Source organism: Diadema antillarum, unplaced genomic scaffold (assembly GCF_040938485.1).
Source record: "Diadema antillarum isolate AM-2024a unplaced genomic scaffold, OU_Dant_1.0 seq00000146_RagTag, whole genome shotgun sequence".
In the NCBI taxonomy this organism is placed as follows: Eukaryota; Metazoa; Echinodermata; class Echinoidea; order Diadematoida; family Diadematidae; genus Diadema; species Diadema antillarum.
This window is the reverse complement of record NW_027271221.1, coordinates 420440-481387: the sequence shown is the minus strand read 5'-3', so window position 1 is coordinate 481387 and position 60948 is coordinate 420440. Positions and strand designations below refer to the sequence as shown.

The following is a 60948-nucleotide window of genomic DNA, read 5'->3' as shown; positions in this document are numbered from 1 at the left end:
TTTAGAACTATTTGAAAGCAGTAATGCTGGGTTTTTGTTTCATCTGCAAATGGTAAATTATGCCTTTAAGTATTAGTATTAGTATATATCTGAAGAGTTTGTTTGCAGAAACCGATACGTCCATATTTTGTCGAATGGAGATGTTTGCGATTAAAGATCAAGAAAAATAAAGAGAATGATAAGAAAATTTTTGCTTCCTTTGACCATAACTTCAAAAATGTACCTTTATATGTAGTGACCAATATATCATTTAAAAGGTATTATTTTGTATTTTATGACAGATACCGTACATCAAAATCTTCAAAAACGGACTTATCGGTTTTTGCAATCAAACTCTTCATCTATTTACCCGTAAAAGAAATAAAAACACAAACGGATGGATTCCCATATTCAACTTTGTCAGCATAACAAAGCTGGTTTTCATGGGGTCCATAATATACAAAGTACAACCATAATATATCCAATAAAAAAAGAAAGAAAACATACTGTACATCTATATATTAAGCAAAGTAAGAACAAAGATGAATAGGTCATTAATCACAGAATAGCTATTACCCAATGTTCACACAGTTAAACGTAACTAAGTCATTTCATTACTATACGACAAGGATCTACAGTCGAGTTTACAATTTATTGTTCTTTTTTATTTCAGGCAAAGAAAGAAAGAAAGAAAGAAAGAAAGAAGAAGAAGAAGAAGAAAACGAAGAAGAAGATTTCATGAAGATTAAAATAGAGACTTCCGGCGATGACTGCACCACTGTGCTGTTCCGATCTTTTTCATGCTTTTAAATAAATTTTCGTGAAAATCTGTAACATAATGTTTAGTAACAGTCCGCTTATGGTTAGAACTTTTACTACTTCGTTTGCTTGAATTTTCTCTATTTTGGAAGTTAACTGGAACACAGCTGAGTGAGTGAAATTATTGGTCAGTATCTAAATTTCCACACCGGCACCGTCCCCCAGACGGTCGGGAGTCCTCGAGACGCGGCTGGCAACAGTCTGAATCTCAGTGGACAGTGAGTGCCAGCGGGACCGGTGGACGCAAGCGAAATCTAATTTTCTATTTCACGTCACTAGCTGGCGGTATACAACTACCCTGTACCAAAATGGCAGCTTCCACCAGTAAGCCACACGCTGCTAGCTCTGGAGAAACGTCAAAGGAATGTATCACATTCAATTCTCTGGTAAGTTGACGGCCCACATGTATTTCTCCAGAGTCTTAGTGACACTTTGGAGTGCGATCGATTCTGATATTTCATGCGGAATACTTTGTAAAGAAGCTTTGTTTTTAGTGTCACGAGTAGGCACACACATACAGTAATCACAGACAACGTGACACAAGGCAAAGGAACGCAATGTACAGTCCCATATGTCTACTTTTGGGTTTGTTGTACAAGTACATGTATGTACAAGTATGCATATGATACCGTGGCGTGGCGTGGCATCCTCCGTTCTCATCATTTTGTTGGGATTAACCCATACGTGATGCTCAAGTTATTGTAACAGGTGACGAAAATGAAGCTGTAATAGGAATAGGACATAGCCTCCACATTTTATTCTGTTTTTTTTCCCCAGCCCATCCACCAGGAGTAGATTTCTAGTATTTTACCAGTAAATTTAGGTGTAGACAACTAGACACCGATACTAACTAATGACAATGTTAGGATATACGTTTATACTTATAGACTGTCTGTATAAAAAAACAACAACAAACAAACAGAAAACTGAAGTTCTGCAGAAAGATAGATTAGATCTGGACGTGATCGTGATGCTGATGACAGCGATGTCTGGTCAACATTCTGAAGACTCTGAAGTAGAACCACTACTTAGTAACTGCGGCAGTAAGCGGCCGTGCAGCCGTTCGCGGCAGGTACAACATACATGGTAATATACCGCTAAACACAGCATGGCACTGTTACATGCACACTACACATATACTAACACACTAGCAATCAACAAAAACCAACCGATAAAATGGGCACGATCTCTGGCGAAAGTGAAATTTTCTCACCTAAATGACAACATATCGCATCCAAAATAAAGTTTTTGGTACTTCTTAACATAACAATTAAGAAATAATGGTCCATGAAACTTGATTTTTTTGTCGTTTTCCCGATGCTCATGGATTTTGAAAACATATCCTCACATAAAATAGAACTTTCGCGAGCCGATGTGGGCCGCCATTTTTGTTCGGAAAGTGGATGATACCGTCGAAAAAATTCAGAAAAACACGAGAAAGACATCAACAACACCGCCAGAATTGCGATCTTGTTTGCGGCCAATGCATGTGCGTCCTGCTATTTTCACGTGCTTTCGCAATGGGAATTGGCGCTTACGCAATGTTCACGAGACATGTGAAGGCGTTCAGCTAAAGATCGCGGAGCACGCGCATATTGCATAGGGATTGTACATCGTGCCGCAAGCAGAAATACTACGTTGCATATCGCCCTTATCGGCGAAAATTGCGCCGGGGTTTTGCCCTGGTAAATCATGAAAACTGCGTTGGTCAATGGTAAATTTCTTTTATGAAAACAATTGCGTTAATGAATAATCTTGTCTATGATTAAATGGTTGAAAATAATTTGCCTGATTTGTTTATAAGTTGGAAAAACCCTTACCAATGCTTAAACTGCCGCAAATGGGATATTTTACTCTACACACTACATATGTAGGCGCCTACAATGTATGCTTGAATATGTATTGTTACTTGCCTTAGTTATAGTCATCTACACAGACTTTGAATTATAAAAAGACCCTATATAGGACTACTGCAGCATTCATTAATTTGAATTTATCTTTTATTCTTATGTTTGATTTCTCATTCACTTACCATTTTGTTTCGCTTTTTTAAACCTTTTCTGTTATGTTTTTATATAATCTCTCTATCTCACAGGGTGTTGTGGATGTTCTCTGTGAGGCTTGCGAGAAGCTGAAATGGAAATCTCCATCAAAGATACAGGCAGAGTCCATACCCCTTGCTCTACAAGGTAAACGTGTCTCTCAAAGATCACCACCCACGCTCATCATCATTCTCCATTTTTGAGGCGTGTTGGTCCCCAATGACGGGGATGGGCGGATTTACCTCACTCTCACAGCAGCCAAGTGCTCTCCCACCTTCTCGCCACCTCACTCGATTTTGGACGTCCTCCTTTCTCAAGCCAACCTTCCAATGCTCCTCCTCCACCTGTCTATCCATGTTTTCTATGGTCCTCCTATCTTTCGTATCTCATTCGCTTTAAACTCTAACACTTTCCTCAACATGATCAGTATCCCACCTCAACCCATGCACATACCAACACATGGCCATACAGTGTACCACTGCACTCCATTCACCCTTGCCAGCCGTTCCACTGATTCCTTCTACCCATGCTTCTCCATCGTATCCTCTGTCTTCTTTTTTTAATCCTTTAGTTTCACGTCGTGTTTTGCTCTCACCATTGCTCTCTCTGTCCTCAAAATCACCATTTCACTTTCTCTCAAACATCACTCTCACTCCAATACTACATTGCAGATCTCACTGATTTACCCTTCCTTTTATCTTCAAGGAAAACCTTCTCCCACATACCGTACATGTAGTGACTCTCTGCATTCCATGAACTTCACCCAGCCAAGTCTTGTTCTTGTGGTTACAACTGCTGAATATCCATCACTTGCATTCAAAACCCCCCACCATTTCCATCTCATCACATTACCTTTCTACTTGTTCTACCAGCTCTTACTCCCTTCTTGTATCTTTCACCAAAAAGGAAAAAAAAAAAAAAAAAAAAGAAGAAAAAAAGTACCGGTAGTTATGTTTCATACAATACAGAAATAGTGGTGTTTTTGTGTATGTGTGTGTGTGTATTTTACATTTTCAGTGCAGTTTTAGTCACATTCTAGGGTATTACAGTTATACTCATTTATTTTCAGACACATTTCAGATCTCTATTGTATTTTACATGCATACTTGATAATTGGGAAATGTACAAGGATGTAGTGAGGTACAATTGTATAAGTCATGGATACATGAACATGTACAGTACATGTAACCCTAATTTTGATCAGGGTTTTTTTTTTTTGCTAGCTCATCTTTTTTTAAAAAAAAAATCCAATTTCTTTCAAAATGCAACAATACATTTCGGCATGAAAATTAGCTTTTCTTTCCATTCTGGAAAACATACAATGTTGATTTGATTTTAATCAATGTGTTTTTGTTTAAACAATTAAAGTGAAATTTCTCCCCATCTTTACTCTGTGTAGGAAGGGATATCATTGGTCTTGCGGAGACAGGGTCAGGGAAGACCGGAGCGTTTGCTCTGCCCATTCTTCAGGCCCTGCTGGACACTCCCCAAAGGCTCTTTGCTCTCATCCTCACCCCAACCAGGGAACTTGCCTTTCAGATCTCTGAGCAGTTTGAAGCCCTGGGCTCTACCATTGGCGTATCATGCGGTCAGTTGGAAAGGGATGAAGGGAATGACGTAACATTCATACATATTGTATGACCATGCATACATGCAAATATATATTCATACATCCAAATTGTACACGTTGATAGTAATGTATAGGTAGACATTTTAAGGTAGACAATTTCAGTATTGAAGTATATGTTCATATTTTTTTTTTAAAGATGATAGGAAAAGAGTTTCATAATAAAGCAAACTCAAGGCAGTGGTTCAGGTGAAAGATGAACAAGTTTGGTATTTATTTACTAAGTAGTGCTCAATTTGAATTCAGGTTGGTGTGTAAGTACAATTGTAAGTCTCAATAGTGGATCTTAGTGTATATTCATGATATTGGCGTAGAATAATGAGTGGAGTGAAAGAAAATTTAATGTTACATGTGGAAGAGAGGTGAGCATGACATACTTGTATATCACTTCTTGATGTCATAAGAATCTAAAGCATTTTCAGAGATGGTAGCGCAGTTCCAACCTGTGATGAACTACATTCTGTATCCGTCAATATAAACTGACCATTATCTTATTGTTCTCTGTCCTGACAGTGGTCATTGTTGGAGGGATCGATATGATGACCCAGGCACTTCAGCTGGCAAAGAAACCTCACATAGTCATTGGTGAGCAAAATTTGTTGCTATTGCTTACAAATTATGGTGTTTAGGGGGAGTGCATAACACGCAAGGTAGGCAGTCGTGTTCATTTTTAGAATAAATCGTCAGAAAAAAATGTAAATGACATAGTGATATTTGTTCTTAGATATCTTGACAGTGATAGTGTAATATTCAAATTTCTACATATATGTGTGGGTTTTTCTTTTGTCATTTATGTGATCATTGCCATGTAAGACAGCAAAGATTCACTTTTTTGTTGTTGTTGAGATTACACAATTTAAGACATGCAGTAACTTCTTCATATTCTAATGTATTTCCAGAATAATTTTGATGCAGTTCTATAGCGACAGTTAAAACAGTTGTCTTGATTAGATTGTCCTCCATAGATTGTCCTTCATGCATTTGCAAAACTTAAGAAAGGATGTAGAGTATTATGGCATATCGTTTATGGCTCTCACCAAATCTTCCCAAGAGAAAGATACCTACAGCTGTACCTTCAAAACAAGTTTGCTATAACCAACAGCTATGATCTCTTCGTACAACCTCTCTCATCAGCCAATATCAATAGAGTTGATGGATGTATACTCAGTGTTTTGTATAACTTGTCAGATGAAATATTTGTATCCGGATAAATACATGCTCTGCTGATGTTGGGTACTTTATATAATTGCAATCTGTTTTTAAAATTGAACCTTTGTCATGTAGCAACCCCAGGACGTTTGGTTGATCATCTGGAGAATACAAAGGGTTTCAACCTCAGAGCACTGAAATACTTGGTAAGTTTGACAATATGCAAACTGTTAGCCCCTTTTCTTACCATTCTATAAGAAGATGAAATGATCATGCTAGACCTACTGTTTTGTGTTAGCATGATAACTTTGAAATAAATCCTGTTTGCAGTAATGCCCGCTCCCACTTTAAATATTCTAAGTTGTTATTGAATTGTATTTATTGTGTGTGTGTTTTTCTTCTGTTTTTGATTCATTGGGTTGTTTGCCCTGGCATAATGTTCTCACTAATGAAGAATACACTAAATGAAGAAAGACAAAACAAGGAAAACAAAGTACATGTTCATATTCAGCATGTGTGGAACTCAAGTTTTGATACTTTCTCCAAGAAATTTGTCTTGCCTCTCTTCATTGTGACATGCTTTTTTTTATTCTCCATTTTTCCTTCTCTTCAAGGTGATGGATGAAGCAGACCGGATTCTCAACATGGACTTTGAGACTGAGATCGATAAGATCCTGAAGGTTATTCCAAAGCAGAGGAAAACTTACCTTTACTCTGCCACGATGACCAAAAAGGTATGGTGTCTCTTAAGGAACAGAAGCAAGGAAAAACAAAAACATATACTCCTTTTTTGGACTCTTTGAAAACTTCTAAAACTTCTTTTTTTGTGTTGCTATTGAAAGTATAAATGTCAGTGTAACATCTAATTCTATTTATTATCTGTTCTTGAAACAGATGCACAGTTGTGTCATAGACAATATACCATCTACTGACTAAAAAAAAAAAGAAAAAAAAAAAAGGAAGAGGAAATTCCAGAGAACAATTCATTAGTCTACAGGCTGAATAGTCCTGTACGAATGATTTCACAATCGGTGTATTTGCACGTTGAATTTAGAAATTGTGTCCTTTCTCTGTAATGCTGCAAGTCTTCTTATTCATTGAAAAACACAATAGAAAAAGAGATGGTTTAACCCACATAGATCATCCAATGATGGGTATTAGTATGATTTATACATGCTCTAGGTCGCCAAACTACAGCGGGCATCCCTCCAAGACCCTGTCAAAGTGGAAGTCTCGACAAAGTACCAGACTGTCGACAAACTGCAGCAGTTCTACATTTTCATTCCGGCAAAGTACAAGGTGATATATTCATTCCACAAGGTTTCTTTTGCTTGTAGTAATGTTCACTTTTGTTCTTGAGTCTCTACCAGCTGTGTTTCTTTAAAAAAAATAAATGAATAAAAATAAAATGAAATATTGTATATATATACATATATATGAAGAGTTTGTTCGCAAAAACCGATAAGTCCATTTTTTAAGATTTTGAAGTACGGTCTCTGTCATAAAGTACCTTTTAAATGATATATTGGTCACTACATATAAAGTTACATTTTTTAAGTTATGGTCAAAAGAAGCAAAAATTTTCTTTTTATTCTCTTTATTTTTCTTGACCTTTAATCGCAAATGTCTCCATTTGGCAAATATGGACTTATCGGTTTTTGCGATCAAATTCTTCAATATATATATTCTTATGTCTGCTGTCACTCACATTATCCTTGTCATACTGCATCTTTTATGTTTTATATCATGTATTATATCCCTCATGTAAAGCTTCTTGCCATAGGATTGTACAGAGCACGAACATGGTGTAGTTTTACTAGCTAGCATGAGCAGCTGGATGCGGTGCAATTGGTTACTAGCCATCGTGATATAGTACTTTTGGGAATCCACGATTTGCACCCAATCGTGATCGTGTGATCGATATCTACATTTCTCACTTAAGAATGTACGCAGTGCGCGTAGTAGCGATACTTTTGAGCGCCAGTCCTGTGGCTTGTAGCTAGCTAGCGCTAAGAGAGCGCGGAGCGCTCGGTGTGCGATGCGACACAGCTCCAGCATTACAGAAATCTGTGGTGCGATATGGCGTGGGTGTGTGCGACGTTAGTGGACGTGTGATCAATGCATTCAGCTCAATTGACAAAGTGACTGCTTATCAAGTAACGGAAGAATGATCGCAGGAGGACACCATATGAATCAGGTATGAATTAGGAATAAACTAAAACCGATTTTGAATATGATCTGGGTAACGAAGCCGCTTTAGGCCTACTAACGTAGTCCTGGACCTCCTCGATCTTTCGGAGTTTTGCACGCTGTAGTGTAGCTCGTGTGGAATCAACAACAGCGCAGCGGTGTCGTTCGCTACGCGCTGCACGCACTGCTGCTGCACTGCTACGGCCTAACGTTAGATTTATCGTTCACGAAACCTGCACACTTTTCCAAAAGGGAACCGTCATTACTCTAGTAAAATGCTCGAGAGGGATATAAAACAAATATCGACTGCTTTCTTTCGGGCCATGGTAAAACTATTTGACCTCGGTGATGTCTCAACAGTGCCATGTCCCTCGACTTCGTCTCGGGACATAGCACTGTTGAGACATCACCTCGGTGCAAATAGTTTTACCATCTCCCTCTGCAGCAGTCGATATTTGTATACTATGATGTATATACTGCATTTTCATGATTACACCTTGAGTGATTTTTTTTTAATGTGTTTATCCTCTTAGCTCCCAATCTGCCTATCTAGAAAAAACAAAACAAAACTAAAATAAGAATTAAAGTTGATAAGTTCATCAAGTTTTTCTTTTGGCACAGTAGGGACTAGAGTATAAAAACTGCTCTATTTGGTAATTGTCATATCCTTTTATTACATGTTCTCAAATTTTTGGGTTGGTGTTACCAGACTGTATAGCTTCTTGTACATTTCTGTTGTATGTTGTTGTTTTTGTTTGTTAAGCTGAAATGATTGTCAGATTTTGTTCAAATAGTCACTGAATACTAGAAAATTTCTGTAGAGACAATTAATCTTGCCAAGATGAAGTGATATCTTAGGTTCCTGTGTATTTCAGCATGATAAAATTTTCAGCAGATGATAAAATGAGGTAATGGAAAAATAAAAACATATGTGACAAAATCATAGAGGTAATATCATTGCAAACTGTTTTTCGTTGTTTTGTTTAGATTTTTGCATGTTTGACATTTCCATTCCAAACTAGGATTGTTACTTGGTGTCCATTCTGAACGAGCTGGCAGGCAACTCATTCATGGTCTTCTGTAGCACCTGCAACAACACGCAGAGGGTCGCCCTGCTGCTCCGCAACCTCGGGTTCACCGCCATCCCCCTCCATGGACAGATGAGCCAGGTGGGTGTGTGGTAGAAGCGAGAGTGGTTGTGGTTGTGGTGGTGGTTTTAGGAGAAGTGTTTTGTTATGGTGGTGGTAGTGGTAGGAAAGGAAAAACATTTTGTGGATTTTGGTGGACATTTGGTCCCCTCCATGGACAGATGAGCCAGGTGGGTTTGTGGCAGAAGCGAGAGTGGTTGTGGTGGTGGTGGTGGTTTTAGGAGAAGTGGTTTGTTATGGTGGTGGTAGTGGTAGGAAAGGAAAAACATTTTGTGGATTTTGGTGGACATTTGGTCCCCTCCATGGACAGATGAGCCAGGTGGGGTTGTGGCAGAAGCGAGAGTGATGGTGGTGGTGGTGGTGATGGTGGTTGAGGAGAGTGGTTGGTATGGTTGTCGGAAGTAGGAAAGGAGAAATAGTTGGTGAAATAGTGGTGGAAGTAAACCAAAAAGAAGTGGTTGGTGCAGCAGTTGTGGGTAATAAGACAAATGGTGGGTATGACTGTGGTCATAAGACAGAAGTGGTTGGTGTGGTGGTAGTGGTGATAAAAAAAAAAGAAGAAGTTGTTGGTATGGTTGAAGTGTTAATAAAAACAAATGATGGGTAGGACTGGTGATAAAATAGAAGTGGTTGGTGTGGTGGTAGTGGTGATAAAAAAAAGAAGAAGTTGTTGGTATGGTTGAAGTGTTAATAAAAACAAATGATGGGTAGGACTGGTGATAAAATAGAAGTGGTTGGTGTGGTGGTAGTGGTGATAGAAGTATAGTTGTCAGTGTGGTAATAGTGGTGGGAAAAGGAAAGTGATTGGAAGGGTAGTAGTGGTAGGAAAATGAGAAATGGTCAGTGGGGTGGCAGTGGTAGGAAAATAAAAAGTAGTTGATATGACAGTAGTAAGGGTTGTTGCGGTAGTAATGATGAAATATGGCGACAAAGTTAACTCTTTATATGCTGGGTTTGCACACTGGACTCTGTTGACGCCATGCTAAGTTTGCATATTCTTCTCAAACCCACAAACCCACCCAAACTGAGCCAAAATGGCACAGTACAATGAAAAGATTTTTCATGATTCCAGGAACAATCATAGATTTTTCATATAATTTACATCGAAGCAAAGCTTGCCATTTTCTCTACAACTTTGCTCATTGCATGTCCCGGGTAACAGAAATCTATAAAAGTTACATAGATTTGAAAAACAGCATGTTTTCCCAAAGCATGCCTACGTTGGTGTACTCAGAATAATGTGGCACAGAACGGGTTTCTGCCATTGGCACATAAAGAGTTAATGTGGTAGCAGTGGAAGTAGTAGTGCTGGGTGTGATGGTAGTGAAAGGGCATGAAGTAAAGGTTTATGACTTACAATGTAAAGGTTTATGAAGAACATGTACGTTAACTTTGTATGTTTGTTTGCCATTATCATCCTGGTTCCAAATGGATGATTTGTATAAAGTTGCTCTCAATTTGATATTTCTCATTCTGTCTTGGAATTGCATCTCCCACAGTCCAAGAGGCTTGGGACTCTCAACAAGTTCAAGGCCAAGAGTCGCTCCATTCTAATTGCTACTGATGTTGCCAGCAGGTGAGTAAAACCATCTTGAGGGATGAGGGGAGGGGGGTTTTAGGGGGAGAAGGTATAACCCTGAGGCGACACTCCCAATAGAGGAACAGGTTGCAGAGACTTTATGCATGAAGACATAGGAAATATATTGATTAATATTTTATGAGAATCCAATAAACTGGCAAGAATTCAACAATTGTATAATTTTTTCTGACTTCAGGCAGGAAAAATAAAAATGGAGCACAAGTTGTTCTCAATTAAATGCCAATGACATAGCCTATGTGGTAAACCTACATGTACTCATCTTTTCCATTAACCCTAATCAGGCTGGGGGGGGGGGGGGGGGGGGGGGGGGAGGGGGGAGGGGGGGGCGGAATCCGCCCCCCCTCGACATTTCGCGCGATATCTTCGCAACGCGATAAGCTCCCGCCGCGATGTTTCATGACTTTCATGACTATCGCGCAACTTTTGAGACCCAAATTGTTGCGCCCGCGCATACCGTTTTGACGCGACGCCCGTTTGAAAAAAATTTGTCAACCCCAAAATTGCTCCAAAACGTGATTTTGTGTGCAAATCCAATGCAAATTATGTTTTTTCAATTAATTCACATAAAAATTCATATCTTCACTTAGAATGGCCAAAATTAATTTATTTTAGCATAATAATGCTTCGAAAAATGTCTTTGACAAATTTTGGCCAAAAAACAAACAAAAACAAAAGGTCAAAAAACAAAGAAATACATAAGAAATTCAAAAAACAATAAAATACGTAAGAAATTAATTTCGATACAGATTTTTTTTTATCCTATGTCTCAGAAGAATGATACAAGAAACATTTTTAAAAAGAAATTAGCTTAATTGGAGCATTAATAAGTGATTTAGAGCCCAAAACTGATTTTATGCATAAATTACAATAATTAATTAATATAAAATATAAGAAAAATTTTTCGGAGAAAGCAACCATACATTTTGATAGAATACGTCGCGGGCGTCGCGTGTGCCGATTTTTGGCGCGATAGCGCGTTCCATAGGCGAGATCTGAAGGGGGGGCGGAATCCCCCCCCCCCCATACATTGTACATGAACTTAATTGTGCATAAATGTGTTATGTCCTTGAGCAACCTCACATTGTAAATTGGAAGCATTCCGAGTGTAATGCTGGATTAAAAGTTGTTTTTCAGCCATCAACATCTTTATATCAGTGCCCTTGCATTCTGTGAATGCAGTAGTACCATACTGGGGGATTTCAAGTTCGGCGCTGGTGCTACATTGTAGTGCTAGTGCTATCTCAGCACTAGCTTTGTTAATCTGACCGTCTGTGTTGGAGCTCGATTTAAGGCTGTTATTTGGGGGCTAGCACTAACACTAGCACCAAACTTGAAATCACCCACTGTGACTCAGGCAAACCACCAGCTGACTGGTGTTAGCAAGAAATGACCATTTATAAACTTTCCATCCATATTTGTTTTTTTCTTCACAGAGGACTGGACATTCCTCACGTGGATTGTGTTGTCAACTTCGACATTCCTACTCACTCAAAGGTGACAAAGTGATTTCAGATTAAATGCATGTTGTTTGCCTGTATTTGCGTGTGTGTGGGGGTGGGGGGATGGGGGAGGGGTGAGGTGGGACAAGTATAGGAATGTGTATTTGACAGTGTGAAACTTTAAAAGTGAGTAGAGTATCAGATATTAGTAGGAACCACAGGACCCTTCATGTCAGATTGTTGTATCTATTGAATGCTCCATTAATTTTTTTTTTGTGGAGAAATAAGAAATAGTCACTTAATTTTATTTCAGTTCATGGTATGTTGAGAATATTGGTCCTTGTGCCTTATCCCCTATGATATAAAATTGTTCTTCTTTGTCTTGTGGAAGTAATGTTTGTTTATTTGTTTCTATAGATTGCATTTTTTTTTTTTTTTTGGGGGGGAGGCAATTGAGGATTATCTTCAGAAATATGAAAGCTATTATGAGATACCCAAAGAAGATGATGACTTGAGTTGTTAGCATTATAATGGTCATAATTGTAGTGTTTTTGTCGTCTGTCCAACTCTGCTTAACCCATTGAGGACGGGCTCATTTTGCTAAAACATGCATTTCCCATAGACACCTGCCGGAGTATACTCGGGACTCGTCCTCAACAGGTTAAAGATTAAAATACCAGTCCGTCATTGCATAAACATGGTAGTATACCATTTGTTATGTTATCCATGGGACAGAACTCTCTCCAACAGGTTAACATTTTCAGGTGAACCTTTTCAAGTCAACAAACAACAACGGGAAGAAGTAGCAAAATCAGGGCAGCTAACCTGTTGAGGACGAACTGATTTTGCTACATGTACAACACGTATTTCCCTAATAGACACTTGCCGGAGTATACTCTGGACTCGTCCTCAACAGGTTAGATTTGCTCTTAATATTTCTTTACTGTGTGTTCTCTGCATGTTTCCTTCATGACCTTCTCTCTGGGTAAATCTTCCCCCTCATAGGACTACATCCACAGAGTGGGGCGGACTGCTCGTGCTGGACGCTCAGGCAAGGCAATCACATTTGTCACACAGTGAGTCTCAGTCACAATTTTTTTGCTGTGATGTCATTTAACAGATGATGTGGTTAGTTCCATCACTTTCTCATCATAAGTCCAATTTAGATGATGACATTTATTCACCTTATACATTGCACCAACACAAGCTATATCAAAAGAGTTGCAGCATTATTGATACAAACATTATACCAGTGTAGATGTAATGAGCAGAGGAATCACAGAAGTCTATTGATTTTAATGTCATGCCTCGACTATTGTCTTTTAGATACGATGTTGAATTGTACCAGAGGATAGAGCAGCTGATTGGTAAGAAGCTTCCCCTCTTCAAGACAGAGGAGGAGGAGGTCATGATGCTGATGGAGAGGGTGTCGGAGGCCCAGCGATACGCCAAGATGGTGAGTCCTCTTGGGTGTAGGTAGACATCACTGGTGGTAGGTCTGGTCTGCCCACTCTGGTGGGCTTCTCTGTTAACCTGTTCCTCTCGCAATCCTTCGAGATGATTCAATGCCCCGAAATGAGCTTCTTTTTTGCGGGACGACAGAAGATGGATAGGTTGGTAATCCACCTGGGCAAAAGCAGTCAAGCGGTACATGTATCCCCTTTCCATGGACAACTCCATGTTTGATTGATGGGGCGTGAGGAATGAATAGAGCATGGGCTGATGGGCTCGCAAACTCTTTTTGTTACACACAAAAGAAGCACATGAATGTAACAAGGACCTCAAAATCATGACAATGACCTTGTTATGTAAGGTTTCTCACTATGATTACAAAAAAATAAATGAAGATATATAGAGAGTTAGGCTGTGCCATATCACTGTGTACATATTCCATGGCACTGAGTTCTTCAGAGAATACTGACAGGTACAGTGAACTCCCATTATAACCAAGTCCTCGGGACTGGCAGTTTTCTTTCGTTATATCGAAATTTCATTATAACCAAACAAATGAACGATGAAAAACATACAGCAGATCATGTTGCGGCCTGAATTTTTATTTCGTTGTTACTGGAATTTTGTTATAACCGTGTGTGTTATAGCGGGAGTGTACTGTAGTGGACTATTATTGCACAATGTATAGTAACCATGGAGGTGTGTGCTACCAGTGCTGGTTTGTTAAAATGTGATTTTACATTCGTTGTGACACACAGGAAATGAAGGACACAGATGACAAGAGGAAAGGAAGGGGCAAAGGTCGCGAGGCGGAGGAGGACAGTGAAGACTTCATGGGGGTCAGGAAGAAGATGAAGGTCAAACACAAAGGGAAGAGATAAAGCGCAGTGACCCTTTGAGGAAGCCCAGCCTCCAAAAAACAGACTCTGTTTACCAGGAAAAGGACTTTGAGGACTCAGAAGGTCAAAGGTCAAGCTACATGTACACTCATTGGAAAGTTGGTGTTACTTGCCACTTGGGAATAATTGGTCTACTTGCTTCTGAATTGCAAAATGAAATGAGGTATATTTGGCAACAGATAGGCCTATATCCTCACTGATAGCAGGATACACAGGTCAGCAGTTATCCAAGGCATGGAGATAATGTGTAGTGTTTGCAAGGGGTGTATTCTCTTTTATATTGGTCCCACACTATTGCCTTTCTTGTTAGTAATGGAAGTTCTGTGCTTCAGTACATGTACTCCATGAATTACGCTTAGCAATTATCTCCACTGTATTGGACACTCTGCTGTGTTTGGCCAGTCTCAACCATATTGACCACGCAAGTACAATTGTATAGGCAGGACCATCCAGTGAACTATGTTTCATAATGCATGTACATGTACGTGAGCTGCTGGTTCCTTGATAGCAACTGGCATTTACCAATCATCTCTTTAGGAAACCAGCCACTGTACTCAAAAGCCTGCATTATACATATGAAGTGAGGACATTAATGAATGGACATCTCATTTGTCACTGTATAAGGTATTTACAGTTTCCACTTCTATCATTTTTTTTTTTAAATGTGACACCATCTTCTTACTCAGTTCCAGTTGAATGATATGATATTCATAGTCTCAAAATCACAATTTATAAGGTAGGCAGGTGCTCTACTTCAGGGCAAACCCGGTCTTCGAAACCTGGATATTTTTTGTTTTCGTGTGCCAAGCAGTGAGGCATTTATTACATCAGTATCCCAAAAATAGTAGGGGAAAAAAAATATATTTTTATTTTGTTGTTGCTGTTGTTGTTTGGTAGGTTCCCTATATCAGATCTCTGTAGAGCAAGTTCTCCTGAATCTTCACATACTCGGATAGGCCTCCGACTAGCTTGGCTGCATCACAAGGTGCATTCTTTGTGAAATACTCTCTTGATGTCGGAGTAATTGCAGGAGAATTGAGTAGAAAGTCATCAGAAGAGATAGAGTCAGGCTACCAGAGAGAGAGAGAGAGAGAGAGAGAGAGAGAGGGGGGGGGGGGGGGCAAGCCTCACCTAGAGGGCATCAAGAGATATTTTAATGTTGAAATATTTCTGAACTAAAACCTTTGAAAATTTTGCGCCAAGGAAACCCCCATTATATCAAGTTTGCCCGAATAGGATTGCTGATTTTATGTCGTTATAACTGTAACCTCATAAATGCATGAGAAAAAAAATGACCATCAAAATGCAGTAATGTGAAATGGGGACCACTGAATGCATTAGAAGCGGTACCCTGTAGTAAACAAGCTCGTTATATACAATTGTATATCACAGTGTTTCCCTGTACCAGCGTTTGATAGTGAAAATCACAACCGATCACCAGAGCTCTGGTCCAAAAGAAAATGTGTATGCATATCTTTCTTCTCTTTTTTCGCTCTGATGCCCCCATTGGTGAATCTCAGCAGACCACCGTCTAGGCGGCAACGGAATTCTTCAGTGAGAGTATTACACTGGTTAAGCTTTTCTTTCTCACCTCATGAATAGTCATCGTAAATCTCACAAGGTCCTTGAGCCAATTTGCTCAAGCGATATATTTGAGCTTCTCAGCACAGAGAAAGGAGTCTGTGGTCATTTCTGTTCATTGTTGTGTCTGGCGTGGCCTGTACAGCCATTTTTTGTGTCTTTTCTGTCTATGCTTTTATCTAACTGAGTTTTGCTTTTGGACGAAATAAATTATTTTGACAGAAGATTTATGTCGGAATGAGTACATGTACCCGGAGAGGAGTACAATGTACCACACTGTATGTGTATTTGTAAATCCATGCCATGGTATTACTATGCCATGATATCAGAACAAGGAGGAGACGGTTTTTACCATGACATGATTAAATGATTATATTCTTACGCCAAGATTCATCTGTGTTTATTTGCCTGCTTTGGATTTTGCTTTGTGAAATTGTATGGTTTTGAAGAGTAATACAGTACTGTATTATTTTGTAAACTCTGATCTAACATACAGTTCTATTTCCGGAGAGGTGTGAATAACGTAGGCCTACTCAATGATACTATACATATATTAACAGTGCTGTCGATGATTCTGTGAAACAACTCACGCACGCAAACACACACACTGACACACACACACACACACACACACACACACACACACACACACACACACGCACACACACACTGACACACACACACACATACACACACGCACACTGTACATGTATCATAACGAGTCATGCCAGTGAAGCACCCCTGAAATTTTGTGCTTGATGCAGCCCTATACTCTTTTCATAAACTCCTTTTTCTCCCTCCTCGGCAATTTTTTCCCCCTCTCTCGCTCATGGTATGTACAATATGTACAGTTGTATAAGGACGCTTCAGGTTTGTTCACGTGAAAAGCAACACACTGGTTTACTTAAATACACGTTTTCTGTGCATTCTTTTCTGACGGCCGGAAAGCTTACGCGAAACTTTTATACCCGATTGGAGCACTTTAAAATAATATAGATTCCAAGTATAATTGACAGGTATTCAATAGAAACGTTTGAAATGTGTATCCCAGATCAACAAATCCACATCATTTTACTTGATTCGGGTAAGTTGCTTTGTCTTTTCATTTAAACGATGTCCTTTTCAAGTGAATATCAAAGAAAACAAAAGAGTACAAGCACACAGACACACACACACACACAAATCGAGGAGTGAGGCAAGAAAAAAATAACGAAGTGTCCCGAGGAACAATGACTAAATTTTTACAAATTTCTGACTTTGCTGACAAACATTGCCTGCTTTTCTCAAATTCAGTGTGTACGTATGAAATTGGTATACAGTGTGTGATGGATCCAATGGCTGTGGACGTGTTGATTCAACTGGACGATAGCACGGCAAAATCACACACAAAATCAATGCAAATTCGCAAGAAAATGAAGTGTTAAAACTTTAATCCAGTGATTAATATCACTTACAGAGCTCTACAGAGAAATTCATATCGAGCGAAACATACTGATAACTTATAGGGTACAAAGTGTGATAAAAAACAAACCACGATTATTATGCATTCCTTTTACGCTTTTGTAATGGCATGCGTTTCAGATGAATCCGTGAAGCAGGGGAAACTTTCTCCAAAAAGACGGCAGTAATATTGCCGTCTTTTGGAGAGAGTTTTCCACCTTTAGGGATTTATGCGAAACACATGAGAATAGATATTCCCATGGTCGTATGACGTGTTGCTTCGGAAGCCGCAAGGTAAAAAAAAAGGGGGGGTGGGACAAACAAAACAAAACGAAAACAAAACCAAACCAAACCAAACCAAACCAACAAGAAACAACTGAACAAAAAAGAAAAAGTAACGGAGGAAGGTAGTTTCACCTCGTTTTAAGTATCAGGATTAATAAGAATCCATGTTTTTGCCTTCATAGCACATTGAATACCTCACAAGAAATGTCGCTTATGTGTGACTGGGAAACGATAATGAACGTATTCTGTTACTCTGTATGTCAGAAAAGAAATAGAAGACAAAACTTCAGAGGAGACTAGAGAAGAGATGCTGTCTCTTGTTATTTAAAGAGCCAGATACCGAAAACCATCGCTGCCCATGCATGCAGACAAGACGTCTAGAATAGGTTACCTGTATTTGAGAATGTCGCTTTTGAAGACTGTAATTCAACGTGTTTATTTATTTTAAATTCATTTGTCTATTTTTTAATGCTTCTTTTTTTTACAAAGAAAACCGGGGTTCTTATATCAGAGAACCAAGGAATGGAACCGATTGCCTGTAGGGATTTCAAAGACATGTCTTTTTACCAAATTACTCAGTATTAAATAAAAATCATTTCAGCTGTACATTTCAGTAAACTGATATGATGTGTACAGATTATAGGTGTTTCTTTATCTTTTTTTTTTTGTCCCCAAAGCGTGAACATGAATGGCTCCGGCATGTTTGTAGGGTTTTCCTTGTGTGTGTTTGTGTGTGTGTGTGTGTGGGGGGGGGGGGGGGGGGACGGATTGTGATTTGTGACTTGCAATGTTTTAAAATGTTGATATTTTGTTTTTCCCGTTATCTAATGTTTTATTGTTGAATTATGTTTTTTATTGTTGAATTACATTTCCAAGGTTGTTTTTTTAAGTGTTCCTGTATAATGTTAGATGACTCTTTTAAGATTTGCATTTTGCAATTCTGAAGCGTTTTCTGTGTTTTTTTTTTTAAGTTGTTAAATGGCGCTTTTATTATTGAATCATATTTCAAGGGTTTTTTTGTATAAAAAGTGTTCCTATATACATTGTAATAATGTTATGTTGTGTTACATGCATGGACTTGTGGAATAACAGCCTTTGGCGGAAGGAAAATGGAATGGAATGAAATGAAAATGAAAATGAAAATGAAAATGAAAATGGAAATGGAAATGGAAATGGAAATGGAAATGGAAATGAAATGTAATGTAATGAAATGGGTGTCTGCATTATAACTACATGTACTGTTGTTGTCGCAGACACGTGAGTGATGAACATGATTGTCCCCATATTGAATAATTAGGGTAGTGACTTCTAATTCGTAACTTCAGGTTCAGGTGCAATTCCACATTATGTTAAATATGACTTCAATACACAGAGTACTGCAGGTTCCACAATATTTCATCGAATACATGCAAGTAAGAAGAGATTATGACAATGTATGTAGCTCCTAATAGTTTGTATACGAAATAAGGAGTAAATGTCAAGTTTAAGTGACGTACCATTATTGCGATCTCTCTTCGGCCCCTTTAAGTTTTCCACTATTACAAGGCTGCAATGACTATCATGAGAATGATAGAACTCATTCTTATCTATGTAATGTTTAAAGAAATTGCTAATACTTCTAGAGTTGTGTAATGATTTATGAGGCACCTGTAGGATGCTGACATCCACCTCCTAGCCACTTTGAATCTGTAGTGGCGTCTACTATAACTGATTTGTGAAAACATGGGGAAATAAAGGTTTTCCGAACAATCTGATTTTAGGTCCGAATTTGAAGAAACAGCTACCAGTCTCACTGATGTTCGTTCGTTTTACAACTTCGTACAGTCCCATTTCGTGTATAACTCTACATAATCACCGAAGGTACATGAAAACAAGCTATTACTCGTAACCTACAACCACCGTTTCTTGAAATAATGTTCAGAATATTACACTCATATCCACCCTCCCATTTTAATTTCAAAGAACAATGCACTTCCAAATAAACCCGTGTTGAGGCTTTATACCTATCGATAGAAGCCCAGTTTGGTTGCCTCATACATAAAACAGGACACACTTAGTGGGAAAACCTTCTAGCTAGCGTTTGGTTATCACCTTCTGCAACAACTTTCAGACCAAGCGTGTTATTGCATGTATCTGTGTGGGTTGCCCGTCCTTTTCTGGACAATAAACAAGCGCAGAAACTATCTTGTTCGCTCCTGATCGGTCCTTTGCTGCGGCGTGGGTCGACGGCATAGCAACTGAGGTTGTTATCTTTTTCCAAATGGCAGAATAGAGGGCAAGCATGATACAGATTATTAGTGTGGTCGCCATTCCCACCCCCAACATCACTATCACCACCAAGATGGGGAGTTTCAGAGGCGCCACGTCTCGTAGTCTCGTTTCAAGGGGCAAGATGGCGTTGAAATCACGTTCTTGTCCAACGGTGGCTGGCGACGAGTCCACGTGAGTGGTTAGTATTTCGCCCCGATCGTCCATGAGAGCAAAGCGCAAAGATTTCGAGGATGGCTGGGCCGTGCTGTGGCCTCTTCTGTGAGTTCGATCTCCGAGTGCTTCCTGGGATGTTCGCCGGAAAAACTCTGCGTAAATTTGAAGGAAAAATTCATGCAGACATTACGGCCCTACGTAAAATTATCTGTACAAAAATAAACGAGTTAGATAAACGAGTTATTCAACGAGTTCAATAAACGAGTTAAATAAACGAGTTTTAAAATGTAATAGACGAGTTGGGCAGTAATGAACTTTTAGTGTTTGCAATAATCTGATTCTCCATACCTGATTTGTCACGTTCGTAACAACACTGGCAATAACTATTGCTACTACTACTTCTACTACCCTACCACCACCACCACCACAACCACGAAAGACTGTATTTTGTCGGCGACTGAAAGTCGGGATTTAAACCTGAGGAGGTCCGAAAATCATCGGGGAAGAACAAATCTATATTCATGCACTATGCCAAAATGAAGAAGTCTTAACTTATTTTATTGTATAAGGTAGAGACAAATTTTGAGTTACAATTGCAGCCTCTTCCAATGGTCGTCACGCTGTGTTCGCGTCGCCAACATTTTGCGAACGAAGCGAGCAGGAAACACACACACACACAGCACACACACACACACACACACACACACACACACAACTAAACAGTCTGTATATACAATCTCCTTGCATTAAACCAATCGCATCAGTGCATGTATCTCGTTGGTACAACCAGTCTCGCTGATGGCTTTGCTCGCTTCTCTATACCTGTGTGTTTGTTTGTTTGTTTGTTTTCAAGGCTTCAAAGCAATTGGCCTATGAGATATCCAGGTATACCTCCTGTAGAGGTCAGTGGGATACACTCTATCAAACCTTACCAAGACACTTGGATGGGCAGTCTGAGTGGCCGTTTGCCCGCAGAAGACAATTTCTTTTGGAGCACGGTTCACAGATACGGAGGAAGTTGTCGCAGTAACGGTCGGCGAAATCGTTGCAGATTCCTCGGCACTCATCACTGTCATCGAATACGAGGACGTGATTACCACTCTTGCCGGCTTCGGCATTCGATATTGGTGTCACGATAACGATGACGACAACGACGAGGAGAAAAACGAAGCAGCTGGACGTCATCATCCGTTGGCAGGAATTTTGTTCCATAACTGCAAAAATGGATAACATTCATCACAAGAGAGGCCATACAGGGCGTATCAAAAAGAATGTTACACTTTTGAAAAAATTGTCTAAATTACATTTCAAAATATTTTGGAGATTTTTTCGTATTTTTGGGTGCCCGATAATCTCATCTATGAAGTGCAATCAACAAAACAAATTTTTGTTCATGCTTGGCTGAATACTGACGCTCTTCATCCAGAGTGTAAAAAATGACTTGCGCCAAATTGAAAGAAGAGGGAAAATTCAGTCAGCAGTCCAAATAAGTGTTCTCATTCAAACAAATTGCTCTTTTCTTCACAGTTTTGATTATGTTACGATAGTTTAGGAATTTTCTGACGATTTTGTGTAACGTTTTAAATGATTCCATTGTGTTATGGAAGGTTGATTAACAACTTTAAGATCTTTTAAGCACAGGTATCACAAATCACGCACAGACATATATATCGAACCCACATGCCAGTCACTTAGTCAAGAAGAAAAGGGCAAAATTAATGCATCCTCAGATCATTCGATCAATACAATACAATACAATCAATCAATCAATCAATCAATCAATCAAACAAGCAAGCAAGCAATCAATCATTCATTGAATCAATCAATTAATGTGTCCGTGTATTGTGAAAGCTGTGCTTTAAAGATCTTGAAGTAATTACACACTCTGATTCTCACCAATTAATTTAGAAATGAGATCATTAGAATTACGATAAAGCTGACAAGAAAATCTCCGACTATGATAACATAATTAAAGCTTTAAGCAAAAGAGCAATTTGTTTGAATGGGAGCACTTATTTGGACTGCTGGCTGAATTTTCCATCTTCTTTCAATTTGGCGCAAGTCATTTTTCACACTCTGGACAAAGAGCGTTAGTGTTCAGCCAAGCGTGAACAAAAATTTGTTTTGTTGATTGCACTTGATAGATGAGACTATTGGGCATCCATAAATATGAAAAAATCTTTCAAATATTTTGAAATGTAATTTAGACAATTTTTTTCAAAAGTGTAACGTGTTTTTTTTTTGATACGCCCTTTATACACAAACTGATCATAACCGGACCCATCACAATTTACCTCTACTTTATAAGGTTAAAAAAAAACCCAACAACAACAAATTCGTTGCAACTGATTGACAAATTGCCCTACATCGACGTAAATAAGAACTGAATTGATCAGTGTTTTAGTAGTAGCCATGATAAAAATCATGGGCGTACATACCCACTGCATGCTATAAGGATTAGAACCAACACTTGCTTTCGAGCGAAAGCTCGGTGGTCTAGTGGAGATGACGCCTGTCCGGTGATCAGGAGGTCGTGGGTTCGAATCCTGCTCGAGTATGTACGCCCATGATTTTTATCATGGCTACTACTAAAACACTGATCAATTCAGTTCTTATTTACGTCGATGTAGGGCAATTTGTCAATCAGTTGCAATGAAAACATCTCGACGGAAGAAATTCATGAATTTGAATAACAACAAATTCCTTTACATATACAGCGGCAGTGTATTCGTTTTCTCGGAAGTTAATTGATAAAAAATAATCAATCATTTTCATATTTATCGCGACATCGCAGTAATCATATCTGTTAATACTAAAACTGTGTCGTAAAATTCTCTAAAATTCGAAAATTTCAGTGTAGGTGTAGTCATATCATCGACGGTAAAGTTTGAACCTGCATAATTTGACGTTTTGGACGTATCGGACAATGTGTAGGAAATTCCGTGCTCTTTTTGATTTCTCATCTGTAGTATTTTATGACCCAACTTCCGTTTACAATGGGACCAAACGGAACAACGTTCGCTACGATGTTATCATTTCTTTGTAAGACTTCAGACGTTCACACTACGCCATTCAAAATGGGAAACTAATTTCGTCGAGGGTGATATTAGAGGAAATTCGTTGTAATCTGGTGTTGTTTTTCAAACTATACACAATTTATTTTGAGGCAGTGGCGTGAATGGCACTCTCAAGATTCATTGCTTTTTTCCCTCTATGAATGTTTGTGAGCAGTAGTGTCTTCAGAACCGAGAAAACAGAAAAGTGTGTAAGAAATTTGAAATTTGTTCACTGAAAGTTTGTTGTCGTTAGTAGTTCCTGTTTGCTTTCTGCAGAGTCTGAAGATGTTTTCCAAATATGGAGCTATTTAGTGTTTTGGTTTTTTTTGTCGGTGCGTTTTGAGTAATTTGTATTGCCTCTCATTCTTGTTTATTATGCTTTTTCTTCCGCACGCTTGGGTGCATTCAACCTTTCAAGCCTAGTTTCACAAAAGTGTACTATAAATACCCTACTGTATCATAATAGACTTGTACTGGTTGTTCTGTGGTAACTTGTTGGGTATGCATTGGTACACAAACTTTGATGCGAAGAATGTGGAGGATTCTTCGTTCCGCATTAAGATCTTTTGCGATATTATGGGGCTACCGTGGTGACGGTTCGATTCCATAAAAATTTTCTCAAGAAATTCATGAGCAATAAGAGTGATCATACCACTCATAGCTGTTTCAATTAGTCTAGATTGACAAGGCATGGGACTTAAATGTACATCTCTTTGAAGAAATGAGCAGAGACAACTTATACCTTCACACTCTCACTCACATAATTTTGGCTCTTAGATAATAGACAAAAAACACCTGAAATTCTGCAAAACACACACACACACACACACACACACACACACACACACACACACATAATATACACATTAAAAAAAAGTAGCAGAACACGAAACAAAGCAAAAACGGTCCACAGTTCCTGATAAACAAATAATCATATTAAGGCAAGTTTCAATACAACTTTAAAGAAGCAAGAAGTTCATATCAGAGAAGTCAATCTTTTACAGACGGTCATTTACTATTATAGTGAAAAAAAGTAGAGAAAAAGCGACATAAGGACGACAAATTTCGTTCCCATCAGCTATAACAAACGTGGCACAATGGTCATTACATCTTTTTATGGGTGCGAGCATGATGATATCTATTGGTATCTAAATTACGTAGAAAGAATACACAAGTTCCTTGTCCAGCTGATGTGACGACAATGACCTCAAATGCCCTGGTTTGTAAACACCGACCTCTTAACTGCTCTACACAAGAGCCGGACATATTAAAACAATAACTTCACTTACCCCGATGAATCATGTTAATGAACAGGATACTTTGTCACCCTTTTCCAAGAAGTTCTATAGAACCTGATCAAAGGAATATTTGGGAGGAGCGTTCACTGTCCAATGCTTACCTGGAAGTAACAGGCGAAAAACTGGTGATAGTTTGAAATGTTGTGTTGGTAGGTCTCTTTTAGGCGTTGCCGTGGGGTGACGCAATTTTACCATTGCGAAATGAGGGAAAGCCCGCGCTCACTGACTAATACTAGTAGTATACTAGGCAGCGGTCAAAAGAGGGCGTCTTCAGTGATTACTGTTCGAGACTTCGGGGCTGCCATGCAGCACCAGAGAATGCACTCCTGTGTTCAAAGTCATGCTTGTGCGGAACAAGGTATAAGCACTAGCAAAAGGTTATGCATATTGATCTAAGCAATTGCTTGAGCTAGACCTTTTGCTAGACGAGCTTGTGCTTTTGCTTGAAGCAATTGCTTGTTTTATGCATTCGGCCCAATGTCAAGGGTTGCCTGGTACGTGTTTGCTATCTATCGCTGCAGTTATCGGGTCGTTGTATGGGGATCATTAATTTTTTTTTTCCTAATTTCATTTTTAATTCATTGAGCATTATTATTGTTACTATTTCTTCCTCTTCCTCTTCCTCTTCCTCTTCCTCTTCCTCTTCTTCTTCTTCTTCTTCTTCTTCTTCTTCTTCTTCTTCTTCTTCTTCTTCTTCTTCTTTTTGGTGGGGGGGGGGGGGGGGACCCTACAAGTGCCGAGTATAATCATAATGCCAGAAAGCAGTCACCTCTAGCAACAATGCGCATGGCAATTTTGGGTTTATAGGTTGGCCAAGGGTAATGATTTAGCAAGACTTCTATTATGATGAAATGTAGGAGGATTAGATGAGAATTGTCACGGTGCATACTTGTATTTAAGCTGGAAGATTCGTGGTTTACCCTAATGAAAAAACAAAACAAAACAACAACAAAAAGGACAGCAACAACAGCAACAATAACAGCAGTATCAAAACCCTTAAACAAACTGTAGTGTCTGCCATACACTTCTTGCACCTTGGTTTGTTATTACGGAAGCACCTGTTGTACTCAAAGCATGATAACTCCGCAACGTGACTTGACACTAGGTTTTGAGTGATAGCACAGGAATCGATAACCCAAACCCCTCCACGTATTTTTTTCCCGCTCCATAAGCAGATAAATCAACCGATGAATAATCAGCAGATAGACAAGTGAATAATCACAATGATAATGCCAACATGGGTAATGATGGTGTTATCAGAATTGATGGCTAACTACAGGAAACCGATCAAGCATTCAGTTGTGATGTTTCGGCCTTATGTTCGAGGCGTATTTGTGTGAGGACTTACACGTCCGGTTTACAGGAGGTGCATGATTAGGAGACATCACTTTCAAAAGTAAAAGTCGTGTTTCCGTATATATTTTAAGGCCAACACTTTGAAAAAAAAACCCATCTAGTTAGGGCTTTTATTATCAGTCACTGTATTATCAAAGATAACACATCAACTATAATTATCATACAACTGTATTCCAATACAACGTCTGGTTGATGTAATCGCCTGATGCGGTGGCAGATTTTGGAATTGATATGGCGCCATCCAAACAACAGTGGAAGCTTGATTACCTACCAACAATGTAATTGAGAAGCGTCGATTAAAAGATCCTGTTACTTTTGTGTGAGGGTGTTCTCGCAAACAACTTCAGTCGGGGATATTTTTTGTTTTGTTTTGTTTTTTGTTTTGTTTTTTTTTTACTTCAGTCAAACCGGGTATAATTTCACATCTCTGGTCATATGCCCGTTTGTTCCGAGAGTTAAAAAAAAAGTCAAAAAGCGCCTTCTCAGGACCCTAGGGTACTCTATAGTGACATATAATGTACCTGTGTAATGGAGTATGCCCAAGCTTTACCTTGAGCGAACTATCCTATCCCCGATGGAATCATACGAGAAACGATGTGTGTATGTGTGTGTGTGTGTGTGTGTGTGTGTGTGTGTGTGTGTGTGTGTCTGTGTCTGTGTCTGTGTGTGTGCATGTCAATATATCGGAAATTATATTTTCTTTTGGGGAAGGTCTTATGATTGCTATGTGATAGTAAACTTAATTTTTTTCTCTCTCTCCTTGTATCGCTGTACATTATCCAACTGGCTGTAGTCATTGGCGTACGGATAATTATCATCCTGTATGCACGAGTCTGTGTGTATGCTCGGTATGTGTGTGAGTGAATGCTTGTTTGTGTAACAGAGACATACATATAGGGCCTATTTAATATTTATATATATATATATGAAGAGTTTTTTCTAAAAAACCGATAAGTCCATTTTTGAAGATTTTGAAGTACCGTCTCTGTCATAAAGTACAAAATAATACCTTTTAAATGATATAATGGTCAATACATAAATAAAGGTATATCTTTGAAGTTATGATCAAAAGAAGCAAAACTTTTCCTATTATTCTCTTTATTTTTCTTGACCTTTAATCGCGAATATCTCCATTTGGCAATTATGGACTCATCGGTTTTTGCGAACATATATATATATATATATATATATATATATGCCCTACTTTGGCAAAAGGAAGCAAGTGACATTTTTATGGATATTGACTTTTTTTATTGATTTGGCATACTTGAGGCATGCTCTATTCAACTGAAAAATCCAGGTTACATTGGCCCATTGCTTAATTCGGGTGGCAAAAGGAAGCAAGAGCACAAAATTGTATGAAAAAATTGACCAAAGGAAGCAAGTAACATTCTCATGATAAGATTGCCACTTCCTTTAGCTAATTTTTATGTTTGTGCTACAAGTCTATAATACTTTGCCGACATTATTTCTCATCACAAATTTCCATGTTGAAGGGCCTACCTCAAAACATATTTTCTTCATTTATAGCATTTGTACTAGATGTCACTTGCTTCCTTTTGCCAAAGTAGGGCATTACATATATATATATTCTCGTGTGTGCGTCTGTCTATTTGTAGGCTTATAACTCTTATTGCAGCAGCCAAAACTATAACTGAGAAACAAAGAACACATGGCATATACACGTCCTGGGAAATACCCAACCATGCAAAGTCCAAAGGTCGTCTAGTGGGACCTCGTATCCTATTCATGTAGATCTATTTTCCGTTAAAGAATGATCCTCTCTTACCGCCAAAAAGAGACTCGTGACAATAGAAATAGGCGTGTATGTATAGTCAACTCTGGTTGCTGTTGATCATGTTGGAATTATCATTGGAAATACTGGACTATTACACTAGAATTAGCTCCGTCAGAGAGATGGCCATTGATTCATGTAAGTACATGCTAAAACCTACTCTGTCTGAGCTCTTTTTACAGTGTTAAGCCACGAAGCTACCATATGGTAAAAGCTATACCAGTTTCGACAAGGCTTGTTTGATCTAATATGCCCTAATTAGGTGATCCGAGTATCCTCTCGGATCACCTTCTGTATCTGTACGGATTCTTTGGGTGTTCTTCTTTTTCTTCTTCTTTATTTCTCCTCAAAAGTTGTGTATCGATTAGCTCAGAAAGTGCTGTTCCTATCAATTTCAAATTTGTACCATATATGTATCATGTCCCAAAGACGACAAATCTTATAAAATCATAGTGATCAGTCGACCGTGACGTCACTATGACGTCATTATATGAAAACACATTTTCATTCATATCTCATTAATGGAATAGAATTTTGCTATGAAATTTACGTCACATACATTTCAAGTCATGCGTATTCTACTCATATTCTCAAAATTCATATTTTCTCTTAAAACGTGCGCGTACGCGCGCGTTGAAATATTTGTATGCTCCAATCGAGCTCAAATTTTTTTTGCACACGTTTCAGACCATTTGGAGAATTTTTTGAAAAATTGAAAAAATTGGACGGACGCGTACGCGCGCGCACATATTCGCACACACAGCTCATATGCAATAGAAATTTCCCGTTTTTTTACAATTATCGGATGCCTGAAATGTCAAGGAATATTTCTACCAAGTTTCAAGTCAATCCGACTCAATATGACGTCATACGGGCCCGTCAAAGTTGAAATTCCGCGCGCGCGTCAATGGCGATATACAGTGCAACGATGCCAAAAAACCGCCAATTTTAAATCCGAATTTACTCGACAGGATGGACAATGACCACCCATTTTCTTGACATATTTTGAAAGCTGATAAGTTGTACATGTCATTCCATGGGTTGACGATGCTGGAAAAATGATGAAAAGATATCAAATTTCTTAATAAAGTAAAAAAAGTAAATTTTCAAAATGACGTCATCAAATTTCAAGTTCACTCGAGAGTATCTCACTTATCCTTTGCAAATTTACACCCAGATTTCAGTATGTTGTAGCTTATTAAATGATCTTTCATTAATATAATTACAACATTTTGATTGGATGACGGCATCACCTCGTAAAAATGGATTGAAAGTAATATTGTCAAATTTGACCAGTTTACGTGTTGTCTCTATGGGAGAGCAGTTTTTCTGGCAGTGAAAATTGACATGACTATCTTTATCGAGCACTAGCTCCCTTATGCTTCGGTGAATTTCTCCCAGATTTTAATATGTTGTAGCTGAGACTTTGGGCTATCGGTAATGTGCCCTCCATTTTTTCATACGATGTCGGCATCACGTCCAAAAACTTGGTTGAAATTAAAGCTTATCTTCGATGTATTGAGATATTCCTTTCTTTTTCCAACTTTCTTTGCAATAACTCAAGCAAAACAAGCTCTATCAGCATAATATTTTGCACATGTTTAGTTCATGTCACGTACATCATTTCATAAAAGAACAACTACTTGATCAGACACCATCTTGGGTATGTAAATTAGGGTCAAAGGTCATAAATGTTTTATCTTGTATCTTGGTGAATACATGTCCTATTTTTCCCATATTTTGCACACGCAAAGACCATGTTACAAGAATCATTTCACAAAATAACCACTTTTTTGCTCAGATGCCATCTTGTCTGTGCAAAGTGGGGTCAAAGGTCATATTATACATGTACTTTTTTCTCTATCTTCGTTATGACGTGTTATCTCTATAGGAGGGAATTTTTCTAGATGTCAAAATTGACATGGTTGTCTTTATCGAGAACTAGCTCACTTACCCTTCGGTAAATTTCTCCCAGATTTTAATATGTTGTAGCTGAGACTTTGGGCTATTGTAATGTGCAATTCGTTTCTTCATACGACGTCGGCATCATGTCAAAAAACTTGTTTGAAATTAAAGCTTATCTTCGATGTTTTATGATATTTTTTTCTGAAACTTTCTTTGCAATAACTCAAGAAAAACAGCCTTTATCACCCCCATATTTTGCACATGTTTAGTTCATGTCACGTACATTGTTTCATAAAATAACAACTACTTGATCGGACACCATCTTGGGTAGGTAAATTAGGGTCAAAGGTCACAAATTGTTCATCCTGTATCTTGGTGAATACATGTCCTGTCTTTCCCATATTTTGCACACGCAAAGGGCATGTTACAATAATCACTTCACTAAATAACCACTTTTTGCTCAGATGCCATCTTGGGTGTGCAAAGTGGGGTCAAAGGTCAAATAAACTTCAGTCTGTATCTTCGTTAGTGGATACGGAATTCGGTACCAAAGATGGCAAGTCTGACTTCCTTTTCTAAATGACAATCCAAACATCACACGGCCAATGTCTCCTCGACACAAATGAAACCGGTATGGTCATGCCTATTGGGATCAGGACTCAAATCATTGATTTTCGAAGAGATCGGATCACCTAATTTGTCAGTGTTGACAAATTCCGGTTCTAGTTCTTGTATGAGACCGTCCTGCATGCTGTCGCATCGTTGTTCCTGAAAGCTATTAATACCACAATAGCAATGATCATTACCACCACTCCAGTTCTGCGGCTGTTCACATCTTCTTATATGCATATCACAACTGCCACATTGTTAACAACAGGTTGTACATACTGCTAGTTATAATAATAATAATAATAACTATTTCTTATTGAGCGCTTTTACAGGACCTGATCAAAGCGCTGTACATACATCAACAAACAACATTCACAAAGCATAGGAACATACTTAGTAGTTACAATTGAAATAGTTCAGTCTTGAGTTTCCTTCTAAACATTTCCTCTGAATCACATAGACGGAGTTGTTTTGGTAGAGTGTTCCAGACAACAGATCCAGCATGTGAAAATGTACTTTCGAAAGCTTTGGTTTTTGCTTGTGGGATTTGTAGGACTGTCTTATCATTTTGTGACCGGAGTTGATATCTGGTGGCTGTAGGGGTGGTTAGTAGGTTGGATAGGTATTGAGGAGCGGTATTCATCATGCATTTATAGACAAGAAGGGCTAGTTTGAAATCGATACGCTCTTTGATGGGGAGCCAGTGTAACTGCTTCAGTAAAGGAGCACTCGGGGATCTTCTCTTTACACCAAGCACCAGGCGAGCCGCTCGATTTTGGACTTTTTGGAGTCTTTTCACATCACTGACATTCATATTAGTTACAATAATAATTATATGTCTGCCATTTGATACGCGTACATTTGATAGCTGTAATGATGTGAGGGGGGGGGGGGGGCAATAGTTTTTGTTTACTGCCTTTGTCTGGAGGCCATTTAGGCCTATATCATAATCATGCTTACCACTTAAAAAATCAACAACAATATCACGATACTACTTGGCATGCATAATACAAACATATAATAGGAAAGTAAACGAGTCTATAGTCCTCAAAGATGGGAAGACGAGGGGGTAATGACCTCCTAAAACTGTCAAGGGATGAGGGTAGGTGAAAATTCATCCAAATTTGAAGAAGGGTACTGAATTACACCGATGATGGATGAAAACAACAATCAAAACAAGGAACTTGGAAAACTCACTAGCAAAGGTCAGCGAATCCTAGATGAATACTTAAGTCCATTCACGTATTCACGCCCATTCACTACAATATGAAACTGAAAAAAAAAAAACTTTCTGCAAAGCGTCCTCTCTCTATTAGAAAATATTGGGGGATTATCATTTATTTTTAAGTTCAGTCACTAAAGATAAAGTAAATTAGATTAGTATCTGAGGGCTATAGCGTGCATTGCAAAAAAAAAAAACCCACTATTTCATCAACGTCGTAACAGGTATATCTTTGTTGGCTACTCCGACGTCATTTCCTATATATACAAAATATGTACAGGAGCTATAATAACACAAACAGTTGTCTCAACTTCTACATTATAAACTCGAATATAAAGTTTACACTACATAATATTTTATCATATATATATACATAATCATAATTATGTACAAGGCGAGCCCTTCCTTTCCCTGCATTCCATAAATATCACAGTATCACTGAATATCCCACATCACCTCTTCTAATCCCATAAAAAGTGATATCTGTATTTCTTCCACATTTTCACTCCCTTTCCATCGCATTCATCTTGATATGATTTCTGTTTGTTTCATTTTTTGATGTGTCCATTTACCAACAGTAAGAGAAAAGCATATTTTCCCTAAACTCTAGATCCACCAAACCTCTGCCTAGGGCATATCTATAGAGATTCATTCAGTCTAATAATGTATGTCGCTGTACTGACATCAGCCAAAAATGTCTTTCAGTTAGTTTGTGCAATAAAAACAAGTATACACATTATACTAGATCACTGATAAAACACAAACTGGAACAACTTCATGAAAGCTTCACAACACTTGCTTACTTTTAGCAGGGAGGTGGGCACCTCGCTGCTTTCAACACACAAGAAAATACAGGCAAGACAGAAATATCAAATAAATTACAGAAAACAAACCCACGATGAAATTGTATAAGCATTGCAAATTCAAAGTACAAAATCATGCAGATATAAGTAAGGATGATTAAGATACAAAAAACAGAAACATACCAACTAAAGTAAAATTTCATGTACTCAGTAATTAGAAAAAAACAAACACACATTAATGTAAAGGAAAAGAAGTGATTTAGTTCACGATTGACGCTTTACATGCACTCGTTTATACATTGAATACCAATGAATATGCCACAATAACTACTGTCCCCATTGGAAATGTCGTTCATGCTACTAGGGTACATGCAGGTAATATGATACTGCAGGTAATATGGCACGCGTGACTTAAAAACCCTTATTACTCCACCTGAACCACTTCCAAAATGCATATTGCGCCATCTATAGTTTTGTATCATCACTGTGCTTAGTTCTTGATGATTTTCCTGCTCGCTGACTGAAAGTTTGGTGAGAATATCACTAAATACTGAAAAGATATGTAAAAATTACAGTATTTTTTAGCCTTGATATAAGATTTGACATTTCACCAATTACACTGGTGTAAGTAAAGTTATTGTGTGTGAAATCAATTCTTTGCATTTTACGTAAGCTCATTGATTGGTTTAACCAAAGAAAGTGTGTTTTGGTCTATGTACTGTACTAAATATGTGTTATATGGCTTCAAAGGGGACCAACAAGACCCAACAAGCTGCAGGTAATATGAGACGTCAATATGGCGGACAGGTTTTATTGACATCTCTGATTTCAAGTGACTTGCCTAATTAGATAGAAGCCAACATCAAAATACCTCATTTTCTTCTCTGACAGTTTTTTTATGTTCAAAGTATATAAAAAATGTATCACAAATTACAACACACAGCTATATGAACATGTATGTAAATTAATATTTGTGTACTTTAGATAGGGTGCTTCCAAATTAATGCCACAATTAATTTGGTGTGCTTTAATCTTTAGTTTAAGTGTTATTTTATATGTGTTAGATACTGTACACGATTACTTCAAACATTTGAATTCACAATTTTCATAGTTTTAACCATAAAAGACTGGGGTCTCAACGTTTTGTGTGATATTTCCGCGGTTTTTATTATTTTTTATTCAATTTTCTTTTTGCAACTGAGCTAGGCCAGGCCTAGCTCAGTTGCAAAAAAAAAAAAAAGAATAATAAAATATAATAAAATGCCCATCGGGATTATCTTTTTTTCTTTGAACTTTTGTGCAACATTTGATACCTATTTTGTGAAAAATAAAAGTAAACGACCTTTACGTAATAATCTCATGTCCGTAATGAAATCTCATGTCGGCGTCAAATTTGAGAATTTCCGAGATTTGTGTACAAACACACGGAAAATGGCGTTTCATGCTTAAATTCAATTTTTGGCTTAAAATTGTGTTATTTGTCTCAGTTTTAGATAATATTCATATGATATCTATTAAAATTAAATAGTCAAACAACACCAATAGAAAAAAGTCATGAATTTAAGACATAAGATTGTCATTTTAACATTGACACAATGTCTACCATGCACAGTCTCATATTACCTGCACATGCAGGTAATATGAGACTTCTGCGATGATGTCATAATTTGCATATTAACTGTCAACAAAAATATTTGATTGGTGCAAATGCTATATAAAAGGAAGGATGAATAGTTGCTAATTCCCAAAAACAAAGTTTGATGGGTTTCTCTGTATGCATCTTCATGCCATTTATGCAAATGAGCTTAATAGTCTCATATTACCTGCATGTACCCTATACCACAAGGTGGCACGATGACAACTTCTCCAACAATGCTAGTCTTGCCGTCGCTGCGACAACTTCTGTACTACAACAACCACAATACCAAAGACCAGTATACTATTTGATAAGGAGTGTTTTTTTTTTCAAACTGTTCTCTGTTCTCATACGGACAGATTTGAATAACCTTTATGGAGAGGAAATTGGCCCTATTTGAAACGAAATTCCATGTCAATTCTATGAATATGCAATGAAAAAAAAATGGAATGAGAATAAAAAACAAAGAATCGGATCTATTATGGCACATTAACTATACTATATGAACACTCAAAAACATAAGTGTATAGGTGATAGTACTTATTCAAAATGAAAAAAAAAAATGAAAAATAAAATCATATACATATTGCATGAAATACGTGGGTAGTTCATGCATCTGTGACATAAAGGACAAGTAACCGAGTCAACTGACAAAAGGGTAAATGAAGCTGAAGCAACATCATGGAAATATGATATGTTATGCAAAACGAGGGGAAGCGAATACAGCTATTATAGAAGTGTACAACATGAAAAATGAATTCACTGCAGAATGAGTTATATTTAAAAGGGAAGCAAAGAATACAATAATATAATAAATTATATATGGGTGTATTATATATACATTTGTTATCAGCATACTGTTTCATTATACTGTTTAACGAGGGGAAATGCAAACACTTTGTTGTGAGTTGTGCGACGTCATAGCTACATATACACGGATGATTAAAGTCATTTACATTCAAAATTGTATGACAGTGTGTAAGGACACTTCTCAGCAATCCACACTGTAAGAAAACACAAACAATAGCGATTCCTTTGTCCCTGTTTATCTCAATGACTATACGTAGAGTGCATTCGTATCGTAATTTTCGAATCGAAGTAAACCTAAAAATTAATAGTGGAGTATAATGTGATGTATACACATGATGTGGGGGACGAGGGGTGGATGTTGGAGTATCAGTTTGGCTGTGTGCACGCCGGTGTGTGTTGATTATATTCCTATCAATCTTATTTGTACAACATTAATCTTTGGTAGTGATTCACTGAAGATTAACCCTATGCTTGCGGTTCCATCACAGTGAGATAACCAGCGATTCCATCATAGTGAGATAACCACTGAACCCCCACCCCCCCCCACACACACACACGCACACACCTCACAGGTTTCATGCATATACAACTGTAGTTCTGAAACAAGATTTGATTTGCCTGCATTTTACACTCGGGATTCCTGGATAGGAGGTTGCTGATCGTGGTTGGGGAGGAAAATCTGATCTTCTCCAACTAAAGCGGCGCCTCCTATGGGGCCTGTACAGCCGAAGATTAAAGAAAGACACACACATACACATTAAAGAGAAAATAATTATGAAATATTTGAAGTATGCGTCAACACACTTACAAACAATTCTTAAAACAAATTATCAAGGAAGCGAGAAGGGTAGGGGGCACTTTCCCCTCCCCCCCCCAAAAAAAATGTGAACAAGCCCACAATACCCCCTTTAATGAGTAAAACGTGACCTTATTGGCCTGCTCCTCACTCGGTGGATCAAAATACAAATGTTACTTTGATTCTTTACACGAGTCGTTTTTCTGTCTTTTCTTTTTTCAGAGTGGGAACATCACTATGGGGGGGGGGTGGTGGGGGACGAGAAATCGTTCCACAAAGGGGGCACAGTCTATGCTTAAAGGTACTGTTTACCATCGGGAGCAATGATTTTAAAAATGTTATCACATTGTATGCATAAATATGTGTAGTCAGTAAAAGTTGTATCACAAAACATCCTTCCATATGAACATTTTGCAATAAAGCCTAAAATATAAGGAGATATCACTATTTTTTTTCTCAATAAGCCATAACTGTAGACGGATTATTCAAGAAACTATTTCATAATAACTATTGATCACTTTTTGTATGAAATTAACAATACTTGATATTGTTTAACATTTTTACATTGGTTTGTTTCACATTTTAGAACTATAACTTTGAAGAACTAAAGCTGGGTTTTTGTTTCATCTGCAAATGGTGAGAAATGCCTTTAAATAGGGCATTTGGCCCCTGTACTTTATTGTCCGTTGGGGTGACGGAAACGATTCCTTGCCACTTTTTGTTTTGTTTTGGTTGTTTTCTTCTTTCCTTTTGATCAGTTAAAGAGCCACTACAAAGACCATGGAGACTCCTTTAAACAAACGGACTCCAAGAACAAAAAGTGTAATCCTTTGAGGAAAAGCGTGCGACGGGTTTTTTTTCCTCATACATTGGCACTAAAAAAGACTAAAAAGATGAACAAAAGACGCTTTTACTTTTTAGGGCAATGGAAGAGACTGATCAGGCAACGTCGTTTCCTCAAAACAACGAAAATGCTCAGAGCTAGTCCTCTCGAGTTTTAGCTTTCACTTCGTCGCCCGCGCTACTAGAGGCAAGATCACATGCTCACATGACTTATGGTTCAAGAAGTTAAGAACTGCTTAATAATCTCATTTGCAATGAGGTCATAATCATTTTGTGATAAACAGAAGTAAAACATCACTACCAGCTTATAAAAAGGTAGACTATCAATTCAACCAAGAAACGAATGGTCATTATTTTGACCCCTCCCTCTATCTTTTGAAGCTTCTACGTACCGCTCTCTTCGCCAATGATGGGAGGCCGTTCTTCGTCGCTAGCCACGCATTGTGGACGCCTCTCTGAAGATTGTCGCCGGTTTTTGCGGTGGTAGACCACCACCCCGAGCGCTAGCACCACTCCCGATGCAGAAACAGCGACAAACATGCCTACGTTGGAGCTACCTCCTTTGCTCGTTGTCCCCGCCCCGTTGTTCGGTGGTGCCTCCCTCTCTTTCTCCGTAGGTCCCACTGGTCGTGCTGGTTTAGCCACGCTTCTCATCAAGGCCGCTGTCGGTCCGCCGTCTGCGACTCCCCTCGATGGTAGAGTTGTTATCTGATCTAGGTGTGATTGGGCGGGAAGAATTGTAGTAGGCGAGGTCGTGGGCGGAGTCGAACTTCCCTGAAAGTAACCTGTTGTTAATAAGATGAAAACGTTACTTGAGACTTCAATAAACATCTCAGTCATGTCAGTATTGAACTCAGTGCTAAATGAAGAACTTCGTTTTACTGTGAAAAGCAAGAGGGAAGTTGTTGATTAAATTCGTCAGGCTAAACATAATTGAGGATTTGGAATGAAGTAGCCATGCGAGAATGTCTGGCGACTGTGACGCCATAAAGTAGGCTACCTATGTTTCATGTCAGAACATTTTCTAATCCTTTTCTTATTATATGTTCACATAACAATGTCAAACATCTGCATGAGATGGCCTATTCACTAACTGATGGTGATTAAGCGGGCTAATAATGCCTCCCCCCCCTTTTTTTTTTTACACGACCAGTTAGATACCCTTTGTTGAATAGGGCTTTCGAGGGCTCGAATTATACTCACGCGCGCATTTTGGTATGCCGCACTCACGGCTGTCCCTGCACTCCGCCGGACAGAGCTCGCAGATCGCGTTCCACGTCTCGCAGTACCGATCGGGGAACTTGTCGCACGTTCCGCGACAAGCATCATACTCTGACGGTGCCGCAGATACCGCCACGAGTGTCGCCATCGCCACCCATGTGGCGAGTGCAGCTTTCGTCAGTCTTGCCATGTAATTGCGTAAAATCTTGGAGAAAGTGGGATTAGAGGGAAAACGAGATATTACTTTGTCCGAAGTGCAAAGCAATTAATGATACTCCGGATCCACAGGTGGTAAATTGACTCAATTACAATTCCAATCAAGAAACAACAACAACAATGCCTGGGCACCACCACAACTTATGCAAAGTATGGTTCCCTAAAAATTGCAAGTAACTTGTTTGGTATCATTTCACTATTAATAACAAAGTTGAAGTTGGCCACAATTCCTCCTCCCCCCCAACCCTTCCATGGACCTGCTGTGAACAAACTTGAAACTATACCTGTCCATTGTATTAGTACTCGTATCATTAACCTCCATAGCTGTACTGTGTATACCAACATTGCACATCATGTCGTTAAAGAGGCACATAGTTGGAGATATGACCTTCTGCCGTTTAATAACGCTGTAGAATATTTATTCACTTTCCACTCCCCTCCAACATCTTTCCCGAATGGCATCCCCACCAAAAAAGAAAGAAAAAAAACTGAAAGCCGAAGCAAAACAAAGAGAGACAAATTTCTCTCTCCTTAGGGGCTCCGTAGCAGTATCTCAAACTCATACAAAAAAAAAACCCCTTCTTAGCGCGGAAGCTTGGTTAAGCTGGTTTTAATATTGTTCGATGAAGCAGAATCATAAAAAAAGACATTTATCATATCAGTGTTTACGCCTAGGCGGCATGTTCCCGATACAATAAATTGTGAACTTGTGTGCTTATCCATTGGGCGTTGCCGATAAGTTCAAATCCAATCTGACAATCAAATGCCCACCCCCCCCCCCCACCCGCCCCAAAGAAAAACCCGACATCTACAGTTAAGCAAAGAAACTCAGACAAATTCCGTCACACACACTCACATACACACACACACACACACACACAAGAAGATATGCTAGTCTATATAGAAAGAGGTGTTAATTGGTCACACCTCCTAATTAGCGCTAATTAACTAATTAACGTCCTCCTTCCGTTGCTTCCGGAAGTCTAGTGTTTTAAGGATGAACTAATTAATTAGTCATCCTCTTTCGTCACTCCCCTAATTAGCGAACTTCCCTCCATCTTCACGAAGGGGAGATGCATAATATATGAATGTTTATGAAATGAACTTATGAATATATGCATCGGTAGTGTGTTGGTGAATATTGTTGCACTGTAGTTGTGCAGTGCAGTTTTGCTGGATGAGGATTGCATGAGTACTATAACGGTCCATGGTGACTTACACATTGTGTCCAGCTGCCACGATAAATGGTAATGCACAGGGTGAGTATCCAAACAGCGATCAAGAGTGTATCCACAGGCACAAAGTTTTCATTCTCGGTGTATATTGTACACAAGGGTATGCAGAATGCGAGTGTCCATCATGTACATGTATAGATCATGGCATAAAGGAGAGAGCAAGTTCACACAGCGATAGCCTACATGAGAATGGTGAGGCGATCAGAGTTTCACTTTACCTCGCTGTGCACAATGTATAGGGAGAACAAGCCCTGCTCAAGACAGGAAACCAAGAAACAGTATTCCAGTAGCCAAGGTGGGAGAAGTTCTTTGTGAGAGTTTAAAACAAAGAGTCCAAGACAGGAAGGTAGGTATGAAAGCCCGGTTCAAGACAGGAAACCAAGAAACAATATTCCAGTAGCCATGGTAGGGGAAGTTCTTTGTGAGATTTTAAAACAAAGAGTCCAAGACAGGAAGGTAGATATATCAAGACCAGGGGAATACAATGTAGCTATACAGGGCCAAGGGATGCACGATTTAAGCAACTGTAGAGACTGAGGATGCGGGGGGAGATTGGAAAACAATGGGAGTATGGTAGAGCTATGCTGTACAAAGAGGACGTGGCCAAGTTGACTCGATGAATGGGGACAAAAGCAGGGTGCATAGATGGGGGGAGGTTGGCAGGAAGACTGGTTAAAGAGAGGGAGACAATGAAGAATGGGGGTGAAGGGGACAAAGGGCAATGGTCAGTTCCAATGACCAGTGGGGGCAAGGGTGTGTGAAAATGAGGATGTGACCTGATTGGCAGGAAGTATCCCCAAGTGTTGACCAATGGGAATGAAGACAAGGCCTACTCCAGCATACCCGTTACAAAATGCCACGCTGTGATTGGTCAAGAAGGGTGACGGTGGTCAGCCCTCTGGAGATCGGGGTGAGTTGTGATTGGACGATGGAATGTCCCATAGGGTTGTGTGTTAAAGTATGAGAAGGATCGTTATAAAAGCCCGACAAAATTTGGAGCCATCATCAGTGTCAGTCTTCGAACTGTCTCTTGGATATCGCCTATACTTACATTGCGTGACCTTCAGTTTGCTTCGTTGGACCGTGTACATTATATACATCATGATGGCTACCCTGGCTCCTGGTGAATTCGACGCTAGCAACACCGAGGCAACTCCTTCTAGACCGGTATTTCAGGAGAAAACCAACACCAAGGTCCCACCCCATGTGCTTGCTATGCGGGTAAGTTGAACGATTTCAATACTATACACGTAATACCTGAATGCTCTGTAGAAATGATCATTGCATAATATATTTATGCATAAATTAAATAAGCTGCATGCGTGATTTTTTTTTTTAATGTATCAAATCCAACGTTTAAGATAAACGTACGTAACATAATATAGCATGAAAGTCTTGCATAGTAAATCAATGGGCATGCACGATACAGCATGATTTCTGTCAGAGTATCGACGAGAGTATTGATGGTATCCCCATGTTTCTTTTGTTCTGTATAGGCAAGTGCTGATCAAAAAGGAGAAAGTAGTCTGAAGGTTGTTGAAGAGGCGGGTAGTCGGTATAGCCACGAGATAGATTACAAACTTTGCGAATTCGAATTGGGGTCAAAACCATTTCACTTGGGCGGAAAACGTTTTGCGGTAGTGAAAAAGTTCAGAGGGGTCCCCTACATTAATATTCGTGAGTACTACCAGCTGAAAGGGACAAAGAGAATGCTGCCGGGGCAAAAGGGAATCAATTTGACGGGTGAACATTGGTGGAAGCTGATGAAAGCCTCGTTTAAGATCAGCGCTGCTGTCCGTGAACTGAGCAATGTTAAGAAATAGAACAATTCAGAGATGCATTCTAAATGATTTGATCCAAAACGCAAACGTTTCGTAACTCAGTGACTATACCGTTCTACTCTTCCATCTTCACGTACCAAAGGCTGCTGCTGCTGAGGTGGATCTGCAGCAAGAGAGACCTCCTTCATCCCCGCCGTGTTTGACTCCTCCAACCCCGGATATTGGCCCGATCTACATCGATGATTCACCTTCAACGCCGCTGCTATTTTCCCCTTTCCCGTCGCCAGAGGGAGCGATGCCTGCAAGACCTCAGCTACAAAGGCAGAATGCAGTGGTGGAGGAACCAATCAGTATTCCACCAACACCCGATGCCCCGGCTGTAGCGGTGCCACGTCGAATGCGACTGATGCGGCTGAGAACCCGACAGCGATACATGCAGGACCTGCAGATAGCTACTCCACCCCGTGGATCAACTCAGCCACCACATGCCCCTTTACGTCAGGATAATAGAGGAGGAGGAGACCCGGCAGAGATACCCGCATCGGCCATCATCAGCCTGGAGAGTGTTCGAAAAACTCTGAACTTCGATGAGGAAAAGGAGGAGGAGGAGATGCAACCTGGGGAAGACGGGAAGGAGGAGGAGGGGCATCAGCAACGGTCGCAGCAGCCACCGCAGGAGGTAGAGGGTGAGGAGAGAGAGGAAGGGGAGCTGATGGAGGAGGAGGAGGAGGGAGGACACCTACCGGCCGGACCGGTGATGATGACGATGAGAGCACTTTCGAGCCAAATAAGTAGGCTCATCCATGACTCTTGCGTAGGTTGTCAGAATGGATATAGCAGTCAAATGGATCACGAGGACTGTACGTGGCTACTGTGGGAGGATGTGGTTGAGAAATACTTCGACCCCGCAATGGCCAAGTTGAATGAGGGCGAGTACTTTGGGTTCCTGGATGCAGTGTATAACATTGCACAAATGTTTGAAGAAGAGCGGGAGGCTTGCGTGGCTGAAGCCACGGAGTTTTTCTACTTGGACTTGCCAAAGGACTCAGTGAAATCGTACATCAAAACAAAGCTAAAGAGGCGGTAAAGGTTGAAAGGTGAGGGGTGGGGAGGGGAAGGGAAGGGAAGGGAAGGGAAAAAAAGAAAAGAAATCCAACGCGAAATGAATGCTATTTGCGTGCCTTGTATAATCATATTGTGAAGATTTGTGTGTACATATTTGCAGTTTGATGGTTTGTAACTGGGTTGAATATGTATTAAATGTTTACTCGAGATGGAGATTTGAAATCAATCGATGTCAATCGTTGCTTTCATGTTTGTGTCGAATGTAATACTCGTCATATAATAAGCGTGAGATGGATGTTGGTCGTCATTCGATGTTTGCGAGTGGTTTGCGATTGAAACTTGAACGAATTGTGGTGAAGGAAAGTGCAGAGAGAGAGAGAGAGAGAGAATGGAGGAATATTTGAGTAAGATATATTACGATCCGGGACACGAAGCTGGATTTTCGGGAGTAGAAAAGTTGTATCAGTTTGCGAAGAGAGATGGTGTGCACGATGTATCGCGAAGAGAGGTTAAAAAGTGGTTAGAAAGCAATGACACGTATACTTTGCATCGTCCCGTAAGACGTAAGTTTTCTCGGAGCAGGGTAGTGGTGTATGGTATGGATGATGTGTGGCAAATGGACTTGGTAGATATATCTTCGTTATCGAGACATAATAAGGGATACAGATACTTGCTGACTTGCATCGATGTCTTGTCAAAATATGCCTGGGCCGTACCATTAAAAGATAAAACGGGCAAGAGTTTGATCTCTGCTCTAAAAAAGATTATCCAGACATCAAATAGAGAACCGTATCACATTCACACGGATAAGGGGACTGAATTTACAAACAAGGCTTTCCAAACATTTCTCAAAGAAAAGGACATCGTGCATTACACAACCGAGAATAGTACCAAGGCATGTGTCGTAGAAAGATTTAACAGGACGTTGAAAGAAAAGATGTGGAAATATTTCACGCATCGTAACTCATTAAAGTACATTTCGGTGCTGGACAGTTTACTGAACGCGTACAATAATTCTCATCACGGGTCTATCAAAACGAAACCCATTCTGGTCACTAAAGAAAATGAGGGTGATGTTTGGGACACGCTTTACGCGGGAAGAGAAAAGAGAGGACAAACGGGTCGGTATAAAGCGGGCGATAGAGTAAGAATTAGTAAAGCCAAACAAATTTTTGAGAAGGGCTATCTCCCTAATTGGACGGAAGAGGTCTTCAACGTAGATCGAGCCAAAAGGCGAGGGGTACCCGTCTATAACTTAGTGGATGACACGGGGGAAAGCGTGTCCGGTACTTTTTACGAAGAAGAATTGCAAAAAGTGCGAAAGGATAAAGGTGGTTTGTACAGGGTGGAAAAGGTACTGAGGAAAAGAAAGAGGCGAGGGAGGACCGAATACTACGTCAAATTTTTAGGCTACCCGTCATCTTTTAACCAATGGGTGGATAATATACAAAAGTCGTACGTTGGGCAATAGAGAAAACATTCCAAAGTGTAACGATGGAGAGTGAAGATCAAATTTATGTCACCCTTCCGAGCAATAGTTCTTTCGACTATTTTCCGCATAACACCCTCACGAGTTTTACTACCAAGTTAGCAACGCCTTTACAATTAAGGGGCGAATGGGAAGTAGCCTTGGTGGATATCATCTACCCGCATTCCTGGTCGAACGTAAACAGGACCAACAACCGATACCGGATAACAGTAAATGAGGAGACTATCGTAGGACGCGTGCCGCAAGGTCATTATAGAAATGTGGCTGACGTATGCAATGCAATCAATAAGTCATTCCCCAATTCCGCGAGAAATAATGCGCACTTTGACGTCGATGCAATTTCTTGTAAAGTGACCGCCAATGTCAGAGATGATACGGAGGTTAGCCTGAGCGAGGGATTGGCGCAGTTGTTGGGATTTACTCAAAAGACTTTGAGAGAGAATATCGAAGCCTCCTATTTTCCCGATATTGACGGAGGATTATTCGCTCTGTACGTATACACCGATATCATCGATAATCAGAGAGTAGGTGATGTGAGCGCTCCGTTATTAAGAATCGTAGCTACGGATAAGGATAAGGCTGGTGGCGTAGTGCATCATTCGTACCAGACTCCGCATTATCTACCCGTCAAAATCAAATATATAGATACGATACAATTAGATATAAGGAGTGATTTTGGGGAAAAGGTGCCATTTCAAAGTGGGAAAGTCATCGTGAAACTGCACTTTCGATCTTCTCGTAAACAAACATTCTTTTAATAGTCATGACGGCTCAGGGTACATCCCTGCCCGTCTTTCGGGGAGCGCGAATGCAACGAGGGTATGGTTTGGGAAGTATGTTGAAGGGGTTACTGCGATCAGCCGTACCTTATTTGGGTAAAAAGGCGCTGCAGACTGGTCTTAACATCGCCAGTGATGTGGTTCAGGGAGACAGCTTTAAGCGCGCCACCTCGGCAAACCTTAAACATCTCGGTCGTCAGTTATCCAGCCAACCCAGGAAGAGAAATAAAGCGTTTAAAAGGAAGCGCCCCATTAAGAAAAGGGTCACTTCGAAAGGAGCAAAGAGAAGGAAGACATCGGATATTTTTGACAAGTGAACTCATTCGTATCATCCCTGGCCGTGTGCACGCTCACGTCTCGACAATATGGATAAGATCCATCGCCAATCCTGCGATTGTTCAAAGTCAGAAGTGGACCTGTTTAGCATTCCACCTACGCAAACGACGGTCGAGAGTGGGAAATGGGTCGAATATTTTCCTCTTACAAACATAGGCGATGCCACGCCTATTCAGTTTCATCTACAAGGGTCGACGGATGAATACACCGATTTATCCCAGACCTTCCTGCACCTTCAAGTCAAAGTGGTCAACGGTGATGGCACGCCTATCGGCGAAAATGAAAAGGTTGCCCCGACAAACTTGTTCATGCATTCCTTATTCAGCGATGTGGACTTGATGTTAAACGACAGACTCGTCACCCCCTCTACCAATACCTACCCTTACCGAGCCATCTTGGAAACTCTGTTAACTTACGGGCCGGCTGCGAAAGAATCCCAACTGACCTCGTCGCTCTATTTTAAAGACACACCCGGGTTTATGGATGATGGCAACCCCTTCAGCGCAACGCCTGGCAACGGAGGAATGAGACAGAGGCAAGATTACATCAAGGAGAGTCGGACTCTCGACATGGTTGGAGTTCTTCACTTGGATATGTGTTTTCAAGAACGTTTGCTCTTGGGAGGAGTGGATGTCAAACTTAAACTCAATCGCAGCAAGGATAGTTTCAGTCTAATTTCCGCTACCGACGGCGCCAGCTACAAAGTCCAGGTCACTAACGCGTCTCTGTTTGTCAGAAGGGTCAAGCTGAGTTCAGACGCTGCGCTGCTTCATGCAAAGACCTTGGAGACGCAAACGGCAAAGTACCCGCTAAGGCGTGTGGAAGTTAAGACATTCAGCATACCGCGTGGGAACCTGTCATTCACCAGAGAGAGCCTGATTCTGGGGCAAATGCCCAAACGATTAGTCATAGAATGCGTGGGTAACACAGCCTTCAACGGAGATTACTCGAAAAACCCGTTCAACTTTCATCACTACAACCTCAACTTCTTGGCGTTGTACGCCGATTCTGAGCAAGTTCCCTGGAAACCCCTCCGTCCTAAATTCGCCGAACAGAATGCGAGTTACATCTTAGCCTACCAGACTCTGTTTTCCGGAACAAATTCCCTGTACCGGGACAAAGGTAATCACATCGATCGAAAAGATTACGGGAATGGATATTCACTGTACGCCTTTGACCTGACACCCGACCTCTCGGATGGCGATTGCTTCAACCTTCGTAAACACGGAAACGTACGTCTGGAGATGCAGTTTGAGGAGGCTCTACCGGAGACTATCAACGTTCTGGTGTATGCGGAATATGAGAGCATCGTCGAAATTGATAGAAATCGAAACGTGATTGTGGATTTTGGAAACTGAGAGGAGGAGGGACAGTTAAATCTCTACGGGGCAGTCACCATGAATACGGAACATCTTTTAAACTTTGTTGAACGAGACAAACTGATGAAGAAGTATTTTCTGGGCATTTTTCCCGCGGACCACGTACCTGATTATGTGAAAAGCTTACCAGCGGCGTTGATCGCCAATGTCGATAACCATAATGAACCGGGTAGTCATTGGATCGCTATGTACGTAAATAGATATGGTCAGGCAGATTTTTTTGACTCGTACGGGAGACACCCGAGGATGTATTCTAGTTATTTCACCGAGTTTTTACAATACAACTCGAACGAATGGAAATATAATACCCGATCTCTTCAATCAGACTGGTCAACGGTATGCGGGCAATATTGTTTGTACTTCTTGTTTCAGCGAGTGAGAGGAAACAGTATGCAAAGTATCGTGTCAAACTTTCATTCGAATAAACTTCAGAATGATCGAAAAGTATACGCCTTTGTCAATACGCGATATCCAAATTTAAATTCTCATATGTATGACCCGAATCTAATTTTACGGCAAATATCAAAGTCTTTAAACTAATGTATGTATGTCCTCTGTGGCTCGTGTTAGCCCTATTTGCCATCTCTCTGTATGTCGATGTATCGCAATGTCTGTGTATATATTTATATGTTGGTTAATATTCACCTACGACTTGGTCATGCATTATATATATATATATATATATATATACACGTATCGTATACTTCATTCTACTTTTCCCCCTCAGTCTCTTTCTCTCTCTCTCTCTCTTCGCCTTCCTCCTTCCTCCATAGTGCATGCGATGAGTCGTTAATGATACCGACTCGTAGATGAGTGAAAAGTCAATGTGAATCAGTAAAGTTCGTTTATACATTTGAGTTTATTTGTACAAGTTCGTTGAACGAAATAAAGATCTCCATCGTATGACAATATATACGCATCATTTGTGAATTACATTCGTCTGATTACAATGTGTTACAAAGAGTTTACGCATGTTGGGAGTGATCGATGAGAGAATGATGATGACGATGCGAGGTATTTAACCAGCGCCATTTAAAACGAGTAATAACGCGTACCATGAACGTACACGTACAGTGAGAAAGATAGATTCCATGCGGATGAAAATGCATCCAGACTGAGACAAGTACATTCCTTAATACAACGTCAGTGATAAAGCATGACGCGAACATAAACGAGTACATTTAAACGGATAATTCAATCCGCAAAATGTTTACAAATACATGAGATACTTTTACACAATGTGATACAAATTTGCACGACTATAAATCCGAGTGTTTTGCATCAATGAATGGAGCGAGTATGATTTAATCAAAACTTTCCCAAGTCAACTTGGGTTTGGTGGAACGAGTCAACTTCCTCGCCTTTTTTTTTCTCTTTGGTTGTTTGAGCGTTGGTTGATCGATACGTGTAGTGAGAATAGGAGTGGAGGGTAATAGTTTGGGTGATGCACTCGCTGCCAGAGTACCGCAAGGACTCTTACGTTTCAATTGTTGCAAAACACTCAGTCGTTCATTATTCAAAATCAGAGATTCCGGTACATTTGATTCGGATAACACTCGAAGAAAATGTTGCCAACCAATCGGGTTGGATGATTTACGTCCTCTCATAACATCGAGTATCAAATCAACTATATTTGAACCGGGTATGGTCCTTCCTTCGTACACCAACTCTCCGCGTTTATTCCATTGCCAGGTAGCTCCTGGTTGGCGGAGTAACACACGATCCAATAATACATCGGCGCGTTTTTTCAAACTAGCCGGTAACAGACTCAATACATTATTCTTAGCACTTTGATCGACAATCGTATTTCCTTCGGCCTCATTCTGTTGAGCATTCTCGTGTTTATCACCTTTGATACTTATATGAATGGGATTTGGTCGCATTTCGCCATGTTGCAACTGCAAATACCTTTGCAAGGCTTCGTTGTAAAGAGTAACTTTTTCTTTATCCGACATATTCTCCGAATTCAAAATAGACTGTATTTCTTCGTCCAATCTGGACAGTATGCGGGTAGAAGGTTGACTTTTCAAATTTGAAGACTGAATCGCTCGTGCAATCTCTTCGGGTACGAGCGTCATTTTCTTCGCACGTTCCATCTGTATCAATATTCTTTCCACAAATGATGTTTATTTAAACAAAAGCGATAAAATTGGACCGAGTAAAGCACCGAGAAATCCACCGTTTTGAATCAAGATTTCTTTTTTCTTGCGATGCCCGTGACGTTTATCGGCTAATGCACGAATGTGTTTCTTGCATCTAGACAAAGTCTTCTTTTGATTCGAAGTAAGAGGTACATTGCCTTTTAAAGTATTGGCGCAACATTCCGCGAGACAAGTAACCAGATCCCTCGATGCATGGCGTAGGTAGGCCTTGCGTTGTTTTGGAGCGCACTTGGCCAACACCCGCAAGACATGCTCGTGCTTCTTAAGTCTATGAACCATATTGACAGAATGATGATTTTCTCATCGCTGCAACGATTATTATACCTTACTGACATAAACTTCGGTAAACTCATCTGGAAAAATCTTGGTTCGTAATCTATATTCTTCCAGAGTATTCGATTTCAAATCAATCAATAGATACCCGTACGGCTCCCTAGTAGCATCTTCGTAAGACTCTTGCACATACTTTGCATTGCCGGGATACAGCTGTCGCCCCAAATGCATTATTTGTGATTTATCCCTCGGATTCTTATACATGACTAGATATTGCGCGTTTAAACTGATTGTACGGGTCTCTTTACCCCATGGAACAAATTTTGAACTATGAAAATAATCGACAGGTTACGATGATGGGACCCTCGGGTGAAAAGAGCGGTCATTTTTGCATTGGTCGAACACTCGGCCATTAAATCATCGACGATTAATAGATTACGAACGTTTGGATCGATCGTACTCTCAAAATTAGCCGGAAACCCATCTATAAACTCAATACCTGGAAACTCGGATAACATTTCACCGTAAGCATTTTGATACACGCCGTAACACCACATAATCTTTTGCGGTGGTCTATCGATCATACTTTGGTTATGCTTTATCAACTTACGCACAAAGACGGTCTTACCACTACCTGTGGGACCCGCTACGATGCACGTAAACGGATGTACAAATTTCAAAACCATGATTGATTTCTTTCTTTCCTTCACCGGCGTCTCAAAAGCGAGCTACCCGTACTCAAGAAAAACCGAATGACAAATGACAACAATGTAGTGGGAACTGAATATAAAAAGTTATTGCCTCGATTAAGATATGAGGCGAGTGGTATCGACACGATCCACGCGCAAACATTTCTAAGACAATTCCGTAAGATTAACGTAGTGGGTTTGGATTGCGTGGGGAAAAGGCATCGCCTCGGACCCATTGCGCTTTAGTAGATAGCTAACGTTACTATGAAATGTAAGGAAGTTTGATTCCGTCAGCAATAACTCTGAAATGAGGTTTTTACCTTGAAATACACGCTCGGCGATAAAAGAAATGATCGATAACACAAACAGCGTAATAACAATTACAACGACTCGGATACCTATCGTAATTCGTCGATGTTGCAAAGTATCGTTCAAATTGAACGTCGAATCAGACATGTTGACTGAAAGGAGTCACGTGCAAATAATGATAACGAAATGAAAAGAACCCCGTATTTATGATTAGTATTCGAGGATGGTTGCTGCTCGATCAAACTATAACCCGTGAACTAATCGCGTGCGACATACCCGTAGGGAAAAGTGAAAAAATCAGGCTGAACCACTCTCTTGTCGTACACTACTCTGTAATCCTTGCGAGCTGCTTTAGTTTCTATCCGCTTTCTCTTGGCATCTTTCGTGATTTGGTAGTCATCAGTGACAGTGATGGGTCTCTCATCATCAGTTCCAAAAGTCCTAACCATAGCTCGCATGGTATCGAAATTGATCAGTTGAGAGTTTTTGTAGTTTAAGGTGATACCTTTGACCTTGCAGTGCGTCTCACCATTTTCAAGTTGGTAGGCGTAATTTTTCGGACCGCCCGAACAAAAGGTCGTAATGTGATGACCATCCAGTTCGTCCGTCAATTCTCCCAAGTAATCGCCCAAAGCGGGACGCCACTCATCGGCGTTGTAATCTCTCTCTACATAAACGACGCTATCCGTATCGAAATACAAAACGCGATTGTCTAAGCGGTCAATGACATCATACAGTTTAAGACGTGCCTGCGCTGTCGTAAATGCGGCTATGACTACGTTTGATCGAGCAGCCACCTCCTCAAATTCATCCCTTTTCACCGACTTGACCTCGATCACTTCCTCCGTGACAAAGTTCAAATCGGTGACGATGATCTGATCAGAAGTCAACATATCGTACAATTTTTTAGGACAACTTATGACTTCGATACTGGGCAGATTGGTTCTCATGCCGAAACGTCCCCAAAAAGAATTCAGCATGAGTTTCGAAAGGGACCGTAAACCCTTGTTCTTTGCAATTTTGTTCGGCTCTAGCCGTATACCCTCATTTAGGTAGTAGTCCCTAACGTACTGTGCCTTGTCTTCTTCGGACTTTACCCACTCGGGCCATCCAGAGGCTTCTTGTTTTATTTTCAGGAAGGTATTGATGTAGGATGTGAATAAACCCTCCGCGTTAGTATTGGGGTCGTACTGTGCTTTTCTTGGAAAGTGCCAAACGGACTCAATTTCAAGTACTCGATAACCCTTTTCAACCGCCTTCATTAGCTCGAGGGAAACCCAAGTGCTTTGGAGCAGTCGCTCCTGAGTACCATGGTTGCACTGAGTCCTCTGTCTCGTCTCCGCGCATGTGCGACAGAGTGGAAACATTAATTTCCCATTGATTTTGATTGGCAGTACTGGATGTAAGAGGGATTTCGGGGGTAACACCTTACACCTAACTAGCCCGTAATAGGCGGATACATCTTGAAAATGCGAAGTGATGACCTCTGGATGGCCCAAGGGGTAAGACCCGTACTTGTTAATGCTCGGGTACAGGGATGTAAAGTCCACGTACCTGATTCTTTCCCCCTCCCCGCATTCATAGTACAAACAATTTGCATTTGTCCTTCCACCGTAGAAGGCTTCGCGAGGGTTAAGGGTGACAACGTCGTGTGGGTTGAGAGTGTGAATGTTCTGGGTGAATTGCGCTGGCAGACCTTTTTGGATTTCCTTCCATTCGCAAGACCACATTTCAACGTATTTGTGGTCGGGAAGGACTTTTTTGATGTAATTTTTCTTCATCACGGTCTCTAAGTGCAAATCACCCATACATTTACCCTCTCGACCCGACGGCGTGTTGTACTCATAACATCTCGCACAGCCGTGCCACCAGCATCCATTAAATTCATACACGGTTTTGTTTTCCCTACAAAACCCATCCACCTTGTAAGGACCGATCCAGACTTCCCCCTGGTTCTTTGCATGCTGAATATGAACGCCTTCAGACTGACTGACGTACGCCAAATACCGCAATGCCATCTTTGACTGTATGTCTTTTGGATCGTAACCTCTGGGAGGAATGACTGCGATTGAGTATATTTGCAGAAAGTTGCGCCGAAATACGAGGTTGCAGGCAGCTGCGATCGTGATGCAGTTCTCAAAGGGATCTACGCCGGTGTCTATCACACCAAATTTGTGATATTTCGTCACATTTTTGAACAAGTTCCGAAATTCTAAACAACACCTTCTGAGGATGTCTACATCACTGACGCAGTATTCGTGGATTTCCTTTTGCATAGAAAACACCTTCCCAGAGGCTACTTCACCCGCGTGCCACTCGAGAAATTCTTCCCGCTTCTTTGGCGACATGCCACCGGGATTATAATATCTCACGTCGGGTATGGGACCTTCATAGTCAGCATTGGCATTCGTATTGAAAAAATGAGGAAAGAAGCCCTTCTTCAATTCTTTGATCCCAAAGGTGGATGGGAGGGCTGACAGGGGCATTGGCAGAAAATTTAACGAATCGATGAATCTGATCTTGCTGAATTCAACGTACATCGTCATGATTTTACCTCCCGACATGATCAGTTTGGGGATGATGCAGTTTTCGTACAAGTAACGTTGTATAAAAACTCCATCATACCCCTTGAAGTTGTGGGCGATGACCGTACTGCCTCTATTTTCTTCGTTGCCAAACAACCACTGACAAAATTCGTTACCAGTGTCTTCCCCCTTGAATACTTTTTCTTTGGTTCCGCAAGTGTCGCACGGTGTTTCAAGGGGTAACGAACAACATTCTGAGCACGCTTTCTGAACAACGCAATAATTTGGGACGTGCGTCCCGCTCTCTTGCGTGCATTCAAAGTCAAAGAATATGAATTTGGTTGCTTCTTTCTTTTTGGCGCTGTTTTTCTTTTTCTTCCTTCTTTTCTTTTTGTTTTCCTTTCCGCGCCCTTCATGAGGCTGGTCCGTTTCATCGCTCACAACTTCAACATCATCAACACCATCTACATCTACGTGTGGTTCTGCCCCCACCCCAGTTTCCTCGGACTCACTCTGATCCAAGTTCTGCGTGGTTTTAACGGGTTGCATATAGCACATATGTCCCGGATATACAAACTTGTTACAAATCTTACACAATGTTTGCCCACACTCGTGCCACGTTTTGTGCTTCTGAAGCAACTTGACATTACATAATACGTTACAAACTGTACATTTGAAATATTTCCAACAGACCCTCGTTTCTTTGTGGGTGCGATAACAAAGGTCATTCTTGAAGTTACGATTGCACCTCAAGCAGTGTCGCAATGTTTCGTCTTGCGATGGTGCGGAACAGTGTTTCCCGTGACACAGGTTACAGGCGTTTTCACATTTGTGCTCGTGCTTTACATCGTACCCCTTCAGACACTTGTCACAGAAATAAGATCTGCGATAGAATGCGCCGAGGGAGGTAACCAAGTCGAAGTGTTCGTCATGCCAGTACAGGTATATGGCGTGATCTCGATCCTCGGGGCCTGAATATACTATCGTGTTCAAATTCTCTTTTGAAATGACCATGACTCTATAGTCTCTCATTTGAGGAGTGTTTTCAAAGGCTTTGATCTCTTCCAGACCGCATTTTCCATACGGGACATTCGCTTCCCTATGCAAGGCTCTCGCATAGTCTGCTTGTTTGCCATAACTTTGTCTTATCGAACCCCAGTCTGGGTCTTTTTCTAACCTAGCGATACCCGTTACAATCGCTCTCGCGCAACACATCTCATCCACTCCACGATTTTTGATGCGAATGATGCTGCGCATTTTCAACAGTTTTTCATTTATGTTCACAAACCTTCGACTTGATTTTCCCCCCTCAGGCATGGCCAAATGTATGACATTAAACGTACAATTTTCATCTAGTGACAATTCCTCGTGTGATTGCAGCGTTGCCTGTAATTTGGTGCTGAAGGCGTCGTGCCTCAACTGGTCCTTCCTAACAAATGGCATGCTGATTGGTTTATCCAGTCTTGGGGCATTAAAAACAACTCTAACGAAATCTCTGTCCCGAGCACCCTCTATCATCTCATCTACAATGTTATCGAACATCCCATTCACACGAGGTAGCATGTCAATCATGGGGCCGTTTCTTCCAACCGGGTTAAAAGAAACTGTGTAATCAGTCATGGCGGCATTATACTTTTTACAATGTCTCTGACTGACCTTTCTCACATTGTACAATGGTAACTGTTGAGCGTGTAGTTGGGGGAGAGCGTGCTCCTCGGCCTGCCGCTTCCTGCCTGCGATGGATGACGTACTCCCTCTCCCGGCTCCGGATGTTTGAGGCCTCTCAGCTCTACGTGTCATTGCTGCTGGCACTGTCGTTGGATGTTCCTCCTCGCTTGGATGAGTTGAACTGCCACCAGTTGACCGTGCTCCTCCGATATGACTGGTACTCGGACCGGGTTGGGGACTCCTCCTCCAGCTGTGGTCATCTATGACGTGAAATATATCGAAGAGCGGATTAGCATCAACGCTAAGAATTGCTTATTGAGATGTGTCTAACATACATACCATTTGCGTATTGCATTCTTGCACTCTCACTGTGAACCTCTTTGACGTATAGTCCTACGAGCGAAATCACTTTCAACGGCGAATTTTACATGTACCGGATACAAATTGAAACAATCTACAAAACATAAAAAAGAAAGAAAGAAATGATGTAACGTACCTGTACTCGGGTGATTGTCGAAACTCTGCGGGGCATCTTCCTGTTGTAAAAAGTGAGTTGTCCTCGTGAAAATCAAACAGTGCTGTTCAGGTTCTAACTCTTCGTAGAGTTCCTCTCTAAGAGCAGACACGTCAGCGAGGCATTTACAATCGTGCAAACGCTGTACAAGTTCAGCCGTGGTGATCATGGTGACTCAGCGTTGCCCCCTCTCCATCGATATAACGTTGACGCAGCGAAAAAAAAAATGTCAATGTCATGAACGAAGATCATCGAATGTTGAGAAAGCCTAAAAGTTTAAATCTATATATATCTTCATTTTGCCACTTTTATTACACTGCGTATGTGCCTTCTCCACAGGTTTGTATTACCCGCCATACATACATTCACTCACTACCACCAATCACAACTCACCCCGATCTCCAGAGGGCTGACCACCGTCACCCTTCTTGACCAATCACAGCGTGGCATTTTGTAACGGGTATGCTGGAGTAGGCCTTGTCTTCATTCCCATTGGTCACACACCCTTGTCCCCACTGGTCATTGGAATTGACCATAGCCCTTTTGTCCCCTTCACCCCCATTCTTCATTGTCTCCCTCTCTTTAACCAGTCTTCCTGCCAACCTCCCCCCATCTATGCACCCTGCTTTTGTCCCCATTCATCGAGTCAACTTGGCCACGTCCTCTTTGTACAGCATAGCTCTACCATACTCCCATTGTTTTCCAATCTCCCCCCGCATCCTCAGTCTCTACAGTTGCTTAAATCGTGCATCCCTTGGCCCTGTATAGCTACATTGTATTCCCCTGGTCTTGATATATCTACCTTCCTGTCTTGGACTCTTTGTTTTAAAATCTCACAAAGAACTTCCCCTACCATGGCTACTGGAATATTGTTTCTTGGTTTCCTGTCTTGAACCGGGCTTTCATACCTACCTTCCTGTCTTGGACTCTTTGTTTTAAACTCTCACAAAGAACTTCTCCCACCTTGGCTACTGGAATACTGTTTCTTGGTTTCCTGTCTTGAGCAGGGCTTGTTCTCCCTATACATTGTGCACAGCGAGGTAAAGTGAAACTCTGATCGCATCACCATTCTCATGTAGGCTATCGCTGTGTGAACTTGCTCTCTCCTTTATGCCATGATCTATACATGTACATGATGGACACTCGCATTCTGCATACCCTTGTGTACAATATACACCGAGAATGAAAACTTTGTGCCTGTGGATACACTCTTGATCGCTGTTTGGATACTCACCCTGTGCATTACCATTTATCGTGGCAGCTGGACACAATGTGTAAGTCACCATGGACCGTTATAGTACTCATGCAATCCTCATCCAGCAAAACTGCACTGCACAACTACAGTGCAACAATATTCACCAACACACTACCGATGCATATATTCATAAGTTCATTTCATAAACATTCATATATTATGCATCTCCCCTTCGTGAAGATGGAGGGAAGTTCGCTAATTAGGGGAGTGACGAAAGAGGATGACTAATTAATTAGTTCATCCTTAAAACACTAGACTTCCGGAAGCAACGGAAGGAGGACGTTAATTAGTTAATTAGCGCTAATTAGGAGGTGTGACCAATTAACACCTCTTTCTATATAGACTAGCATATCTTCTCACACACACACACACACACACAAACACAGACACACACACGTACTCATGCATGTATGGTACAGTTGTACTATAATCATGGAGGTAGTTTTCCTACCTCCACAGTATAATAATCATCACACACATAATACACTCCAGCAAGCAAATACACTATACTTCATGAAGGGAAGAAAAAAATCGACGATGGAAAATTCCCGCATTGCGCGCTCTCTCCCTTCCGGACCCCCCCCCCTTCTCTCTCTCTCTCTCTCTCTGTGTCTCTCTCTCCCTCCCTCTCTCCCTCCCTCTCTCTCTCAGATAGGACAGTGTACAAATCATTTCCTGGTATGCCTATCTTGTCCCACTTCGATTCTGATTTCAACCTGGGCCCCGTTTTATCCAAATATATAATCGATCATAAATTTCCTCACCACACAGGCTGTAGACTTACGATAAAAATCAACTATTTACTCTTTATCAAACATGGCACTGATCTACTTTGCCTCGTGTCATTATCATCAATCGGCGATCATCAGCAGATCAACCAGGGAGGTGGACTCTTCCACTTTCCCGGTTCAACAATTGTATCAACCGAGGAGACTGTTGACCTGCAGAAGCAGTAATATAACGGACTCTCGATAATGCATTATAGACTCCTTGTCAATCAACTAGGTAATGTGCTCCACGGCTGAAGCACATCATGTACACTAAACAGCCATAAGCATTTAAAACCGCTTAGCTCCATCTGAATGCTGAATCTCACCGAAGAAAAACTAAATACATAAAACAACACCAACTCGAGGAAGGGGTTTATATCATTGAGGGTGCCTATTGATGATTACGCGTGCATGCAAATTCACATACACACACACACACACACACACACACACATACGAACTTTAGCGAGGACGTCCTCGGTGTGCAGACCATTCCAAACAGTCTGCTTTTGCATGTAGGGGTACATGTTTGTAGGTCCTCGATTAGCATTATTGTAATAAGTCCTCGGTTGGATGGTAATGAATGAGTCCTCGTTTGACAAGAGTCTTACTGACACTCAGGTCCTCGGTTATGTAGTGAAATTCTTATGGGTAAAACAGGTCCTCGATTTCCACCATAGACGCGGATGTGTGTCCTCGTTTTAAACCATGGGTAAGCGCGCGCGCGCACGCACGCACACACACACACACACACACACACACCACAACCACCACCACTTCCACGCAAACACATTATATTGTTCGGTAGGGCCTACAAAATTATGGTTTCACATTTGCCAAGTCACATTTGCCAAGTCACATTTGCCAAGTCAAGTGCGAACGGGAACTGAGTGTTTGTTTCATGTTATTATATCTGTCCCAATGCTTTCGAAACTGAATACCTTTCATCAGTTTTCGAGGGTGAATGGATGTTTGTGACAAAACGAATAAAAGTAACTTAGTTAACATACCATCAACAACAACCGGACGTGAAACACAGAGCGAGAACAGGGGGTGGGGTGAGGGTGAACTAGACTCCTGTAATGATAATGTCTCATTTGTTTTTCATCACCGAAGAAAGGTTGTATGAAGAGAATTTGATCTTCACAAAGGAAGTCAAAGATTCCAATAAACAATATTTTCAATTTCAGTGGGCTGTGAGTTTGTTTGTGTCTGTCTGTCTGTCTGTTTGTGTGTCTGTGTGCGTCTCTCTCTCTCTCTCTCTCTCTCTGTATGTGCGTATGTGCGTTGGAGCACACATAGAAAGAAATATGCCCAAACAACACGCAATCAATTCAAATGTTACTAGAATATCCAATCTTATGAACTACTAGAATGTAGGGATAGGGTTTTCCTGTATTCAACATATTAATGTATACGCTTGCTACACTCAATATCATTATCAAGTACATTTATCATACATATCACAAAACGTAGAAATCTCGCCTAGAGTGGGACCTACACATGGGACATTTTTGATTTGCGATATAACTTACCACTATGTGTGGCAGGTTAGATGCTATCCTGGCGGCACGTAGTTTTCCTTAGCTCGAATGTGATGAATAGTTCGTGGCATTGGATATAGCAACAGCCTTCTACAGCCAAATGCGGAGTGAATTCACATGCAGAAATCCCTGATGAGAAATCACTGCCTTTCTAGAGACACCCGTCCGATGATGCATCTTATCTGTCTGACATGCACCCGCGGTCTGTGCAGACTGTTGAAGGCGCCCCACGAGCTATCCCGCGATGGGAGGGGAATCCCCTTCGTATTTGGAGCGACGTCATGGGGAAACACTACAGAACTCGCGTTTTGAGGGACACACTCCTCATTCACAAGTTAACTGGCCAATCGGGAGCGCCGATTTGTCTGCGTATGTGAATGAGGCCGTGACTTCCAAGTGGGGCAACGTATAACCATGGAGCTACGGTATAACCAAGGAGGTAGGCGAGCGCACGCCTCGTGCCTCCTGGGTATTATTTCCTGTACAGATTCCATCATTCTCTTTTCTTCCTTCATTTATTTTCATGGTCTGCCCACACTCATGTGTGATATCACAAGTCTAGTCGTGACAGCTAATCTGCCTCAAAACAAATGATTGTTTTACCTTTCAACCTCTGCAACCGACTACTACGAGGAAAAGTACACAGACTGTATACTGGTCCGGACGTAACTCGTAATTTGTTTTGAGGCAGATTAGCTGTCACGACTCTCTGTTCACCCTAGACTTGTGATATCACATAGTGTGGGCAGACCATGAAAACAAATGAAGGAAGAAAAGAGAATGATGGAATCTGTACAGGAAATAATACCCAGGAGGTACGAGGCGAGCGCTCGCCTTTCCAGGAGCACGTTCAGGTGGCCTCACACTAAAGGGCTTTTTACACTATGTTTCTTAACCCCGGACTTTCTCTGACCCAGGACTATCGTTAGTCCCGTACCAATTTTTTCAGCTTTTTACACTCGCCAATTAGTCCCGTACTATCTCTTGTCCGGGGCTAAGGAGAAAACTGACCTTTTTACACTCGTATTTCTTAGCCCCGGACTTTCCAAACCACATGAATATTCATAATTACGCTGTGTACTGTACACGTACACGCACGCACCGGCAGCACTTGATTACCTCGCGGCCGTGATAAGGCAAAGGAACGTAACTCAAAATTTGGGCACTTTGAGTTATGAGCATATGGCTCCTAAATGAAATGCGCTCTTTTTAATGGTGGATATCTCAATTCTCAAATGTTTACCATTTCAGAGATAAAAAGCGTATCTTACACACCTTATTCACAACTTTGCCGTTTCCAGCTAGGCAAAACAACGTAACCTGAGATACGTATAGAAATGACAAAGAAAGCATTTTCGCTGTTACAGCAAATGAACGTATCTTTACATACACTGTTTTTTCACGGTGGTTTCTCAAGAAAAAAGAAGGAAATTGCGACGCCAAAAGAACGTATGTCATCATACAGCGCTTTGCTGTATAAAATCAGGGCCATGCGCGCTACAGTCAGCACGGCAAAACAACGTATCAACATCGTGGCCATCACAACACACGCTACACTGCATAACTCTATGTGTAAGACCTACAGCTACGTGCTGCAGATCCATTTCAGCCGCGGCAGTGAGTGTAGTGCCACCGCTGCTGCCGCGCCGCTTGCGACAACAGCTGCAGCAGTGCTGCAGCAGAGTACTGGTTGACTGGCAGGCAAGCTTTGCTGCAGTGTGAACCATGAAGTCATGCCCATTGTTCTGTTTTGCAGTCATGGAATGGATATTCTCCTGACCAGTTAATGCTACCACAAAGAAAATCAGCGGTAACACCGGTAAGTTTTACTTATTATTATTTTTTTTTTTGGTCAGGTCTAAGTTTGATCTAGCCCGACCAGACGCCGTGCGAAGTACGGCGATTGGGCTGTACAGAGTGGACGACAGTACGCTTTTCTAGTAGGGTCCAGTACTTTCGATGATAGTTTTCACTATTATTTATGAAAACGATGAGTAAAAAAAATAAACAAAAAACACAAAAAGCTATGAAAATAAAGAGCAAACTTAGAGCTATGAGTATGACAGCCTTTCCTTTCGGTGGGCTTGGCAAAACGTGGCTCATTGGTGTGGTTGTGTGGTTCTACTAATAAGGACTATGTAAATGTAGGATACTTGTACTACTACTACTGGTCTAGTAGATCAAGTAGTGACTCTCAAAGGAAATTTACCTATGCGCAAATAAATCAAGTGGACCCCGATATACTGTTATAATCATCGTCATCATTCGACTTGACGTCTTCTACCTTAAATTCAGTTTTCGTCAAAAAGTCTAAAAAAGTAGCAGCTTCATAATAAACAGAACACTCGACTTCAAGCTAATGACAATAAAGCTTGATACTGATGAATTCCATTTAGTCTTCAGTGGCAACATGAACTGATGGGAGACAATTTCTAATAATGACATTAACATTATTACTTTGGCAAGAGAAGTTAGGACAAAAGATAATGTTTGATCTACATCTTTGGTTAAACACAAGTATCTTTGTCTCTTAGATCTTGTTTGTTATTTCTTGAAAGGATGAAGAATGTGATTGTGGTGTTTTCATACATAGGGCCCTACAGGAATTTACCCACTTAAAATTAGCCTAAAAATAAAGTCATATTTAATGGTACTCTGTACCTGCTAAATATGGAGGCCTGATTTATTTATTTTTTAATTCTTTGTGCAATTTTAGTCAGCTGTACATATTCGTTAAAACATTTCTTTTTTTTTATTTCGATACAATATAATGCATTGTAGCCATGGTAGATCCTTTACATGCTATACGTTCCACCCCTCCCCCAAAAAAATGTTGAGGGCAAAAGCTCATGGAATTCAAATATTTATTCTTAAGTTAAGTGGTTTTAAATACTATGGAAAGTACAAATATTCAGACCCAATCGTCTACTTTAGATGATAATAACATTCGTGTTGAAATACATATTTCTCGTTTCAGCGTCCACACCAACCGCCAGCCTAGACCAGCACAGAAAAGGAATGCAGCGTATCAAGTACAATAAAAGGTACAAGTTGAATAATCACCTATTAATTCATACAAAAAAAAAGTAGAAGAAGGGGGAAAAATGAATCCCACCTTTGTCATTATCACTGGCGACACAAGCTGGCATTCGGAAAAAAAAAAAACATTATTTAAAAATAAATAAAAGAAGGCAGAATCCATGATGATGACTCTGATAATTTGAGAATACCACATTTCACAGTTCATTCCTTAGCGATAAAACATAATAATATTAAATGAAAACTGATGAAATAGTCACCATTCTCTCTCAAAAACAAACACACAGCCTTGCACATCCTCAAGGGGTATTTGTATGATGTTGAATAATAGATATTGTGAGTGTATTTCAATACTTTTCTCATTTTCTTTCCTTTTTTTTTGGGGGGGGGGTCTGTGAGAGATGATTTGTTACACACAACCATGTCTAATGAAGAATTTAATCACATAATATAACTAAAGCAGAGTTGAAATTCACTAGCTGTCTTTTATGGAAAA

At 40.4% G+C, this 60948-nt stretch overlaps 2 protein-coding genes across 2 annotated transcripts; both read left to right on the top strand.

Moving 5' to 3' along the window:
* The first annotated feature begins 1106 nt into the window (after positions 1-1106).
* On the top strand, positions 1107-14950 carry LOC139727716 (probable ATP-dependent RNA helicase DDX47). The gene is made up of 13 exons (XM_071638694.1): positions 1107-1184; positions 2894-2987; positions 4240-4428; positions 4981-5052; positions 5752-5822; positions 6231-6350; positions 6799-6915; positions 8829-8975; positions 10454-10530; positions 11988-12048; positions 12999-13069; positions 13320-13449; positions 14204-14950. Exons 1-13 carry the CDS (start codon positions 1107-1109, stop codon positions 14324-14326), a joined length of 1350 nt encoding a protein of 449 aa, XP_071494795.1. The 3' UTR covers positions 14327-14950.
* A 29404-nt stretch (positions 14951-44354) lies between these two features.
* Positions 44355-45683, top strand: LOC139727721 (uncharacterized protein F54H12.2-like). The gene has a single exon (XM_071638700.1). The coding sequence runs from the start codon at positions 44355-44357 to the stop codon at positions 45681-45683; it is 1329 nt and encodes a 442-aa protein (XP_071494801.1).
* The last annotated feature ends 15265 nt before the right edge of the window (positions 45684-60948 follow it).

Bases quoted from the DNA above. Each gene is read 5' to 3' on its own strand.
- LOC139727716 (XM_071638694.1), top strand. From the start codon at position 1,107: ATGGCAGCTTCCACCAGTAAGCCACACGCTGCTAGCTCTGGAGAAACG. The intron at 5,823-6,230 runs GTAAGTTTGACA...CTTCTCTTCAAG, and splicing joins TCAGAGCACTGAAATACTTG to GTGATGGATGAAGCAGACCG. The intron at 13,070-13,319 runs GTGAGTCTCAGT...ATTGTCTTTTAG, and splicing joins GCAATCACATTTGTCACACA to ATACGATGTTGAATTGTACC.
- LOC139727721 (XM_071638700.1), top strand. From the start codon at position 44,355: ATGGATAAGATCCATCGCCAATCCTGCGATTGTTCAAAGTCAGAAGTG.